Genomic DNA, 72,089 nt, shown 5'->3' with positions numbered 1-72,089 from the left:
TCTGGTGGCCATAGTGGGAATGCCACTTCACTTTCTTCCTTATGATCATGGTAGGCTAGCTCTTGATGAGAGCCCCTATCCTTCATCTAACAAATTATCTTAGTAATCATATAGATATGTATTTTTCTTTTTTCTTCTTTTCTTTTATATAGCACTTTCCTATTTATATACAGAGGGTGGCTCAACACTCCTTAAGAGTAGAGATGATATAAGAAGTCTAAACATCTCAATAGAGGAAAATATGCCCTTATTCTTATTCAATAATAATGATCAAAGAGAATTATGAAGATTTAAGGAAGAACCAACATGATAAGAATAATCAATAAAATTGGTTTTAGTGAAAGTAAAGACAACGAAGTAATATAAATAGTTGTGTCCTTTCCTCTTTTCTCTTATTGATTTAAAGCAATTTCTCTAAAGATAATGATTTTTCTTTGGTTTGCTGATTTCAGTATCCTCTAGTTTTTGTATTCTTGCATAAATGTATAGTTGTGCCTTAAATGACCATCATTCACAAAAATCCTCAAAATGATGAACCACACACACACAAAAAAAGAAAACTGTACTCAAAAAGTGTTGTTCTTTAGATGGTAAAACTGTTTTTCCTTTAGAGGGACCGTAAAAGAACATCTGCACACAAAAACCGTGGTTCCTTTAAGAGGAACAACAAGAAAAATAAAAAAACGCACTCGAAACTGTTGTTGCTTAATAGGAACAACAACTGTTCCTTAATTGGAACAACAAATAAAGCAAGCGCGAAATAAAATACTGCTCTTTTAGCGAAATAGCCTAAGATCATCCGAAATCGAAACTGTTGTTCCTTCGGAAGGAATGGTAGAAAGGAAAAAATGCAAAGGAGGGTTGTTCCTCTAAAAGGAACAGCAAAACAATCTAGCATAAGTGTTGTTCCTTTGGAAAGGGACAGTAAAAATGCGGAGATGTTGTTACTTTGGAAAGGAACAGCAAAAATGCGGAAGTGTTGTTCCTTCAGAAAGGAACAACAAAACGTGAAAGTGTTGTTCCCTCAGAAAGGAACAACAAAAATGCAAAGATGTTGTTCCTTCAGAAAGGAACAATAAAAATGAAAGTGTTATTCCTTCAGAAAGGAACAACAGAAATGCGGAAGTGTTGTTCCTTCAAAAAGGAACAAAAAAACGTGAAATTGATGTTCCTTCGGAAAGGAACAACAAAAAGGTGAAAATGTTGTTCCTTCGGAAAGGAACAACAAAATGCAAAAGTGTTGTTCCTTCGAAAAGGAACAGCAAAAAGGCGGAAATGTTGTTCCTTCGGAAAGGAACAACAAAATGCAAAAGTGTTGTTCCTTCGAAAAGGAACAGCAAAAAGGCGGAAATGTTGTTCCTTCGAAAAGGAACAACAAAATGAAAAAGTGTTGTTCCTTCGAAAAGGAACAACAAAATGTGAAAGTGTTGTTCTTTCAGAAAGGAACAGCAAAAAGGTGAAAATGATGTTCCTTCGGAAAGGAACAACAAAATGCAAAAGTGTTGTTCCTTCGGAAAGGAACAACAAAATGGCGGAAATGTTGTTCCTTCGGAAAGGAACAACAAAATTCAAAAGTGTTGTTCCTTCGAAAAGGAACATAAAAACAATAGAAATGTTGTTCCTTCAGAAAGGAACAGTAAAATGAAAAAAATGTGGAAATACAAAAGTCTGTATAGAAAGTAATTTATACAAGCAGAAAAGAAAAAGTTATGTACAAAATTTAAGAGCAATGAAATTACTTAGTGAACCAATTCCGAGGAAGAATTATTTTCCTCCGCAAGGATCTGCATATCATAACCTTCCCGGAGCTATTGGTAGAAAGATTCCCGAGTAAGCGGTTTATGGTACAATCGTACTTGGTGGCCATTTGCTTTAAAGGTATGTCCATATCTTTCAATAGTAGTCAAAGTAATGGTGCCATTGTCATGCACTTTTTGGATTTCATATGGTCCAAGCCATCAATTCTGGAGTTTTCCTAGAAAATCCTGAAAATTGGAATTGTATAGGAGTGCCCAATCTCCTTCGTGGAAGATTTTATTTTTGATCAGGGCATTGTACCATTTTTCTCTCTTTTGTTGGATTAATGCAGTGCGTTGAAGAGCTGAGAGACTAATTTCATCTAGCTCATTAATTTGATGTAATCTGTTAGTCTGGGCCTCATTTAAATCCAGTTTGATCTCCTGTGCTGTTCTTAATGTTTGTATTTCGAGCTCTATTGGAAAGATGGGTTCCTTTCCAAATACTAGTTGATATGGTGAATAACTAGTGGTGTTTATCCACCTTGTTTAGTATGCCCACAAGGCTTCCGGCAATCTTGAAGCCCAATCACGCTTGTGTGATGCAATGGTTTTTGTTAATATTGCCTCTATCACTTTATTCATGCTCTCAACTTGGCCATTTGCCTGCGGGTGATACGGAGTGGTAATTTTGTGTTGAATGTGATAATTGTTTAATGTTGCAGAAATTTTATTACCTGCAAACTATGGTCCTCCATCCATGATTATGTCCCTTGGGAGGCCATATTGCATAAATATTTGGAACAGGAAATAAATCACAGAGTCCTCTGTAGCTCTTGGAAGTGCCTCTACTTCAACCCATTTGGTAACATACTCTGTTGCTACTAGAATATATGTTTTCTGGTTTGATGATGGGTTGATCAGACCAACAAAATTGAGCACCCAACGCTCAAATGGTTCGATTACTAGCTATGGGTTTAAAGGAATTTCGTCAGACTTTCCAGGGCGTCCTGCTATTTGGAAACTATCACAGTATTGAACAAATTCCTTAGCGTATTTAAATATTGTGGGCCAGTAATACCCTGTTTGTAGAACCTTGTGACCAGTTCTTCAATCTGCGAAATGTCTGCCACACGGTCCATCATGACAGACTTTCAGAAAGTCAAATATTTCATCTTCATAGACACATCTTCTGATGTGCATATCTACCCCTGTATGAAATAGGTAGCCCCCAATCCAAGAAAATCGGGTACTACATTACATAATCTATTTTTGTTCATTGGGGGTCAGATGCTTTGGTAATTTTCCTACTTCTAAATAATTTGCAACATCAGTATACTAGGGTGTTTTGATAGTAACAGCAAATAAATGTTTATTTGGAAATTGATCTTCGACTGCTGCTGTGTCCATTGGCTTCGGCATTCGTGAGAGAAAATCAGCTACAATATTCCCTTTCCCAGGTTGATCTTTTATTGTGATGTCAAATTCCTACAATAAAATCAACCTACTTGTTACTCTACCATTTTTAATAGGTTTGTTTGCTAAATATTTTATGGCAGAGTGATCTGTATATAAAACAACAGGATATCCAGTGATATAATGCCTAAATTTATTTACAGCATGTATTACAGCTAAAAATTCTTTTTCAGTAACAATATAGTTTAGCTCAGCAGGAGACAAATTCTTGCTGATATAATAGATTACATATGGTTTTTTGTCTTCTTCCTGCCCAAGGACTGCTCCAATAGCTGTGTCTGAAGCGTCTGATGAAATTTGAAATGGCAGGTCCCAATTTGGGCCTCTAAGCACTGGGGCTGTTGACACGAGCTTTTTTAGATCCTCAAAAGCACAGTCGCATTTATCTATCCAAACAAAATCAACATTCCCTGTCAGTGCGTATAGAGGTGCAGCTATTTGAGAAAAATGTTCTATGAATCTCCTATAATAACCAGAAAATCCTAGAAAACTGCGTACCTCTGTCTATGTGGTAGGAGTAGGTATTAACAAAATTATTTGAATTTTGGCTGGATCTACCTGTATTCCAGCTGTTGAGATATAATGACTGAGGGTGAGCCCTTCAGTCATCATCATATAGCACTTTTCATGGCTCAATCAGAGCCTGGTGGCGATACATCGTTGCAACACTTTTTCCAATGTGTCTAGTGCTAGCTCAAAATCATCTCAGTATGGTGTGAAAACATCCATATATACTTCAAGCCCTTCATTTATTAAATCTGAAAAGATGTTGAGGATGGCCCTTTGAAATGTGGCAGGGGCATTGCATAGGCCAAAGGGTAGGACTCTATAGGCAAATGTTCCCCACAGACAAGTAAAAGTAGTTTTGTCTTGGTCTTCTGGGGCAATATAAATCTGATTGTATCCATTGAAGCCATCCAAGAAGGAAAAGAATTTCTTTCCTGCTAATGTGTCTAATACCTGATCAATGAATGGAAGGGGAAAGTGGTCTTTCTGGGTTGATTTGTTTAACTCTCTATAATCTACACAAATCCTCCACTTTCCATTCTTCTTTGGCACCACTACTAGTGGAGAGACCCACTTGCTATTGAAGATCAGATAAATAAAGTTTACATCCAAAATTTTTTGTAATTCGGCTTTCACAATATCTTTCAGGTGAGGGTTAAGTCTCTGTTGGGATTGGCGAACGGGTCTCACATCTTTTTCTGCATAAATGTGGTGCGTACATAACTGGGGATCGATTCCCTTCATGTCCGGATAATCCCATGTAAAGTCTTCCATATTTTTTCTCAGTAGTTGGACCAGCTTTTCTTCTTGTTCAGGAGTCAGGTTATTATTGATGTTCAAGGTTTTTCCTGGCTGAACCTCTATAGTTTTGCTGTTTGAAACAAAGGTAGTGGGTATTATTTGATCATGAGTGTCTTTGAGAGGATCTTATTCTTGTTCATTGTCAAATGTTGCCTCTATCATGTGACATTATACATGGTTTCTAGATTCAAATTGGTTAATGAAGTTGTTAATAACATCATCCTCCATTTGATATTTAAAATCGAGGGCATCTTCTATGGTTAATGGGGATCTAATGTTTTCTGTGAGGTATGATACAAGATGTTTGTTAGTTTTTATTATTGCTACACTTGGCTGGGCTGGAGGGTGTAGGGCTAGATTCTTGATATTACTTCCTCTAGTTATGGTCATACTGCCTTGTCAGCAACCAATGTAAGCATCAGCAGTGGCAAGCCAAGGTCTGCCTAAAATTAATGGGTGTCCATCGAGTCGGTTTTTGGGGTTTATTATCAGAAAGTCAGCAGGATATTCCCAGGAATCTACTGATACCATTACATCATGTAGTGTACCTTCTGGCCTAACTACTGATCGGTCAACCAGTTCTAATAAGGTGGAGGTTGGTTCCACTGATGTAATGCCCAGTTTTTGACAAGTGGTGGTTGTTAAAATATTAATTGTAGCCCCTAAATCAACTAGGGCATTTGAAAAGGTTTGTCCATTGATTTGCACCATTACTATTGGATTTTCTGGGTCTTCATATTTGACAGGTGCTTCTCTTCCTAATAACAGATCAAATAGGGTGCCAACTACTTGGACTGTTGGGTTATTTGTTATTCTCCTCCTTGGTTTTTTTATACATAGCTCTTTGATGGTTTTTGCATATATTGGGATATCTTGGATAGCTTGGAGGAGTGGGATCTTTATATACAAATTATTTAGTTCTCCCAGAATATCAAAGTCAGGATGTTCTATAGGGCGTAGTATGATTAATCATTCTGGGAATGGGGGAGAAGATGTGGTTGCTTGGTCATGAGTCTGTTGTCTGACCACATCTTCTTCTTGTAATGGTTGTTCTATGGGTAACTGATTTTCAACTTGAACATTTTTGTCTCCCTCAGTTTCTATAATGTGTCCAGACCTTAATTGAAGGTCGTTGCACTCCCTTAGATTAGTTTCTAGTTCTGGTGTTTTGATTATTTGAACAGATTGAACCGGTCTGTTATTTGGGTTTGGGTTGGGTTGGGCTAGGAGTTGCGGTCTTAAGTTGGACTGGGGATTTTGTTGTAGTGCATATGGCGCTGGCAGTGTAGGTTGAGGGAGTGGAATGGTTCTTGTTGGCTGATTCATCGGTCTTTGCCAATTTGTCTGCCAGGCTTGACTCTGCGAAGTGGGAGGGGACCATTGTGTTGGATATGAATTGTTTTGCCAATATGGTGGAGTGTAGGGAAAATTTGGCCAATTAGGTTGGCTTGTTTGATTTGGCCATGGTGATGATGAAGGAAATGGTTGTTGTGACCAGTTTGAAAAGGGAGGTTGATTTTGCCACATTGTATTATATTGTTGAGCATGATATTGTAGAGGCTGGAAAGAAGAAGATGGATCAGAGGACATACCTGATTGTCATGGTTGCCATTGACGGCATTGATTAAGTAGGTACATCGGTTCTGTTTCTTCTTTCGCTTCTTTGTATACTGCTTTCAAGCAAGGAAGTGAGGGATAGAGTTCTGTGGAGTGATCTTTTGTACAGATAGAGCAGACTTGAACTACATCTAGTGGGCACTCTTTGTGGCTATGTTTCTTTTTGCATCTGGGGTAGAATATTGCCAGGTTTTACTCTGCTTCTACTTGTTTATGTTTTGCTTGCATAATATCGAGTTGTGTTATTAGAGTCCCCAATATATCAGTTTTGAAATTCTCTAGTAAATTTCCGATATCTGTGCGGGTTACTCCTCCAGAGATCTTGTTGTCCCTTGTGAATATATCATGTTCTGCTGGTTTTAGCCTTATGCTGCCTCGCGAACTCCTGATACATAAGTCAATAATGTCAACAAAATTTTCTTGATAAATGTCTCCTTTTCCCATAATATTTAGTGTTTCAACCCATTGTCCCTTCATGCCAATAATTAATGTTGTTTTTAATACATTGTCAGGTAAGGATAATGATGCATAAGGAGATCTTTGAAGATTATACTGAAAACGTTCAACATATTCTTCTAGTGTCTCATTAGGTCTAGCTACCATCTAAAATATTTCATCCCTTTAACTCTCTAGACCTACAATAATCCTAATATTTTTTAGGAAAGCACCTTTCATCTGATCCCAGTTGTTTATACCACCTCCACCTAACCCCATGAACCATCATAAAGCAGCCCCCTTTAATGTAGAGGGAAATAATTTCAGCTTTTGGGGATCGGTGGTATAGTCGTATCCCCTACATAGCACATCGAATTCAAACAAAAATGCATCAGGATATTCCGATGTTAGGCCATGGAATGTAGTGATATGTTGGAGAGGAATGGCCTTCATAGGTGCATTAACTGCAGTATCTACAATGGGATATTGCAGTGTGGATGTTTGGGGGGTTTGCTGGTTCTGGGCCATTTGGTCAAATATGTGCCAATAACCTTCTGGGATTTCTAGGAGAGTATTCCTAGTCTGGCTAGAAGGAGTAGGAATGGCCTTAACAACACTTCCTTTGTCTGTGGATGATGAGAGTTCCTTGCTGAACTATTCCAAGAGGAGATCTTGGTTCTTCAGTTTCCCCTATTTCTCCTCTTCCTTCGCAGAGATTACTACGGTTCCCTTCTTATAATGATTTTGGGCTAGAATTCTCAATTTCTTGAAAATTTTTCTCCTCTGTTTGGCTGTGCACCTAAGCAAAGGCTATAGATGGTGATCTTGTGGCCCTAAGGGAACTAGTAGGTTGTCTAGAAGCAGCTTTTCTAGGTCATATTGAAGGCTGAGATGCTGCTTTTTTAAGGATTTCGTCTATAAAGGTCGATCAGCCAAGGGTCACTGACCCCTTAGCTTTACCAGGTTTGGGTAGTGGTTTAAGATTCATTTCAGGCTTTTTCTACTTAGTGATGCATACAAATAAAATACTTATTTCTACCCAAAATAACAACAAATCTGCAGGAAAGTGGGCAGGGGATCAGGGTTGTTACATGCTCTGTACGCAGGTTCTTACCTTCCATTTTTAAAACCCAACTCTCTCCTAGCAGGTACTTACACTACTCTCTTTTCAAAAGAAACAAGTGGCTACACTCTACCCAGCAACGACGCCAAGATGTCGAGAAGTAAAAAGGGTCTTTTTAACCTCTGTTTACCCTACATTAATTATCAATCCAGGTATGATTTTTTTTATCTCAAGAGTGTACTCAGTCTGAGGCGGTCACTTTTTCAAGAGTAATGCTCGCAGTATAGTGTTTTACAAAATTAAATGAATGCTGGAAACAAACTCTAAATGTAATGGCAAGAAACTTAAATGCTTTGTAACTAAATCATTCACTTAAGAAACTACAACAATCATTAGTCAAGGATGCAGTAATGATAACTCTTTCCTCTGTAAACTAATGTAAATGAAAATCAATCAAAGGCAAGATCTCCAATCTGGGAACTAGACAACAGTAGTCAATGTTCGCTATAGTTGTAGATCTTTCTATTCACACCAAAGCAAATACTTGAAATGAAAATTCAATTAACAGAAAAGGAACATCAACTAATCTATTGAAAAGATCAAACAGCAAGGCTTAATCTATAGGAATGAATTAAGCAACAATCTTAACCAAAAGGAATTGAACAGCAACCTTTGACTAATAAAGGGATTGAACAACAATCTAAGGAAGGAACAACAAACCTAAGTAAGTCTACGAAATATTGAACAACAAACTTAATCAAATGTAAACACACAACGACTATGGAATTAGTAATCTTATTCTAACATAAAGAGTATTAACCACAATGTTAAAGGAACCGCAATTGCAGTTGTAATGGAACAGTAATCAAATGAACAACAATCACAATTGTAAGTAAACCGTAGCTAAATGAACAACAATTTCAATCTATAAATGAATAGTAATATCGATCTGTAAATGAACATCAATATCAATATGTAAATGAACAACAATATCTGAATTAGACAATGCGATATTGTTTCAGAATGAACAACATAACATTTTCAGTTGCAAATAATAATCTTACTATTCAATTATGAATTCAATATAACATAGCAAGAAATGTTCAGGAATAGAAGATTACTAAATAAAGCAAGTAAAGGAAATCAAACCACACACAACTGTAATCAGAAAATAATGATACAAAAAGCCAATGATCCATTAGGGTCGGGCCCTTAGCCACCAAGGACACATTGCTATGGTTACTCGAGGATCAGAAGACAAAACAACAACAAATTTATGTATTAATCATAAAGAAGAGTTACAGCTAAACACTCTTTAAAGAGAGTCGATGATAAAAGTTTAGATTACAACAATGAATGCTATAAATCAACAATAACATATACCCCTTGGGTTAGCAACATTGTCCCTTTTTATAATGGCCAGGCAGAAATACCAAAAATACAGATAGCCTTGAGGTAGCGATCCCTCAGGATCAAAGGATCATGAGGGATTCGCCATATCTTTAATCTTCAGTTATCTTTTCGTCCTCTTGCGTTGATACTGCATTTCTTCCTCTTTTTCCTGGTCCATGTGCTTTGATCTTAATTTCCTCGTTTGGATGCGGTTTCCTGTCAAAGGGACAGCAGTTGGTCCTGCTTTGTCCTTTCCTCCAAAATGGCGATTTTCCATTTTCTTCACTTTCTGCTTAGAAAAAGACAATACTTAATCATTTTACATCAATCACAAATCCCCTTAATTCTATCATAATCCTTTATCATATGACCATCTTAGAATGTAAATAAGTTATGATTTAAAGGAAAAGATAGAGAAATAAGTGGTAATTACATATCTTTGCCAATGCTCAACAATGGTGCTGACCACTATGCTTGACTCTTGTGGGCACGAGACTTTGGGTGGTTGCTTCTTTACAAGAGTGATCTAGAATTTGGCAACACTTATCAAATGCTCTTGGAAGGCAAGAAAGTTCTCCAAGATACACTGTTATATTACCCAGGACACGTCTATGTTCCTTCAAGTGAGCATGCTAAGACAGTTTGGGTGGTGCACTACAATCGAGTCATTGGACACTTCGAAGTAGAGAAAATAATGGCAGTACTACGGAAGTATTTTTATTGGGTGAACCTTCAACAAGATGTTGGGAAGTGCATTAGATCCTGCACTGTCTGTGCCATTACCAAAACAACCATCAAGAAGAAAGGCCTGTATACTCCTCTACCTACTCCTAGTCGACCTTGGGAATCCATCTCCATTTTCATGGTCATCGGCATGTTCTCTAAGATGGCCATTCTGGCGGCTTGAAAGAAAAGCATCACAAGAGAATCTACTCTTAAGCTCTTATTTGAACGAGTATGGGTACACTTTGGTATCCCACAGTCCATTATCACAAAGTGAGACAATAGGTTCCTAAGTACATTTTGGTTAAGTTTTTGGTTGATGCTAGATACCAAGCTCATTAAGTACATGTCTTTGCACTCCCAAACGGATGGTCAAACAAAGGTCGTCAACAGGATGATCATAGACATTATGTGCATGTACAACTCAAACCATCCATACACATGGGACAAAAGCCTCCCTTATGTCCATTACAACTACAATAGATCTCTCCATAACTCAATTTGACATAGCCCCTTTCAGGGTGGGTTGGGATTCCAACCACTATGTCCCATTGATGTGACCATACCATTTGTAGCTACTTAGGTAGCTTCGGCCCATGTATAATTTGAAGTTTATAGGGTTAAAAAATCCATTGAGAACATCCAACACATCTTCCAGTAGGTCCATGACATATTGGAAAAAGCCAATGCTAAGTACAAGCAATGACATGATCAACATCGGGTGCCAAACAAGTTCCAGGTGGGTGACAAAGTTTGGCTACATTTGCAAAAGGAGCACCTTGCTAGACCCCATCGTAAGCTTTGTCCACTCTGATATGGGTCATACACCATCACCAAGGCTATAGGGGAAAAATATTTTGAACTCAACATTCGACAATTCGTTGGCTTGCACCCAGTATTCAATGTGGACCGCCTTCGACCATACTCTCCTCTGTTACTAGACACATTCGACATTGCAGAACAACTCACACCAACAGATTTAAACCCAGACTACGTGGAGCATGCCACAACTGATCAGATCATGGACACACAGACCAAGAATACTTACCAACAGAAGATCTGACTGTATTAGGTTGTCAAATGTAGCCAACTCCTACACCAAGGCAAGTTGCTGACCACGGACCAAGTTCAACAGAGGTTTCCCCATCTCATGGAGGCACTCAATGCAATGGGGACCATTGATTCCTAAGGGGGGAGGACTGATCTAGGTGGATATTTGTGTCCAACCACCTATTCCACTTGGACCCCCACCACAATTTCTTTCATTTTCCTTATTTATAGCATAATTCACAATTCTTGGCAGTTTTTCGGGTCCTGAACTTCCAGAGCAATTTTGAGGCCCTAAATGACACTTTTTTGTTGGAAAATGGGCATTTCCAATCAAAATTTGTAGTCCACAAATAAATATTTCAAATGAGTTAATGTGCGCGTTAAAAAAAGATCTTATGCCAAAGTTACAACCCCAAGATGTTGATGTACCAATTTACCCAAACGTGGCCCATAATTTTGCCACTTCATCTCCCAGGGTTAGGTTTTAGGATGTTTGGGGTTTTCCATGGTTTCTCAGTAATAAACACGCCTTTGAGCCTCATTGTATCACAGTTCAGAGGCATGTATCCACCACATATCTTCTTAGAGATAAGCTACTATTGCTCGGGCTAGTTTATTTCCATTTTGTTTGTAAGAATATTTCAATTCTTTGATATTAATGAAATGAAGTGTTATTTCTGCTACATCTTTGTATTTGTGTTCTTGTTTATGTTCAGACCAACCTGATTATTTTCATTCATTGTACCCTAATTTATTTGATGAACCTTCTACACCTGTGGTTTCTTCAAACCATTTATATATTCATATTATTGGTTTAGGTTGTAGGTTGTAATTAGGTACTTAACAGTGTTGTCTCACAATTGGAATATGAGGATGAAGAATACCTTGTGCATGACCTTTTCAATCTTCAATATTTAATAGGCGAAGAGAAATATTCTATATATCAAACATTTTAAGGAATTCCTTTAGTTGATTCATCATCATTCTTATTCCTTGTAGAGTTTCATGTGTTGGATGACCAATTTGATCAAATTAAGGGATTTGAAAACTATCATCCCCTCAATAATTCCTTCACTGATACTTTTGGTGATAATTGTTTATATTCACTTATTGATCTCACTAAGCCACCGAAATTTTGATGATCAATCTTTTGGAAGTTTAGGGACTTGTCAAGAATTTGAGGCACTTCATCTTCCGATGATGGTTATGTCAGGTTATCATGATCCTGACAAGATCCCTAAACTATGTCAGATTAACGCCTCCTCACATGATTTCTCTCTCAACACCATCTCACTCAGTGGAGGATCATTATTGAATGATTATGGTATGCACCACTCCTTGTATTTTGATTTTTTCACTGAAGAGAGTACACCAACCATCATTTCAAATCCTTTTGATTCCCCCCTAGCCAATGCAAATTGTGATAAGGTACAAGCTGGTGGTGCCTTAAATTTCCCTACATGTGAGGAATGCAATCACATAGCTCCCATTTTTATTGAGACTAATTCGGTTGATTCATATTCATCTTGGAAATTAGAAGACTATGATCTTTTGAACTGCCAGTCTTCCAGTATTGAACGTCTGATCAAACCGACGATACATCCAATAATGATTTTGATGACACCATTGATGATGAATAGGTGTATTCATCTATTAATCTCATGAAACCATTGATATTTGATGATCTACCATTCAAAGGTTTATAGTTTTGTTAGGACAGTGAGGCACTCTGGCTCTCATTGATGGTTATGTCAAGTCCTCACATCCTTGATTAAATCCACACACAAGCTCAGATTAGGGTTTCTGAAATTAGGGTTTCCACACTAAAATCCCTTGGTATCTATATTTGGAAAATTTTCATGGTATTCAAGTTGGTAATCTTGAATTTCATGATAGGATTGTCGAATGGCTTGAAGAGTGTTATCTAGCAAATTCCTCTACACGTAGGCAACATCTCGCCTCCCTTATGCTAAATTTAGGGTTAAATATAAATGAATACATATCATGGATTGTTGGTCAAGGTTTCCAAGCTTATCATTCTATTTACCAGGATAGAGTTTCATTTTAGATAGTATAGACTTTTTTGACATGCTTTCTTGTCAACATGTATGACCTTATTGCTATTGCGCATGTTTTATATGAAAGTATCTTAGTAAATATCTTTATTTTTTCACAATATATTTTACTAGTTTTAATCGTCAATCTATTTGTTTTTGTAGGTCGAGAACTATTGAGGTGGCTGCATTTGGAACTTTGATTTCACATGACCCAATCTCCTCGGTGGTTAAATTATGGTTTTAGGTTTAGTCTAGTTAGGGTTTTCTTTTTGGAATTTTCTTGCTAGGGTTTGAAGTTTTGGATAGTGAGGGTTTAGAACTATTGTTGCATTTTATTTATTGTAGGTAGTTTAGTTTGTTGCACGAAATTATTATTTTAGCTTTCATTCATATTCCTGCATTGCTATTCGCTACATTTCATTTAAGTATACTCTACATATGCATTGCGTGGTTCTTTTATTGCAATTAGCTAGTTTTGCATTACACCACTTTGTTATCTTATATTTCATGTAGTTTTATATGTTTTATTATATCATACATTCATCACCTTGCATAACATACATTTGCTGTTGACCTACCATTACATTTTCTCTCTATGCTACATGGCACTGCATAAGCCTTCACAAGCCTTGTTATATGCATGTTCCCTACAAACCTTACATGTCGTGATGAGATTTCCTTGTCCCTCTTTGCGCTTTCTGAAACCCTCTTTACCTTAATGCTAAAACCCTAATTCCATCGTTCTGTGTGGCTGTGATGGCTACTTTGAGAGGCAACCTCTCTTAGATTCAACTATCAAAATTATGTTTTGAACATATTTCCTATGATTTTGACTTATCAATGAGGAATATATGAATAGGTGCTTATGGGGAACCCTAATTAGTTTAAATGACCTATATTTGTAAACTAAACCTTGTTTCTAGCATGATCTTGAATTTTTCATGGTATGTTTTCACTACCCACCTGTTAGTTGGAGATAAGATGTTGATGGATGATATGAGGGAAAACCTAAGTCAGAAAATCCTTTTGTTTATGTTAAACAAGAAACAACCTCTCTTTCCCGTAACATAAGTCGTGATCCCTCATTCACTCTGGTGCAATGAACATTTAATAAATGATGCCAATGTGCATGAAATAGAAAATCAAACAAATAAAAGGTAAATGATTGAGAAAGGCTTCCCACGTAGAGATATGATGCAAGAAACTTCACCGGGGTATTGAACAAGCCTGCTAGCAATGAAGCAATGGTTGCCATTTATTGAGTGACTCTATCGGGGCACTGAACAGGCCTACTGGCAGAGAAGAAATGGTTGTGATTTCTTGAATGACTCTGTAGAGGTACTAAATAGGCTTGTTGGCAGCAGAGAAACACTATAAACTTGCATTAAATTTCTAAATACAATAATCCTGTTGTCATGTTCTCTACATCATCATTGAAAACTTACATGTGTGAGCTTTTGGTTTAATGTGTAATGAATGGCATTATATAGCTAGGGAAGAAAAGGTAAGGCATATCTGTAAAAGGTCAAGTAACTCAAGGAGGACCTATAGTATCTATTCAATACTTCCTTATATCATTAATGAAACTTGATTTATTAGAGGTGCGTCGACAGAGATGCCGGATTCTACCAGTGGTTCGCCAATTGCTGTAGTTGCTACAACAACACTCAAAATTTAGCCTGTATCTAAATTTATGTCCCCCTATGCTTCTCAAGGTATTAACAAACATCCCTATCAATTATAATGGTAAAAAAATTCATCATCAGAGTTATAAGAACTTCTATGTGCATGGGATGCACTGCCTATGCTTGTCGGTTTAGCTTCATCACTTACATTAGGGTTTGTGGCATCTCACATTCATTTATTTAGCAAATACAATTTTTGAACTGCCTCTCCATTTGTGTTTAAGTATATTAAAGAAATTAGGTTTTTAAGGAATTGTCAAAATGTCGCTCATGCGTGTCTTTCATATGTCCAAGGTTTTAGATGAAGCTGCAACAAGGTAAGATGGCTGATCACTATTAGGAGAATCTCGTAATGGTAAACATATGCCCTTAAGAATAGGAACACTTGTTGCTAGATATCATATGACAATGGACATGGTTGAGCCATATAAAAGCCCTTTGCTACCCCTCATGCAAAAATTATTGTCGACACATGGGTTCTAGCTCATAACACATTTGACACCAATCTGAAGTGAGGAAAATAAAATTGGACAGTTCAGGAAGTAGGAGATTTTGTGAAACCATATTTTGGAAGCATTGATATCCTTGTGCACTCACCTACAAATGGTATCGATTCATTGCTACAAGAGAAGAAAGAAAATAGAGAAGTACCGGTGATGCTTCCATGACCCAACAAGGATGATACACTATTGATAAGAAAAAGGGAATCTTATTAGAAAGGAATATAGATCTTGTATTTCATCTATAGGGAACAAGTCTTCCAAACCTAAAATGGCAGAAAGCATGCATTTGGAAGATATGATTAAGGTTGCCCACATCCTGCAATTAGATGAGATCAAATGGTACTTTAGTGAAGATGATGATTTTGATCCATTCAGTCCTTAGAATGAGCTAGAAGCCTTAAAATTCATCCAATCTATCACATGTGACCTCATTCACTTTGCTATTAGTTAATATGGAGATAAATCACAAATTAAAGTATGAAAATGTTGATTTTACAAGCGGATGCTTCTCCATGCTGGTTCATAACATTGGGAAAGAATCTTTGAGAAGCTCATGTTGTAATGGGAGAGACTTTGAAATGTGTCTAACGTTTATATTATACATACATATATGTACAATTTTATGCATTCTAGTAGGGTTTGGATAGGAGTGAAGAAGAGCAGAGCAATGGTGTTTGAATGAGCTAATAAGGGTTTTTTTGAAAAGGGAATGAAATAGAAATATGCCATTTTTGGTCAGTTTTGGCATTATATTCACCACTGTAACAAATATGGCTCTTCTATTAATAGTGAGGATGAAAAAATTCCCCTTTCATGAAGCCCCACGGAAAGAGGTGAAGTCTATCAAGCAAACCATGCTAGATCTTAATGGATTTTGGAATGGATAGTTTTATTTCTATGGTGTCTACTCTATTAAAGGCTTTGACATCTATGCATAAACACTCTTCCTCCAAGTCGTAAATTGTGTAGTAACATTTCTATCTCACATTGCAACTTGTGACTAAACATTATATCTGCAATTTGAACTCCTCCTCATTATAAGTCACAGGTTGCATTTCGTGTTTACAATAATCCCTCACTACAATGTTCGAGTGTGATTTTTGGCCTTTCTAGCCACTACACATGTGATAAAAGTATTGTGCAATCCCTCACTGCAACCTCTCTTATGCATTGGGCATTTCACCTACCTTCTCCTCAGTTATTTGTAGGCTCAATGTGCATCTCTTCTTGTTTCTTCTTATTTCTCTTGATACATTTTCCAGAACCTTCAAAATGTATTCAAATCCTTGTTCAGGTGTAAGATTCCATACAATGGAGGTTGGTGATTCTTACGACATTCATACAATTTGTAAAAGAACACTTCAAAAGGCGCATACACCATTGTGAAAGGTCATATTTTCACCATGGATAATATTTTTACATTGCACAAGGATGTATACAAATATTCCAAAAGTTAATGCTTAATTCTAATATCATAAAGAAACAAGTCCAATATCCTCCACCAAATTTTTTCCCGCCTCCAATGATGCTCCATAATAGTGATTAGAAGCAACTCTTAGTAAGGAGAGAGTTTCTATATACAATTTTTTCCAACAACACTAAATAATACACTCTAATCTACCAAAAATGTATTAACATTTATTGAAAAGATAAAGTAGTACTCGTATTATAATTTTTTGTATCCAAGTATGAATTCCCATTAATATTGATATCATTACTATCCTTGGGAGTTAACACTTAGTTACATACCTAAGACCATGTGGGGATTATGAGAATACATAATTGACAATTTTAATTTGAAGTGGAAAAATATGAATGCTTGGTTAGAGCATAGCTACAGGATGGTAACACACATTTAGGTAGAAATATGAGAATAAATAGAGTGCATAAACAAAATAATATATAACATGCCACAAACTTCTAGATAATAGTTTTGAAATATTTTACTCTAGTATTTGCACTAGCCAAAACACATAACATACATCACAATTTAAGGGGAAAGAATCATCAGTAATGTGTGAAAGAATATGGCGAGAGCCACCATATTAGAGCACACTGTGCGTCACTAGACCATTGTCTTGGATTATTTCCCTTGGTCTGGAAAGAGCGATGAAAATCATGATATATATTTGCACCAGTGCACAATATGGAGGTGTATTAAGGAGCACCCACTGAAACCATGTCTTCAAAATGCAACTTGTACCAAAGATGTTGATTTCACATAGGACCTTTCGTTGCAGATTGAAATATTAGTACCTACATAAGAATGTGTTTGCGACTAAATCTTGGAAATTAACATGGGAAATATCTATGGCAAGTCACATTTTCTGTATGCTGTGGAATTTTGATATGACAAAGCATCAAACCCAAGGCATGTGAAGTCATATATTTTTGGCATGAAGCTGCCTAGGGGAAGCATTTCATTAGGGATGTAGTGGCTACATAATTCACGATCAATCATAATAAGACTTATTCAATGGATTGAAGGTTGTAACTATTAGCAAAATAGTTTAGTAAGACCATGTCCTCAAGCTGCTACTTGTGTTGCAACTTGGAATTGCGACTAAGTTGAGGCTACATTGCACATATACAAACCATAGTTTTGTTATCTATTCCTATGGCTTGTGACAGGAATTAAAATTGCGACATAAACTTTAGTTGTGACTTGGCTACTGGAGGTTTCCAATCACATTTACATTCCATAACAACCCAATCAAAATTGTGACCTACACTTTAGTCTTAAAATACAACTGGATTGAAATCGCAGATCACATTTCTAATCCATAACCGTATGTTATTCATATGTGACTACCCATGTTATTTTTATATGTGATTTGTCTTGTTATTTGAATATATGACCTACCCAAAATTAATTGGTAAAGATTTCAATGGTCTTACAAGGTTTAGAGGTTATGACCTTGAGGGAATCGTTGGGTGACAATCACATGGGATCAAAACTAGATGATGTCAACACTGAAGGTATGTGTTGTCAAAGAAGGTTGGTTTCACAAAACTGGATGTTTCCATATTCAGATACTTTCTCAAGTTTTCAAACTTTGGATGAAGTGCAAGGTTTCTGTGGTGCGTTAACAAATAGTATCCTGGAAGATAACTGAGAACCAAAGATTAAATTTTCTTTTTTTAGGACTAAGAGGGTAAAATTTTGGGTGAACCAAGAATGTGTTTAGAGTTTTCAAGAGCACATGATGATGTGGATATGAATGCAACGAGAACTAGGAAATTCAATAACATTAGAGTAACTGAGCAACAACCTATTTTTTTATTACAATTATAAATTATTTGGTTTTCATTTAATTGAAAATTCAACTTGGGGTGATCCAAACCAATACAAAATCATAGGTTTTATTAATGAGGAAGAGTCACATGTTTTTTCTCATTCTTTAAGAAAGACTCATTTACATTCTGTAGATCCTGACCAATAATAAAATGCAGCCAAATTTGATGTAGCTACTGGAAGCTATGAACAAGAGAAAACATCTCCAAGATCATCCCAAGAAATGTAATGTAAAGTTTCAACTCAGAGAAATCCTACAAGGAGCCATATCAAGGTACATAAGTGGTGTAGTGCTCTTGGGAAAGTTGTAGATTTAAAAAATTTGAAGGATATGTAGAGCCTATTTGTGAACTTGAGGTGATGTTCAAATTTGAAGGACAATTGTAGGATGAGAACAAAGGGTGATAGGTTGTCTCTATAGATGATGAAGAAGGACATGATGGTTGTCAATGGACCTCTTCCCAAACATGGTTAAGGAAGCTAAGAATAATCCCATGCAGGCTATATAAACCTTGATAATATTGTAATGAAAAAAGGACTATGCAGGGGACCAAATTAATAGCTTTCTTCCAGTTCATATGTTATGTATTTAGTATTTTTCTTTGATTGCAATATATATGACGATGAAATTATTTTATAGGTATAAGAAAGGGAATAAGAATGTTGACTTATGTGGAGGAATTTAGGGTTTCTCACAAAGGCTATGCACCTAAGGTTTTGATAAGTTAGAAATTCAGATTCATGCAAGATTATAGAACCAATTAGAAATACCATAGGCACAACATCAAAATTTGGTTGGATGAAAATGAGGTGCAATAGCAGGAAGATAGTATTGTCTTGTGACCTAGAAACAAAATTGGAAACAAACATTTTAGGGTTTCCAAAATCATCTTTATTCTCCTCATAACCTCTCTTATGTCATATTGTGAATGTTCCATATCATGATGCTAACAACTATTTGGAGGTTTATTGGGCATGTGATAGTCATTAGACATGAGAGAGTCATGAAGAAGTTTAAGAGTCATTAGGGTATGTAGAAGGTCATGGTAGGTGAACAATCACCTCATTCCTATAAATATACCCTCATTTGTAGTGGAATTTTAACACTTGAGCTAGAGATATCATTAGATAGCTTATTTGTGCTTAAGGATCTAGAGGCACTCAACTTTTGGTAGCTATTAGGGTGAGTTGTGGCAAGGCTAGCATTTTGTTTTGGGAGATTGTATGAGAAGCCCTTGTCCTACTACTGGGATTTTATGAACTTGATGAATATGTACTTCAATATGTAGCATTGATAATAAGGAAGTATTCACTTTTGGCATTGATTTTGATGCATCTCTATGGTGGTTGTATTGGCTATCTTGTATTCCCACTATGTTTGTATGTGTGCTCTCATGTGGTGATATGTTAATGAACTAATTCTTGGCTTATTGCTTTCATGTTTTCTTTGGTTCCTTTCTTTCCTATTCCATGCCATGCTGGTAACTTATTGTGAACTAATTTGCAATTAACCTCTGACATGTTGATGCTCATGTATGTTTGAGATGGTTTTAGCTCACTAACCCATCTTATGGCATGATTCTTCTTATTATTTTTCTATTATATTCTTGTATTTTGTTCTGCATGTTTTCAATATTGAGCTAATATCATCCCTATTATGTAGGCATTTCATTTTTTCCCTCATCTCAACATATCCTCATATGATAGCCAAGAGAAAAACCTACATGATGGTTGTTGGGCCTACATATTGGATGAGGCTCCTATCCCAAATGTTGTAAGGTCTAATTGGGACTTCACACTAAGCGGATCCCCTAGTTGTTGGTAGTGCATTCTAGCCAATCAATAATATCATATGGTTTCTAGACACACTTCCTAGAGGATGAATTGTCATCAGTAGGAAGAGGTCCATTGAAGGAGGGCATTGAGGCAAACCTATTTGATCGACATAAAACCTCAACTCAAAGTGTCTATGAAGTAGTAGAGTTGTAGTAATCAACTATAATAGGGTTTGTTGATATGGAAGGTTAATGAATGAGTAGATGGCTAACTCATGCTTAAATTACCTTAATCAAATAACACAACAAATGATGACCTGGCAGTAAGACCCAATCAAAACAGTGACATAATTCCACAATGCAGAAGGAAAATAAGCACTATCTATAGTAACTAGAAGTGCAAATAGAAAGGGGGGAGAGGTATAACAAGAGTTATGAAACAACTTCGAGGCAAGTTATAACCCAACTATAAGAATGATGTGAATAGGTGCTATGTTCAAGGGAAACATGACTAACCATTACCATGAAATATAAATATAAATGAAGGATTTTCCTCAAACTCCACACCCCCCACAACCTTTTGGTATAGGTATCCTTAATGGTTTAACGAGCATGACAATTGTTGGAAAGTAAACTCAAAAGTTTCTTTTTGATTCAGTGTTAATGAGCCCATAAAAAAGATAAAATGATACATGATGGTGTATTTACAAAAAAAATTTAGTGAGTGTGAAAAAGAGACAAAGGCTTAACAATGTAATTTTCATAATATTTTAACAAGCCTAAGAAAGAGATAAATTGAGGATAATTGGAGAGAAAGAGTGGCATTAGGGAATGAATTTATTTCCTAGGTTGATGGGCCTGTCCTATAATAGATGAAATGCAAGATGTTATTGGTAATACAAGGCCACTCATTGGAACAATTCTCTCCAAAAGGTGAAAAATGGACACCAACAAAGCAATAAATGCTATGGAGGCGATAAGGAAAATGATAGTGAACAATAGGTACACAATGAGAATGAGTTCTTGAGCAATGTAAAGCTTCCAAATAATAATGTACAAATGTTTGCAAATAACAAGGTCATGATTAGAAAACAATTGAGAAAGAGATATGAGGCTCAAAATCAAGTCATGGACGGTCTATAAGGGTTCCCATTCTTATGGGAAAATGTTACATCATGGACATTGATGAATGAAGCGGATGCTAATATAGGGTTCCCATGAGGTTACGATACTAATGTTGATGCATGATATTCAAACAACAACGGTGGATGTTGCAAATAAGTGGGGGTGAACTTATGGCAATAATTGATCAAGTGATGATTGATAATGCAAGTGATAGGGAAAAAGGCATTGTTGGTTGTTGTCAAAGAATGTACCTTGAGTTCCATTGTGTCCTTTTTGTGAGACTTCAATGAGCCTAAAAAGTAGGTAAAACTATATACTCATGGCCTTGTCATTCCTTAACAAGCTTGCCAATTGAAAAGATATTGTTGGCTAGATTTCATCTTGACTAATTTGTAAGAGAGGGTGGAAAAAGCTCGACCTTTTTAAATATTTTTAATGAGAGTGAAAAGATCAACCAAAATAAAGCTAAATATTTTAATCTTTTAACGAGTATGAAAATATCATCAAAAGAAAGCTCACGATTTTCATTATTCATTGGGAATGCAAAGATGACCAAAATAAATATTGGGATTTTTGTTGTTTAATGAGCATGAAAATATCACCAAAAGTAAGCTCAATATTTTCGTTGTTTAACAAGCATGAAAATACTACCAAAATAAATCTTGCGTAGTCAGATAGGTTATGCCATGTAGCGCTCACTATCAAGTACAAGCCAATGATTCCTTTTTATGTGTATGAACGCATGGGTTGATGTCACAATACATGACACACCATGCTGGAGTCATGGCACATAGAATTGTATCACCACATTCCTAAAGGTTGATGATTCTAGTGAGAACCTAGAACCATATCATTATCAGGAATGTTATGAGCCAAAAAATGTTCACATAGCCATTTCTTACTAGGTTGATCGAAATACACCATGTAGGATGAGTTTTACCATGGAAAAACCCATTTTCACTATAGGAAATAATTTAGTGAACCATTTTCTTAATTTATTTCTCATTAAAATCCAAACCCCCCATGAGAATACTTAAATAAATCATCATTTATTTAATATTCCCTATAAGAATTATTAAAACATTTTTTGATGATTTCTTATCATTTTTTACTTAATCACCTTGGAATAATTAAATAAATCATTATTAATTTATTATTCCATATTTATCCCCTATTTTTCTTATGAGATAATTGTTAAATCATTATTTAATAATTATTTCAAATTCATATATGTCTTAATCATCACAAAGTGATTAAAAAATCATTTTTATTTGTTAATTACTTTAAACACTTTCTAAATAAAGATATTTCACCATTTTCAATATCTTTTCCCTCTCAAAAAATATATTAAAATATTCACAACAACTATATTTTTTATTTAGTCAACAATATTTTATTATTTTCTAATTCTTAATATATCTCAGTATTTTGTTATAAACAGAGGGTTTTCTCCCCATTCTTCACCATGACCATTTTTGTCATCCCCATTATTGTCTCACAACATTTGAGCTCCAATTTGAGTTCAAGCATCTTTTATTTTCTTTTCTACCCATTGCATATCACTATTGAGAGAGAGGAGCACGTTGTTGAAGTACAAGGTCAAGAAGGACCCATCTCACGAACGGGGACCTATAGGCCCAAGTTTATAAGTTCTCCTCATAGGTGTTATATTTTCATTATTAATAAAATAGATTATTCATATTATCCATTGGGTTGCTACACTTTTATTTATGTTGTTATATGTTTTTATTTGCACATTGTCTTTTTCTGTAGAGTTTTTCCTGAATTTTGTTGCATATAAGAAGCATATACACAACCATATTTTTTTGTTAGGGTTATAAGTCACCTATAACTTAAGTGAAGGGATTTTCGCTCACTTCCAGAAATACTTCACACTAACTAATGTGATTCTACTAGATCTTTAAAACTTTAGTCATTAATAAATGGCGACTCCACTGGTGTAGTTATTTAGAACCTTGGTGAAAATTGTTTCAACTATTTCCAGTGTTCTTATAGTTATTTTATTTCTCTCAATTTCTATTTTTAGATTTCTTCTATTTTCTAGAAAATTCTTTGTTTCTGTTGAGGTTTCACATCTTTCCGCACGTCCCAAGTACCAACTAAGCTAGAGACATTACAATATGGAGTAGATCTGATGAGAAAAAGAAGCAAAAACATAACACATTTTTTGGCCTCTTTTCTGTGCTCCCCAACACACTTTTCAGCCAATTTTCCACATATAGATGCACTTTCTAGGTAAAAAACTACGTCAACATTTTTTCCAGATTTTTTTATTTTATTTTATTTTTTTATTTTTTTTAGTTTTTCTGAGACTATTTCCTTTGTGTTGGGAATGGATTTTGTTATTTTCTGAGTTACCTCTAGGCCTATATCCACTTAGTATTTTTCTCATTGAGGAAGGAAAAATCCCCCTAGGGTTTAGAGTACACCTCTATTATTTACGAAGATAATTGCTGAGTTGAGGAGTCTAGTGTGCAACACTTTTAGCCACTATTTTCAGCACTTTTCCCATTATTTTGTAGTCATTTTAAAGGGTATTTTTACAAAACTTCATTCCCTTTATAATCTTGTGTTTTCTTTTCCTTTTAGGATCCCCTTGAGCATCCTCCCATTTTCAACTTGTTTTCTAACATTTTCGAGCATTTTCACCTCTGTTTTTTGCTGGTTTTCTACACCACTTTCAATAGATTTTTTCCTTTAGATCCTAATCACTTAGATAATAGATATTTTGGCCATTTTTTTGTCTTATATTTTCTTATTTTCCGTCATTTTCCCTACTTCTTGATTGCCCTCTTGGGTGGGGGACTGTGTGCTTGATTTTTCTATTCATTTCAATACTATTTGTAGTTTATGCACTTTATTTTCAATAGCATTAGCATCATCAAAACATGCTTAATTAACTCATTCACTTGACACATTTTCACACACGCACACCCTAAGAAAATGTGAGGTTGGTTACAAATACCAAGCCAAAAATTCAAACACTCCACCACAGTAATAACTTAACTCACATTGATTAAGCCCACTAGGGAACCACGGCCAAAAAAATTTGTAGTTAGGTGTAGGATCAGTGGGACAGGCTTCCAATAACACCCATTGATCGCTTACATTGAGACATAGAAAGCTGACATTTTATGGAGCTTAAAATCCTTCACCATCCCATGGTCCAAAACCCGAGCACATCAAAAACCCAATTCAGAGGGAGTTAGGCTAGGTCATGATGTGAGCAGTTCTCCTCGTGGCTACCCAGCTCATGGTAGGGAATTCCATGTCGTGGTTGATCACTATGAAGATCAGGACTTGATCACGCCCGTGGGATGAAGGTAACATTAGTGGCAAATCTTAGGAAGACACCATATAGGACTAGTTGTGGGTAAGTAGTTGGTCCTTTACCCCACCTTTCTCTAGACAACTTTCCTTGTGGGGATCAAATTCCATCAAGTAGAAGGTCTCTTTGAAGTCCATCTAAAATAATGGAATTAGGACTTGTTTGAGGATTTAGATCACCTTGAGGATAGAGGTAGTTTTTTATTTGATAGGACATGTTTGATTGAATTAGAGTAGCATATCATTATAGTTAGTTTACACTTGGCACCATTGCACTAGGTTCTTTATTGTTATTTGTCACTCTTTTCTCCTATCATCACCCTTTAGCCTCTTGAGTAATCTTTGTCTTGATACCATTGCACCCCTACGCGTTTGTCATAGAGACTTTGCAAACTTCACCCTCAGTTTCCTTTAAGACATCCTCTCATCCCTACTCAATGAGTAAGGGTCCATATTACCAATCCTCCATAGGGTCTACATACAAACTCTAGCTCTTTTGATTCATCTAGTTCTTCCTCTAATTCCTCATCTTCCTAACCCTGCATCGCCACCATGTTAGGTGCTAATGTAGGTGGTGGAAACCTAATCAGTAATCAAGGTTATAACCAAGGTAACCCCACACGAAGAACCTCTTTAGGTATGGCAACTAATCCTCCCTTTCCCTATATGGCTAGTTTTAGCCTCCATGATTTAAGCCAACTCATCAACGATCCCCTTCTCCATAATTAGAATTTGTCTCCCATGCCCAAAAAAATTTCCTCAGACATTTCCAAGTTTGAAGGTAATACTGGAGAAGACCCCAACAATCATGTTCACTCTTTCCATATGTGGTGTTCATCAAATTCTATTACCAAAGACTCCATTCATCTTTGTCTCTTCCAACTCACTATAACTAGATCTGCTATCAAATATTATGTGTACCAACCACATGCCCCTCATTCCACCTTTGCAACTCTCTCCAATGCCTTTCTTTCATATTTCCAATTACCTCTTCGATATGACACTGGTACCAAACTATTGACTTCTTTTTGTCAAACTTATGCCACTCGCCTTTTTAACCATGTTCAAGAATGGAACAAAAGGAGGAGAATTTGTAAATCCCTTGAGTTTGAAGACCATATGTATATGGATTGGTTTTTGAGAACCCTGTTGGCCCCCATAGATAAGGGTGTCACCTCTCACTTCCCTCAAACTGAGGATGAAGCCCTCTACATAGCCTTGAAATATGATTTGATCTATGCACAATCAAGTTATTTTTATACTGTCCTCCACTATATTCCTCAGCCTTGTTCTACTTTGACACCTGGGGCATTTCATGCTATTGACGGTATCATTGGATCTATTATTTCCCATCATCATCATTTCCATGAAGTTGATATATCAGAGACAGGGCTCTAATCTTAAAATGCCTTTTAAATTAATTGAGGAATCATTGGTAAATCTTCCTAAGTCAAATGATAGTTATATCACCCATGGGTGCCACTATCAGGGCCTAGAGCTATAGTGGAAGGTATAAAAGCAAAGAATCTACTCACGGGACCCCTATCGACAAAGAATAATAGGGAAGAGGGGTATTTCTATATAGGTTTGTGTTACTGGTTAAATGTTGAATGGTTTCCGAGCGAATTATCATCCATCCCCTCACAACCATCGCCGGTAAGCACTTCATGGGGGAAACCTGTGTGAGTGATAAATAGCACCCCCCTAAGTGTGGAAAATTCATATCTGGATTCGCTAGTCCAAATTTATTCTGGGGGGAGAGTGCGAGGTCTGAACTCCTGCTATTCGACCCGTTGGAGGATGGTGGGAGTGGGGCCACACACCAAGTGGGCCAATCTGTAGGCACTTTTTCAAGTGAGCATGAATTCAAAGGTAAAATAGTAACTCAACCTGCCCCTACTCTTGTCCACCTATCCCTGCCATCGCCAAATCTCACCCAGCCATGTGTCCCTCCCATGATGTCATCCCATGTCAGCTGACCATTGCCTCAACTCCACTTATAAAATCCTTCCTGCCTCACATTTTCAAATTTTTTTCTCAGCTCCCAATGCAAGCTATCCTGCTAGTCGCCTGTCCAAAATGTCATTCGAGCTCTCATCTAGCCAAGTACCTCCTCCCGACATCATTTTCAACTCGCTCAATGAAAACCAAGTAACCAGTCGCTCCTATCCACCTGTAAATTTCTCAGGTATTGATAAAATATGAAAAAGGAAGCTCTCAAGATCCAAAAGGCCCATGAGGCCAAACCCTCTTCTAGCATCGACCCCCTCATGGACACAAAGGCACAAATTTCTGACCCTGTCTATGCCTACCACCTTGTTGACCTCCGTTTTGACCTGTATGGCAACCATGTCAGGGGGGAAGATCTATTTCAAGTAGTTTACTTTGACCTCTATTATCAAATTACACCCTCCGTGCACCATTTTTGTGAATTCATCTCCTGGTTGGCTGTAACCTATATTGAAAAGAATAATTTATTTGTTTCTTCCTCTAGAGCCAAAATCCTTGAAGTTAAACCAAAGCTGATTCAAAAGGACCTAGTTTACTCAAGATCTCCTGAACCCTAACAATTTACTAACATCACACAATTTTACCATTACTATACCCTCCCAGCCAATGAGCAACACTCTTTCCTGCAAATGGTCTTGACCCCTAAACTACAAGCTCTAAGCCTCTACCTATCACTGAAATCTTCCCTATCACCCTCTTTGTTGAACCCATCCAACCCATCCTATCCCTAATTTCTCATCTGCTAGGGGATGATGATGCCAACATAGAAAACAAATCCACCTTGGGTTTTTTAAGGCAAATGATGCAGCTTGGCCATTTATTTGATATTGCAGCTTACCTATCTGAGGCCATAAGGTTTCAGTTGCACCATTTTCCCACCACATCCTATTTCAGGTACTATTCTTTATTGTTCTATTTGTTTGTGTATACTCATGTGGATGAGTTTGAGTGCTTAGGCCTTAGCTTGGTGGATGGAATCAAGCCGAGGAAATATTTTTTCGATTGAGACATTGTTGTTAGGAAGAGGCCAGATTCTGATGGTTACTATCAATTTATATAAACTTATATGGCCATTTCCTATAAGGTTATCCATGGTTTTTCTTCCCCCAAAGTTATTCTCCAACAAATACATAATCTCCATCTTAGCAAAGGCACCAGGGTAGGGGACTGGTACCTTTTTGAGGATCACACAAAGGTCAAGGTTTATGGATGTCCCCCTTACCATCTACCCATGTTCGTGCCTATGAGAATATTTTCTCTAGAATTCATTAGGCAAAGACTCAATGTAGACCAACTCCACTTTGTCCCTGCAAAGAAGGGACATATGTTTAAATTGGGAAGACCATGGGGCCTTTTGTTGTCAACTCTAGGCAGACCTTCAAGGTAGTTGAAGCATTACAAAAAAAAGGAATTTTGACCTAGGGCATTATGACCCTAATGGTTTCATTTCCCAAAGTAGGAAGAAGATAAAAGCTTCAACTTATGAACATGAGTATTGGCCTACGATTGAATGGAAATCTAACCTTGATGCATGTACTATCGATAGAGAGATGGAGATTGAGCCTCTAGTCACCAAGGACAAAACACAAAAGAGGATAGTGGACCAAACTAGAGATACAAAGATGGAGGATGTGCATGCAGCTAAAAAGGAAAAAAACCAAGAGACAAAAGAAGAGGAACTTAAAACCAGGCTAGTGGAAAAAATGCCAAATCAACCAAGTTTCCATGTGACCTTGAAGGATCCATCACACACTGCCAACTCATCCTCTTCAGAGGTAGCTATTTTAGGTGAAAAAGTAAGTGCAACTGTTACTGGGTCAAGTTGGCCTACTGGAAAGGTCATTGAAGAAAGAAATAAGAAGGTGAGGGAGGATATGCAACAAAAAATGGCATCTCACTCAGTTCCATACTAGACCAGATTGTTGGCTATTATGGATTTAGAAAGAAATCAAATGAAGTTTTCACTACAGCATCCACTGGCACAATCTTTTCCTTCAGGTTCTCAATTCAAAGCCTTAGATGTTTCACTGGATTTAACAAGTGTTCCCCTGCTAGACAAGATAAATTTCCATAGGTAGGTTGGAGAGATGTTATATAGTGAGCTCAACAGGAATGCAATGAATATCAACAAGGCTGAGAAGTTGCTGGAAAAGGTTGCAACTAGGTTGAAGCAAGAGAGATCCAACTCTAGGGCTCTCCACATGCAAAATGAGAGCTTCAAGGAGATGGTCATGAAGCTAGGTGTGAATCCAGAGGATAAAACTTCTTTCAAATCCCTCCTTCAAAGTTCCCAAATAAAAATCTAGGAGCTAAGGCATAAACTGAAGATGCCAAGTAGTGAGCATGTTCAATCTAAAGAGCTTGCACAGGTAGAAGAAGAGAAGGATATCCTAGCCAAAGAGCTCATTGAAAGGAATAATGAAATAGTGGCCCTTAAGTAGCAGGAAGCAGAGCTGCAAATGAGAATAGACTCACATATACGTGAAATGATCGTATATGAAGATCCTGAAAACCTTACTGAACATCTCACTAAGATCCTCACTAAGCTCCAAATTTTAGAAGGGGATCTTAAAAGAGTGCAAAATGATATAGATGCTACCCATAGAAGCATAGAGTAGAAAGAGAAGTAGCTAGAGACTGTCAAGACAAATATAGACATCATCAGTAAGAACCTACAAGAAATAAACCAAGAGATTAATAAGTTAAAGGGAAAGCTGAAAGGAAACATGTCATTGTTGCAAGCCAAGAAACTGGTATGGGATGAGATCATTGAAGAGATAAGGAACCACTGAGAGTACATAACCTTGATGGATGAACAAAGAATTGTAATCAATGATTATGAAGGCTTATTCTTATCAGCCAAAGAGGATGGAGAAAAGAAATCCTAGATTTCCAAAAGGTTCATTCACTAGTTGATTGATATTCAAGAGCCATAAGTATTTTGTAACTAGTGTTAGACTAAACATGAATATTCCTAATCATCATATGTGCTTTGACTATCTTCATTAGAATAAAAAAAATTCTTGTTAGAAAACTAATTTTTTCTATTTTTTTTGTCAACATCCTTTTCATTTTCTTTCAAGTTATGACTTTACTTATATGGACATTTGGATGCATAGTGACCTACTCTTTCACAAGAAAAACACTTAAAGGTAGGTTTACCTTTGAATTTACTAGTTCCAACTTGCAACTTCTTCACAAAATTTGTTTCTTCCTCATCTAAAATGTAGCTTGTATCTTTGGGTTCTTCCTTTTCTATTCCTTTGTATCTGGCTTTGAATGCAACTTCTTATATCTCTGATGTATTCCCCGTTTTCTCATCTCATAAGAAATCAATATCCCATGAAGTTATTTTAGAGTACGACTTTTTAAATCTTGCATTTCTTCAAATTTAGATACTCTAGCATCAATTTTGGGGTTATCGATCTCAAAATATTTTCAATAGTAGCATAATCCTCTATCTTGTCCCCAAGCCCTTTCATATTGTTAGTAATTTTGTCTACTCTAAGGAAAAATCTTGAAATGCTTTCATCATCATGCATTCTAAGGGACTCATACTGGATTCTATATGATTGGAGATTAACACTATTTACCTTAGTATAACCTTCATAACTTTGAATAAGAATGTCCCATAATACCTTTCTGGTATCCAGCTGCATGACTTTCATGAACTCAGATTATGCTAATCCTTCCAGCATAGTTTTTACTACCTTTGCAATGTTCTCATACTACTTCTTTCCTACATTATCTGTGGGAATGGAGGTTGGGTATTAATATCCATCTTCAACATCTCCCCATACATCAGATCCTAATGAATGCAAATACGTTGTCATTCTAACCATCCAAAACATAAAGTTATTACCATTAAATAAAGGTGGCTTGGTAGAAAAAGATCCATCTTGACTACTCATCGTGTTAGATCTCCCTTCAAGTGATCAAGCTCCTTTTGATCGATCTTCTCTGATACCAATTGTTAGGAAAAATATTTGGGGTGGGGGGTGAATCAATATTTTAATCACTTTAACTTTCAATTTCACATTCAAAATTTTGTACACTACTATTATTTAGACAAATCGTGTGAGTACACGGCTTTAATGAATTAAAATTGTGTATATCTAGGTTACTTAATTTTCATAACTTCGACCATATGTTTAACTTAATCATTTCATTATTATTTCATTGGTCATTTAGTACGTAGTAAAGACAAGATATATCACAGAACATAAGAAACACATCAACACAGATGGACATCAAGATTTTAGGTGGAAACCCAATGTGGGAGAAAACCAGCATTGTTGTAGTCTTTGTATTTTTCTCTTATTATAATGAAAAATAATTCATTAAATCATGGTCTTGGACTGGTGTAAACTCTTTCCAACATGTAGGAACCCACCTGCAAGAGGCTACAACCTCCACTCGTTCTCCAACACCCACTAGATGGGAGCTACAACCCCATGATCTCATTTACCGGCTCCTACCAAAAGGGAGTTCCTACCCCTTCATTGAAGGCTACAACCCTTAGCACCTCATTGATTTCATTTCAAAATATTTCTTACTGTATCTACCTATATCAAACCATTAAAACATGCAAACCACCTTTCATCATATTTTCAAACTAGAACCACACCCAACAATATACTCAATACCAAGATACCAATCAACCAATCACTTATACTAATTAACCAATCACACTGCCATCAATACTAAACTAATCTATATTCATTATAAACCCTGATCAAATTTACTTTAGAATATATATGTGACTATTTTAAATCATATGCGTGTATATACATGCTTCCTGTTCATAAAACCTACGTAAAAATATCAAATCACTAAATGTTGAACCATTGTCTGACTAAATCACTATACCAATGAGAAAACCACTGAGTCACTGAATACAAGTACTGAACCAATCACAAGTCACTGAATCCCTACAACTGATTTACTGAAAACTCAATCATTTATCAATATACTAGGCCGCAACCAAATCAATCCAATCAACACTACTAGATACAAACCATACTAATCAAGACGTCATTGCCATATAATAGAAAATAATACATAATTCATCAACTGCCATTGTGAAGAAGAAATTTCAAACCCTAGAACACGTATGCGACTTCAATTAAACACATTTTCATATATATGAACTTACCACGAATAAACCCCACATATATATTTCAAAATACTAAATACCAAAACATTTCTTAAAGATCATTCTGATGAACCAAGACAATCTATAACACTTACATCAATTGGCATTCAAGCATCTGTAAACTACCTAGATCAAGAAACAACATAAATCATATTATGTCAGAATGTATACACGACTGTATTGAAGCATATTTGTGTGACATTACTCACACAAACTTGTGTACAAATATTAAATTACCAAATCATATCATTGCTACAAACACAACCCATGTTAAATACATAACTTTACACACATAATATAAAAAAATAATAGATTTCAACAAACATATTCAGATCATAGTGCCATTATAGCAATGTTAGCTTCTTAAATGTAAATGTATCAATCAATCATATCCATAAAATTTCAGATCTTTCAGATCTAAACCTTCTCCTCACTCCTCGGTGTACACCTATTTCAGATTAGATCACACATGAATTATCTTTCCAAAATGCACACTAAACTCCTTAATCTCCATCTCCTTCTATAGATTTTTCATTTTCCAATACCTCAGGCAAGTCCCTTGGTAATGTTGTTGGTATTCATTTGACATGATCAAGTAGACATTTTCAGCACAATACTATGGGAAATTACCATGATAATGACCCCATACATCCAATTTTCCATGGTTCAGATTATGTAAATGACTTTTTTTCATAGAACTTGCATATGTACGTGACTCTTCTTCATAGGGCTCACGTATATGTTTCAACCTTCACAATTTCATGCATCATGTGACTAAGTTGTCAACTCTCTTCCATATCCTCTATAACATCTATACCATCAAACGTGTCATCTACAATAGTTCCATAATCATCATATTATAACCAAGTCGACATCAAGACATAGTTGTCAAGAAGGTTGTCACCAATGACAACACATTCACCATAATGTCAACACAACATAAATAATGGTGTGTTTTGATGATGTAGTAGCATTTTTTGTAAGGATATCACATTGTAACAATGAATTTATTGGGCTAGTGAGTCGTGACAGTTGGGATGTAATGCATAATTCAAAGTAATAATAAAGATTTGTTTTGGGGAAATCTTTGTGTTCACACACAATATGTTGAATCGTTTTTGTTTTATAATTATGTGGAGAATAGGTTGAATTGTCTTTGTGTTATATTTATTTTGAACATAATAAATTTGCCACACATAATAGGGGTGTACTGAAAGTTTTTGTTCTGAATAACTAGTGTGGGATAAGGGCTGATGAAAAGTGTAGAATCTACATGTATTTCATCGTTGCACAATTGTCGAGGTTTTTGTAGTCCCTCATATATGCCTTCGGTGAGACTTCACGTACTTGCAAGTGATGCCAAAAGGGCCAATGTCTGAGGGGTTTTGTTGTCTAACTCATTCCAAAACCATCTCTTCCCTCTACATGCACCAAAAAATGGTTCTATTTTTGAGACTAGGATATGTCATTTAAGGGGATGTGGAGGCCTACTAAGGAGGAGATACAAAAATGGGTATAGATGAAAGAACACAAATTTCATTGTAGAAGAAACTGGAAACCAATGAATTAGTTCTAAAAAATGGCTGCAAAGGTATGAATTTATTGAATTGCATGAAATTTTCTTTGTTGAATTCCTTGTTATTCTAGATGAGTGGTTTCCAAGGCTGTTAGAGAAGGTCTGTAACTAGCACCCTATTGTATCACATAATTGGAGTCCAAAATTAATTTGAAGAGTGAATTCTGTAAGCAACAAAGTCTCATGTGAAGTATATTTCTAGTTGAATAGTACATTGGAGGGTCACAATGTTGAATTTGTGATAGAAATAAAAAATTCCTTTAATGTAACCAAAAGGGTATTTTTTAAAGGACAATGATGATTTTTTTAAATCACTATTTACTTGGATAAAGATGTTATTGTGTGACAAATGAGTGTTGGGAATGGGTCCCCTGTGGTCATTTTTAGGACTAAAAGCCTAAGGTTGGGGCAAAAAGTCCAAATTTTGTATAAAGGAATGTAAAGTCTCCGCATTCTGTGGCTGCAGAGCATGAAGATATCAAGAGTCAAAAAGGGTTTCCGCCATTAGTTTAGATAGCTTGTGTTGGCTTTAGAGATCTTCCCTTGGTTCGTAGACCATGGTAATGTATAAAAAGAAAGTCTTAGAAGAGTTCTAACTAAGTTTGAGTCTGAAAAGAGCTAAGAGAGAGAGTCTTAGCATAGGAAGAGGCTCTGCAGCTGAGTGTGCAGGGGCTTAGGGTAGAAGTCTGTAGCTAAGTGCGTGAACCCTGCAGCTGTGTGCGCAGGGAAGATAGAGTTTGTATTGGGAATTTGAATCTTTAATAAAGAGAAGTATTATAAAATTACTATGTACTTTTCCTCTATGGATCACATTCGATTATGTTATGTTAAGTTCTGGGTTATGTTATATTGCTAATTTGATGCATGAATGTATATGTTTATATCTGTTATATGAATGCAAATAAGGATATATGTTTATGCAAAGATAATCTTAATTGCATGGTAAAATTGGTGAACACTTAAGATAATTCAGGAAATTATAAAATAATTCAGTAAAAAAGGCGCGTAAGTACCTAAGCCACTAGGTAGGGTTGTATGAAGGACAATCATATACCTTTGTGGAGGTTCTAAGAGATGGAAGAGAAAGTACATCGATAAGCCCTAAAGGCTTATCGATCTACACAAAGGAAGGGTTTAATGTATAAAACTAACATCACAACCATATTAGGGCTTGAAAAATTGGTTATTGCATCCTCCCATACTACTTTGGGTGAGACTTCGGTCCACGCTCTGCAGACTGATTCTGAATGGGCTAGTAGTGTAGGGATTTTCTTAGCTGACTAACGCTGAACCTAGGTTAGGGCCCATCAAACCAATAAACGATTTCGTTGCTGAGAATAGAATATGCATAATGAGATGTGTGATGTCGCATCATTGGAATCCAACTAAGAAGGAGATTGAAAACTGGTTGGATAGGAAGATCCACGAATTCGCAGCGCAAGAGAACAAGAATCCGTGATTGACAAAAAAACAATGGTTGGACAGATATCTATACATAGAGATACATAAAATTTCCTTCCGTTCCCTCCCAGTTGAACTGTACGAGTGGATTGTGATGTTGGTAGACAACCAAGGGAGGCTGAGGCTTGACAATCCAATTGTCTTGACCGTGGAGTTAGTGCAGAAATTGGAAGCCTCTAAAGATAAAATCATGTGTGTTGTCGATCATTGGCTCAAAAGTATCATAGGATGGTTTGTGACAAAGTTCACGGTTGATTCATCAGTCAGATTTAGCGAAGCAGAGTGCTACTTCTTCAAGGGGTAGCGAGGTAAGTATTTGAAATAACTAAATTCTTGGATTAAGATTCACTTGTGTGAAAATCAGGTCATGCAGTTGCCTTGATTTTTGGAGCTACACGAAGTGGAAGGTCTTTCAGGGATGGAGGGAGAAAAGGTTTTGAGTATAGCCCGCTAATTGAGCCTCCTTTAAAGTACGATGAAGGAGAAGTGCAGGCTTCTCCGCTAAGCGCTATTCAGTTGATAAGATAAGGGTTCCCACGAATACCTGCACCACCTCCACCCTCATCCCATCCATCCACACCGCCTCCATCCTCACCTCCGCCACTTACCCCATCGCCCACACCACCGCCGCCTCTACCACTGTTCAACATGACGAACTTCGTAAAGCTACTTGTATTCAAGGGCATAGGAAATGAAGATTTGGACCAGTTTTGGTTTGTCGCAAAGGTTGTAAGGGAAGCTCAGCGTATCACAGATGATCAAATGAAGAAAGTAACATTGGTTAGTTCCTTGCGGGACTGCACACTAACGTGGTACATTAAGTATAGTACTGATAACCTTACATCTGCGTTGGCAGATATCCAGACTACGATGAATAGGGAATTCAGCAGAACTAAGTCTCAAGTGCAATCCATTGTGGGATTCAAGGAGATCACAATGAAGCCTGGGGAGATACCCTATGATTTGGATCAAATACTGAAGTGTACGATATGTGAATCCAACATGAACCTAACTGATGGGCAGCACTGGGAATGGTTTGTGGCCTCACTCTTGCCCCACCTAAGGGTTGTGCTATCACAATAGAAGATTGGGACCCAGGTAGAAGCTCTGGAAATCATGATGAGACTACATGAGACACCAATGCAGGATGCTAATATGGGGGTTTAGCAGATTCATGTGCAGTTGCAGAACCTTTGCCTCGAAATGCAAAGTCTAAAGAAAGACAGAACAACTCAGCCAGAGGTGCGTGAAGATGTCTAGTGCCTAAAATGAAAAGGTCAGGGGCATGACAAGGATCACTATCCAGTCTTTGCGAACTATGTTGCAGTAGGGGAACCAGCGCCTCTAAGGCCGGAGGCTATAGCAGGGCCAAGTACAAGGTCTACGCTATGGTGTGCTATATGCCAGGTAGCTGGGAAACATGCGACCAACAATTTCCATTTGCTGCAAAAATTTGTACAGACACCACAACAACTCTTTGGAATTTCTGCAAATCAGTAGGTCATGATGAGCGCAATTTCCATAGTTATGAATTAATGATAGACAAGACACCTGCATACACGGTGTAGGAAGAAACATGACCTCCAGACCAAGGCGCTGGGCATCGCAAGGTGAGTATCAAGGGTGCGGCCGAGGACGAGGTGGAGGAGGGCCTGGTAGAGGCTGATGGCAACTTATTTGTTACAATTGTGAAGGACCAGGACACTACATGAGAGACTTCTCAAATCCAACATGATTGTCATGCTGCTACTATAATCAGTTTGACCATGCGACTAAGGATTGCCGTATACTATTGGCTAAGATTCACGAGAAGGGGGCACAACCTCTGCAACCAACTGAGAACCTATAGATGACGAGGGCTAAGCCTCACGAGGAAGACCCTAAGGTAAACATTATGCTACAGATTGGAACAACAACTGTTGAGGATAAAGGGAAGTAGCCTGCAAAAGGTGAGTGGTGATCGTAAAGCACCAAAAAGGGAGTTTGGGTTTGATCTGGAGCGCGCAAAACAAACATTTATGGAAGCAAAGGAAAGCTTCGCTAAAGCCTCTACCTCAGGAAGTCAGGCGAAACCGGTTGAATAAATGGACCCATCCATGATTACCATGTTCTTGGAGACCTGCATGCAACTACTCTGTGATAGTAAGGCTGTGAAGGGACTGCAGGAACTATTCAACTTGTGTGCTGGAAACGATAGTGCTACTAGCGAACCGTCCATAATCAAAAATCTTGGTAAGCATAAGGAAAGGACTGGACATGAGATGAGACTCACTATGCAGATATGGGAATACGAAATGGACCAAGTTATATTGATCTTGGGTCCGACGCGAATGTTTTACCAATACAAACATGGGAAAGAATGGGGAGACCTACGATCTAGTGGTCTCTGATCCAGTTAAGGATGGTGAATAAAAAAAAAAATCATCCCAATGGGGAGGTTGCAGGGGGTAACAACTGACATTGAAGGTACAAGAGCATTGGAAATTTTGAAGTAATAGAGATTGTGGATGATAACAATCCCTTCCCTGTGCTCCTTGGGATCGATTGGGCCACTGAAATGAATGGGGTAATTAACCTTAAGAAGAAAAAAATGATATTTGAAAAGAAATTGCTCCGTGTAGTGGTACCACTGGATCCTGCAGAAGGACCACACTATACAAAATCGATCCACGATTATGAAAGTGATGACAATTTGGACCAAATTTATAAGATAACGGTGTGAGACTAGGATTGGGTGAATCCGACAGCAGATAGACGTATTGCATGGGACCACGAGAGCTCCTGCAAATTAGATTTGGATGAAGAACTAGAGAACTGGCAGAACCGATTGCATGAAGTATCTACGCTTCACTATAATATGATGACCAAGTCGTTACGTTGCGTATCATCAGAGGTAAGGAATTTTCCTCACTATGATAGGCTAACTGACGTTGATTTCTTTTTGGATGCATTCGAAAGAGAAGTTCCCGAGAAGCATTGCTTCCAGGAATTAGATTGGGTGATGTGCGCTACACCTGCAAGATGGTGGGGTACGCACAAGGTTAGTTTTGATGATTGGCACGAATATAGGCAGATGATGAGGATACACTTTGGCCACTCGAAGATATGACTAACAGAAAAGTATGATGGGAGGAATGATTTGCACGATCATTTGGCCAGATGGGCTGAAGCATATCGAGTGAAGCCTTAGCCAGAGTGGGTCCGTATGTTTTGTCATACTTTGGAGGTTATACCAATGAATTGGTACTTGGAGACAGAACTCCATCATGGCACTAAAGAATGGGATGTTTTACGCCAAGGATTTTTGATGATGTTCAATTTTGAGGATGGATTTGAGTCCATTGATGAAGCATTGTAGGAGGTTAAGACAACCATCTTTAGGATACCACAGGATCCTCTAGACTTGATTCAACCTGATTGGACTACTCAGCTAAGCCACGTGATGGAATGTTACAATGTAACAATGGAAGAGGAAGATGAAGACCTGAGAAAGATTAATATCCAAAAGACTGAATTTCATCACGGAGTTGAAGGACCACAACTACAGAACCCATACATAACTGATTCGCTTAATACCAGGAAAGAGAACATTGGCACGGAGGCAGAACTGAATTTTGCCAAGATTAGGGACTTTTGGGACGACAAGAGAGTAGATAAGGTTGTCGAACTGCTCTGCGAATATCAGGACTTATTCCCCACAAATTTTTCCGATCTAAAAGGGATAATAGGATACCTATGTTTCATGAAGATCACCCTCAAGCCGGATACAAAACCTGTGAAACAAAGACTATACTGTGTCAACCCAAAGTATAAGGAAAGGGTCCACATTGAGTTAGATAAGATGCTCGTGGCAGGTATTATTGAACCGGTGGAAGAATCTGATTAGGTAAGCCCAATAGTGGTTTAGGAAAAGAAACATAAGGAAGAAATAAGGATATGCATAGATCTTAGGAAATTGAATGATGCTTGCGTGCATGATCCTTTATCGAACTTCCTCACCGACGAGGTCCTGGATAATGTAGGCAGCGAAGAAGCATACTCTTTCACTAATGGGTTCTCTGGGTACCATCAGATCAAAATCACACATGAGGATAGAAGCAAGACGACATTCATGATTGAATGGGGATGTTTTCAATACACCGTAATGCCTTTTGGGCTGAAGAATGTGCCAACAATACTTTCGCACATAGTCATTGCGACATTCAAAGACTTCATTCATAAATTTTTGGAGGTATACTTTGACGATTGGAAAATGTTTGTATTGGTCAAGTGCCATGTGGCAAGTTTGCGCTTGATGCTAGATACATGTAGGAGATACCAGATTGTGCTCAATCTAAAGAAGTGTTTGTTTTGTGTCCCTTTTGGGATCTTTATGGGTCATGTGGTATGCAGACAAGGATTGATGGTAGATCCCGCAAATATTGTGGTGATAATCAACTTGGAGGCATCGAGGAGTGTGAAACAGTTGCGCGCAACTCTAGGGCATATCGGATACTATAGGAAGTTCATCAAGAGATATTACCAAATCACTATGCCTATGGAGAAATTGTTGAAAAAGGATGCTACATTCTGTTGGAATGATGAATGTGAGAAGATATTGGATGTGCTGAAAGAGAAAATGGTCACCGCGCTAATCCTAGTCTTCTGGGATTGGAAGAAGGAATTTCATGTCCACGTGGACGCATCATGTATTGCATTGAGAGCTGTACTGACAGAAGCCGGTGAGGGAGAACTGGATTACCCTATAGCATTCACCAGTAGGAAGCTGTCTAAAGTGGAGAAAAGTTGTTCCATGATAATGCGCGAAGGATTAACTATGGTGTACGTGCTCCAGAAGTTCAGGCACTATTTGTTGGGTGGACACTTTAAGATGTATATGAATCATGCCACATTGAAGTACCTGGTCAAAAAGCCTGTGTTGGGGGGGGATATGTAGGTGGTTGTTGTTGTTCCAAGAGTATGACTTCAAAGTTATTGTGAAGCCAAGACGACTGAATGTGGGACCTAATCATCTGTTGTGCATTGAAACTAGAGAGGAACCTACTAATTTAGAGGAAGGACTTCTTAACACATAGCTCTTTACAATGCACATCGCAGACAGTCACTTTGGAGATATTATCCACTTCCTGATGACAGGAATGGCTCTGGAAGGTTATACAAGTCAACATAAGAAGGAAATGGTAGTACATGCGATAAACTTTTCTATCATTGTAGGGCACTTGTACAAAATGGGATCAGATGAAATATTGTGATGTTATGTGCTTGACTTTGAACGAATCAGCATCCTCGCTGAGGCTCATGGAGGAGCCGTGGGAGGACATTATGAAGGAAAAGAAACAATGCATAAGATTCTATGTACTGGGTTGTGGTGGCCGACCCTGCATAAGGATTTGAAAGCATATTGTAGGGCATGTGATGCATGTCAAAGGATTGGTAGGTCATCGCGGAGGGATGAGATTCCTCTGATACCACGGGTGATGTTACAACCATTCGAAAAATGGGAAATTGGCTTCGTGGGACCAATTCATCCTCTAGGAAAGAAGATGGGTGCACAGTACAGCATCACCATGACTAAGTATTTGACCAAATGGGTGGAGGCACAGCCTGTGAAGGACTGCACATGCGAGACAACAACAAAATTTATTTTTGAGTATGGGCTGATGAGATTGACCTGTCCAAATATTTTAATGAGCAATCATGGTACACACTTTCTTAGTGAAACAATTAGCGTGTTGATAGAGGAATTCCAGGTGTATCATCAAAAAAGTATGCCTTATCATCTGCAGACTAATGGGATGGTGGAAGCATTGAATAAGATACTGGAAAACATGCTAACAAAGGTTTGCAATGCTCAAAGAAATGACTAGGATGTGTGCATACCCGCGACGCTATGGGCGTACTGAATGACTTGCAAGAAGCTGACTGGACAAACGCCTTTAAGACTCGTGTATGGCGTAGAAGATACGATGCCAATGGAATACATTGTACCTAGTCTATGCATAGTGACATTCATAGGAATGGCGGATCGTGGCACCTTGGAAGAGAGGCTCGCATAGCTAGCGGAGCTTGAGGAGGATCAATTTCTAGCTAGATTTCATCAACAAGTTCAAAAGGAGCGCGACAAGGCATGGTACGATCAGCACATAAAAGTGCACACCTTCAAGATAAATGATCTAGACTTGTTATATGATAGCCAGTCTGATAAATTTCTAGGAAAATTTAGGATGCTTTGGCTAGGGCCATATGTCCTCAAAGAGATTACTGATGGTGGAGCAGTTCCGCTGGTCAAATTGAAAGGAGAACCCTTCCCAGGGAAGGTGAATGGCAGTCGACTGAAGCCATAGACTGATGATCCAGCTAGGTGACTATATGAGGGAAGCATAGTATTAGCACTCCAGGCAGTTGAAAGTAAGTGTGGGACTATAAACTACACTACCCAGGTCGGGGAGTTGCATGACTAGGGAACTGCACGAAAGAAAGAAATGTCATAGAGCCCGCAAAAGCACGCGGGGAGCTGCATTGCCAAAGGGAAAACCGCGCAGGACAGTCTGAAAGTGATAGTTAAAGTCATTATTCATGATTTGACAATGAAAAAATAGCCAAATGGAGTGAGGGGTAGCATTTAAGTCGGAATTTATGGACCAGATCTTTGAAAAACTACCGCAAATCTAGCATTAATGAACTGATTGTGGGGGGAACGATCAGATTTGAATTTGAAAATTCCTATAAATTACAAAGGGTTGCCTAGCAGAAAACACTTGGCATTTTGAGAATTGAAGTATTGAGCTCTCAACCATGCATGAACCGTGAAAACTTTGAAGCTTTGATAGTGAATTCAGCATTTGAGAAGTTGCCAAAGGGGACATAGGATTTTTTGAATAGCATCATGTCGACGCCGCCTAAGATTGTAAATGTTGGGGAAGCAATGATGGTTGAAGGAATTGTTCCAGGGGTAGACGTGGCAGTCAATGGAGCTTCCTTGGAGCTTGTAACTACAGAAGTACCAACTAAAGTACCTAAGTCACCACGGTCACCTAGGCCGAGGCCTACCCTGGCCAAGGAGGGTCCGAAGAACAAGAAAGGCAAGCAAGCCGCGACACCGCAACCGGTGTGTGCATCACCTAGAAAGAACCCACGGAAGAATAAGCCCAACGTACAGGAAAAGGGCAAGGTGGTTGACCTAGAGCTGGAAGAAGAGGTCGAGGAAATCCCCATGGATGATGAGGATATTACAGTGGAAATAGAGGACGTTGAGTTAAGGGGTCTAGCCTCATTTCTAAGCTACCTGAATACATTCCTCCACGCAAGGGAAAAATGAAGGTGCTGAAGGATATTGATGAGAGTAAGGTCACCCTACACACACGCCTACTGCCAGAGAAAATTATCTTTGAGGGACCACGCTTGGGGCATGTTCCCCTTATAAAATTGGAAGACTGGGATTTAGTAGATATGGAGCATTTCCCTTATTTAACGATAGACCAACTTATGCATTATGTCTTCCAAAAAAACACTAGAGTGACCACTTTTGAGCCAAGGAAGTAGCTGAAAGGCGTGGAAAAAGTAGGCCTGCTTAACATGCTGTGGGTGTCACATTACAACCATGCGCCCATCACGATGATCGTGATCAAACAGCTATTGTGCTTGGTTTATGATGGGTGTGTATGGCTAGAGGAGCCCATACCCATCATTGACATGATGATCCATAGGATCATAGGATTGCCACACTAAGTAGAAAATCCAGCCATGGCGTTTGGCAGAAAGGCCGGTGAGCATGCCCTTGCTGAGGCAATGAAGGAAAAATTCAAGCTAGTAAAGAAGTCGAAGTGGAAACACAAATCTTGGCAGGAAAGGTCATGAGGAAGTGTCGCACAGATGAAGTGTCAGCACCAATGATAGCCTTGGGCCCAGTGTACGGATGGTGTACAGTTTAATTAGGGTCGCTACATCTGCAGTGAGTTCCTCATGAACTACTATGAGGTGCAGGATCATAGTAAGACATTCTACTATGCATAGCTCCTACTGTCCATAGTGTTGGTTGCATGGGAACTACCTGAGGATAGTTGGTTTCCTCTGGTCATGCTAGACCTATCGGAAGCATTGAATTTTGATTCATTGTGGGCTACGAAGGATCCTCAGTGGATCAAGGAGAGCAAGATCTTTTAGATCTTGATGAAGATGAGCATCCATATGGCCATCAACTGCAAGTCACAGTTGTCATCAACTAATTTTGATAAGCTGCAAGAGTACGTGGAATTCAAGGCCGGCTTCCACCAATTCTCAATACGTGTGTGAAAGGACCCTAAACAGAAGTGGCATAACCTATTGTATTTGGCCACAAATGACATAATTACAGTGGTCCTCGATTGCTGGCCAACAGATTGATGCACTACCACGGACTTGACAACAGGATATAGCAAGTCCACCACATAGTGAAAGAAGGAAGAAGCCAAGCTAAAGATGGAACAATTGACCACAAAGAAAATGAAGGAGGCTGAGGATAAGGCCAAGGCAGAGTGCATTGCCATGAAGCAGACGAGTGGGTAAGTGGAGGAAGAGGAGTCCGACTCTGATCGGAGTCAGAAGTTGCCTTCCTTGGAGACAGAAGAAGTCGAAGGCTAGAAAGACGTCTCTCGACTTGATCACCCTAATGAAGGGGGACTTGAATGACATAGGTGATATGGTGAGGGATGTCACTATAGAAATCCCGCAATAGTTTGAGCAGTAGTAGTACCAGGCTTTAGGTGTTATCCAGATAGGTCTGTGCAAGTAGCAGATCCACACATCACAGGTATAGACTGGCATGATGTCAACCAGGTGGCATTGTAAGGTAAGCATCACCGATCGGTTCACAAACTGACCAGAAGCCGTCGAATGCATCAACTCTAGAATCGACAGCATCAACTATGGGCTCTCGGCGTCTACGTCGATGATGTGTTCCCATGTAATATCTATCATCTTTTTCCCCCGGTATTGGCTAGTGGTACTTGGACCAACCTCCATGCTGGGGATCAACTCTTGGCTCGGCTAGTGGCATCAAGTGAATCAAAACTATTCATCGAGTGGCTCAACTACCAGCATAGAGTGCATCGCCTCCTTCCTTCCTGGCTGGCTAAAGGGCACGTACTAATTGTCACAGACTATAGCTTCATGAACCGACTCTTCCCTGACCAGAGCATCATAAATGAACCAACTAGAGCTTCCCTGACAATTTTGGCATCTGGCTCCTCGAAAGCCGCAGGGATGCTACGCACATGGGATCCCTGGGCAATAGTGCTGCTGGATGGAGCACCGATTGTAGAGATAGAAGTGGATAGGCCCACTGTTAGCACCCTCAACCGAGTTGGACTTAAGTTGGCCACGCTTCGCAGTGAGGTGCTTCCCCTTTTTCAGGATGGTGTGATTGCGGAATTGCGTCCCGTGAACAACGCGAATTATAGGTAATTAGTGAGCAGAAGATTAACAATGCCCAGATGGTTGTACAAAGAGACTCCACCATTGACCTTGTGAAAGACCTTATGGAAAAGAGTCAGCACATGGCTAAGTTTGTGTTTGAGGAATGTCGATCTGTCCAGGAGCTGGACATTCCCGAGGCTGAGCCAGTAGATGTGCAGGTTCGAAGCTCGCTGCTAGAGTATGCAACGCATGCACAGAATTGGAAAAGGTCTAGTTGGAACTGAACCTTAAGATCGCAAAGTTGCAGTTTAAGGCCCAACCTTCGACTCCACCATAAATCGAAGAACAACATGAGTTAGTTGTGATAGACGTTGTAGCAGCAATGGACAACGCAGTAAAGGACTGCACGACACTCTTTGAGTAGTCACTTGAGGTGTTCACTAGCCTACAAGAAGACCCCACTATGCAGAGGCTTGAAACAGAAGTGCGGGAGCTGTAGTAGTGCTACGATGAAGTTAAAGCGACGACACACACTGTTGCCATCACACAGAGGTTGGCAAAGCTAAAGGAGGGTAGGGCTTTGAAAGAGTAGGTAGATTCAGCTCAGCACAAGGAAGCAATGCAGAAGGTTCGCTTACAGCCTTAGTTATATGAGGCCTATTTGATCACTGCCACTATTGAAGTCAAGCTAGCTAGTCTACAGAAGACTCAGTAGAAAATTCAGTCAGATGACACAAGGCTAGTAACAGAGCAACTAGTCGAGGAGATGAAACAGGCAGCAGCATAGTATACCACTAAAGTTGCAGTAGTCCTAGTCAAGCTTGGAGGTCTTTGTGACAAGATCTCCGTGCCAGTTGAGTGACTCGAGGGCAAGTCACCATGTTTGTGTTAGGGGCCTAATGGGAATGGGTCCCATGGGGTCATTTTTGGGACTAAAAGCCTAAGGTTGGGGCAGAAAGACTGAATTTTGTTTAAAGGAATGTAAAATCTCCACATTTTGTGGTCTCGGAGTGCGAAGATATCAAGATTCAAAAAGGGTTTCTATTGTTAGTTTAGATATCTTGTGTCAGCTTTAGGGATCTGCCCTTGTTCTGCAAACCATGGGATTGTATAAAAAGGGAGTCTTAGAAGAGTTGTAACTAAGTTTGAGTCTGAAAAGAGCTAAGAGAAAGAGTCTTAGCATAGGAAGAGACTCTACAGCTGAGTGCGCAGAGGCCTAGGGTAGAAGTCAATAGTTGAGTGCGTGGACCCCTGAAGCTGTGTGCGCAGGGCAGATAGAGTTTGTATTGGGAATCTAAATCATCAATAAAGAGAAGTATTTTGAAATTACTGTGTATTTTGCCTCTGTGGATCACATGCGATTATGTTATGTTCAGTTCTGGGTTATGTTATATTGCTAATTTGATGCGTGAATGTATACGTTTCTATCTGTTATATGAACACAAATAAGGATATATGTTTACATGAAGATAATCTTAATTGCATGGTAAAATTGGTGAACACTTAAGATAATTCAGGAAATTATACAATAACGCAATAAAAAAGGTGTGTAAGTACCTGAGCCACTAGGTAGGGTTGCACGAAGGATGATCGTATACTTTCACAGAGGTTCTAAGAGATGGAAGATAAAGTACATCGATAACCCTTAAAGGCTTATCAATCTACGCAAAGAAAGGGTTTGAGGTATAAAACCAACATCACAACCATCTTAGGATGTAGAAACTTGGTTCTTGCATCCCCCCATACTGCTTCAGGTGAGACTTCAGTCCATGCTCTATGGATTGATTCCTAAAGGGCCAGTAGTGTAGGGATTTGCTTGGCTGATGAATGTTGAACCTGGGTCAGGGCCCATCAAGCCAACAATGAGTAATATCGTTAGAATCTAATACCATGAGTGACTAAATTTCTTTGTGCACAATAGGGATACTAGAGGTTGACCAGTAGATGGCCTAAGGGAATAAAGGAGGGGGATATAGTAAAGAAAGTAGAGTGGATGGATTGAGGTTGTCAAGAAATTATAGAGATAGAAGTGCAAAATAGGTAAGAAGAGTTAGATTATGTACATCAACATAGGAGGAGAGTACAAAAAAAGAATTTAGTAGAGTATTGTGAAATGGAGTAATATTTCAGTGTAGTAGTGAAGTAAGAGAGAGGTATAAATAAAAACCTATGAAAAATGGAAGGACACCAAGAAAGGAAAAATAAATAATAGAAGAAAACACAATACTGGATATTGGGAAGAAGTAATTAGCATTGATCACTTGCTCGACAGAGTGCCACACTTAGAGGATAATGAGAGATTGCATAGTGAAAAATGAAAGGAAAGTGAAGGAAACCCTTAACTCAGCTGAGAAAGAGAAGAACTAGTGCATCCTAGTGACCCTACTCATGCCATACCCTGTTTTGAACCGATGATCCTACACACACCGTCAATCCAAGAAGTAAGATCACTTGGTAATTCGTTTCAGTTAGTTTTAGTTAGTGAAGAGAATAGTAAAGGTAGTCAAGATAGTGGAAGTAGTCAGATATGACCCAAGATACCATCGAATCAGACAAAATTATCATAAAGTAGAACTGCACATAGAATCATGACAGGAATTGATTTTACCAATATGAAAATGCAAGTCTTTGATAGTGCTGGATCAGAGGATTCAGAGAAACATATTTTTGTTTGTCAAGAAATATGGACTATCAAATAGATCCAACATGAGAAGAAAAAGTAGTGCAGTAGGAGACAACTTTTAGGGATCACACATTAACTTGGTATATGAAATATAATAATATTACTTCAAGAGGGAAAGGTAGTGTATTGTATGAAATCAAATAGGTGTTACCAAAGGAGTTATAGAAGAAAAAATCATAGTCATAGTCTCTGATAGAGATTAAGGAGATTAAAAACATGTCAATGAGTCAGTATGGGATTTTCATTAGAGGTTCAAACTTTTGCTAGACCAATTATCATTTCCAATTCCATATGTACAACATAGAGAATGGTTTATTGCATGTCTATTGCCACATATATGTGTTTTATTAACTAAATAGAAATTTTCTTCAAATTCTGAAGCTTTGGAAAGTACCATGAGTTCATAAGAATACCCTACAGGTAGTGAAAAGAACATAGGAATGGAACAAGTATAGTCACAACTAGCAACATTAATAATCCAGTTGTAGGACCTAGAAAAACGAAACGTGAAATGGACAGCATTTTGATGCACTATATGTAGAAAGGAAGGCCATCATAGGAACAATTCCCAACTATCCCAATATACATGGCTACAAGAGCTGCAAACTTGTTGGCACAAGTTAGGGTACTATGGTGTGAGGTTTGTAGAGTTTGGGGTCACATACCTACATCTTATCCAATGATGCAAAAGTATGAAATCACAATCAAAATGTTGTTTTATGACCTTTTTATGTTAGTGTAACATGACATACATACTTTTCGCATGTTGGATATATTAATAGAGTGCACTATGGATATGTACAAAGTGAAAGAGGAAGAAGCATCTAAAGCTACAATGCCAATCTATAACACACCCAAAACATAAAATTCCAAAAAAGGTCAAGCGAAGCAAGGAAGAGGATAGGAATTTCAGGGTAGGGTTAGAGGAGGATTTGAAAGAGGTAGCGGTTTGATCATTTGTTATAACTATGGAAAACCAGGACATATTGCAAGGGGTTTCCCTAAACCTTGCATGACATGAACCTACTGTAAAAAAATTGGACCATGCTACTGAAAATTATCCTAAGTATTTGTGAAGTTGAAGGAGAAAAGTGGACAAAATTTGAAAATGATAGTTGTTGAAGAGCATGTAGATCATCCAAAAGTAGGATCAATTGTGCATATACAAGAAAGGAGAGGAGAAGATGCTAGTGGACAAGGAAGCCAACCATATCAATGCGTAAGAAAGGAAAGAAAGGCACCTTCTAGGTTTGATCTAGTAAAGGAGAAAGAAACATACAAGGGAGCTAGAAGAGAGTTGGTTTATGGAATGGGCTTTGTCATGTTCGACCGCACAAGAAGCATTACCTATATACAACATAGCTCTAATATATAGCAAGTTTGCACAAAGAGAAGTGGGTGTAGAGGTATGCCCCATCAGGAATTTCTTAAGCAATTGTTTAGAATTAATAAACGATAGATCGACCCTAGAAAAATTGCATAGGATGATTGAACAATGTGCATAAGGATAGGAATTAACTACAGCACAAACCCCAAGGTGTGAAGTAAAGTAGATTATTTTAAAGAAAAGAACAAGTAGGGAATTCATAATTAATACACAAATCATAGCATATGAAATGGAACATATTATCCTCGACTCAGGTTCAGATGTTAGAATTATTTTGAAGAAGACATGGGAGATGATGGGCATACCAAATCTAATTAGGTCACCTATCCAACTGAGAATAACCAACCAATCAAGAATATTTACTATTGACAGGTTGGTGGGAGTAGAAGTTAATATTGATGGAGTCAAGAGAATTATTTATTTTGAGGTAATCTAGATTATGGATAATACTAATCCCTATCCTGCATTACCTGGGATTAATTGGGCCATTTAAAACCACGTTATAATTAACCTCAAGACAAGACATATGATTTTCAAATAAAGATGTTTGACGATAATAATGTCACTAGACCCAATGGAGGTAGATCAGTATGTGAAACCAGTTAGAGATGGATTAAACACAAAATACTTTTATAATATTTACAACCTAACAATGTGTATGGATGATTATTTAAATCCAACTGCACATGGGGTACTATGTTGGTGAAGTGTTAATTCTTGCACATATGATTCGAATGAAGCACTTAAAAATTGGCAGCACAAGTTACATGAAGTATCGACTAGAATATGTGCATGTATTACCCACACAATGTGATGGATCAAGAAACAAGTACATGATCCCCCAAAATGTGATGGAATAACAGATATATGTGCTTTTGAGTGACAATTTGAGTCACAAGTACCCCATCAACTCAGATTTCTAGCCTTAGATGTAGTTTTTAAAGTGACTTCTACAAGACGGTGGGCAATACATAAGGAGAGAATAGAAAACTAGTAGACATGTAGAAATTTGTTGCAGATAAGATTTAGATTTGAATTTAGAAAATGAAGGGTTTAAACGTGCTATCTTATGGTGTCCTACTATTCATCTTAAAGGGTGTGTCACAACATGGACTAAGAAGAGAATGCCAAAATTTTTGGAAACAAGATTAATACTTGGAGGGGTGGGTATGGAGGGGGGATGAATCAATATTAAAGCTAATGTTAATAATTTTACCAATTTATATTTTTTACCTTACATGGAAACCATTCATCTAAGAATCCAACAACATGTTATGTAATAAATAAATTAAATCATCAAATGGTCCATACACAACACCATAAGCAGCATACACATGAGGCACAAGTATTTAACATGGAAACCCATAAAAGGAGAAAACCACTCGTAATACATCTAAACGAACCACTCGTAATACATCAATTTTTGTGAGAACCCACTCACAGGAAGCACCAAATCCCTCTTTGGTAGACATCTAATCATCTTACAAGTACCAACTCCTTGATTTTGCAAGTATCCAATTGAAGAAGGCACCAACCCCCAAGTTATTCTTCATGCACCCACTTATATGGAAGTAATGAATTCTTATTGTGCAAGAACCAACTTACTATCCATAAGGAACTTATTATTCTTTTCCACATGGCTCTTACTTAGCTTGATGCACAATCTCTATATGCTATTTCTCTACTTTGTCCTCTCGTTGTCGTACACGTCCTATATCAACACTCAACCCTCTATGCTCCTCAACACCCTACACATTTTGCAGCATCATTCTCATTTGCACAACTTGCTCTTCATCCTGTGCTATAGTAAATCTCGGCCTTATATTATACACAAGCTCACTTAGCCTTTCTTAGTAGCTCTTTTCTCAAACACACTCACTAAAACATTGTTGAATTCCCCCTTGTCAATATAGAATCTACTAACTAGTGTCTTTTTCACCTATGTTACACATGGCTTGATGTAGGGACTTCTATGTTTCACACTAACCAAGAAATAACTTCAGCATGGCGCATTCTCTCTTCCTTCAAGCCTCAACATGATTCCCTTAAAATCACTACACTATCTCAACCTATTTCTTAGCACAATAACCCACGCTTTAGTACATCCACACATAGCTCGAAGAGTACATACTTTAGACTTAGGGTTTATCTTCCATGTTTCCTACACAACTTGAGAAATGCCTTTATTAACTCTGTAAGTCACAATAAGTCCTTCGGTATGGTACACCATGCTAAGAACACTACACAATGTAGAGAGTTCATAATTGAGGCACTAGATCCACCTACTCCATTGAAGATTTGTACTTATACTGCGCTATAAACAAAGGTTCATTGTACTCTGTAGTTTGAAACTTAAAAGCAAAGTTTAACCCATGTCGTGACCGTAATTTCCTATCTCTCCTTATTATACTCAACAGTTTGTGCCAACTCTTGTGCCCAAGTGCCATGGCCAAAGCCTTATCGTGATCCTTCCCATGCCAATCTGTCGTGCCCTTAAATTTTTGCATCATATCCTCAAGGTGTCGGAACTAAGGACTTATTACGGCTTTATTCCATCATAAGTTCCCCAATAAAATGACCTTCTCATGGTGATATAGGCTATGAATTTCCCATCAAATGACAGTGTTATGTGTCACCCCTACTAAGATGTCCAAAACTCTTGTTCAATGTCCTGGGGCTCAATGATGTGCCAATTCCAACACTTAGGAATTTTTTAACCCAATTGTTGAAACTTCATAAAATAGTAAAGTGTTGAAAAGAATTCTAATTAGCACAAATCCCAATAATATTCCACATCATCCATTGTTCAACCATCTTTCACCACTGATGTCATTTAGTGACATGGTGGCTTATGAGTGTTGTCATATTTCACCTAAAAAAGGGTCACTTAGCCACCCAAAATTTCCACATTTTAATTCCACGTCTAATGCCTTCATTGGGCCATGCATATTCCAGTGGACTTCCACTTGAGTGCCACCTCATTTTCCATGTTGTCCTTTGTGATTAGTTACATGCTTCTAGCATCCATGTGCCTTCACATCATTAGGCCACATTTGTAAACTCACTGCCACATCACTGACCTTCTCATTGTCATTGGTCAATAAGATAATGCCACAAAGCTTGGGGCATGAATTCTATGTAAATCGTAGTGTTGTCAAATGTTTTCATCCCCTAGGGTCAACCTTGTGACATCATCCTTCACGAGGATGTTTACCAATACAACCGTCAAACATACTCCTGAGGTGGGACATGAATATTCATGTCAGCTGTTAGGGAATTATCTATCTCTTGGACTATATCTCCTATCGGCCTTCCAATTTAAGTCATGACTTGAACCTCCTGAGGTGGGACTTGAATATATCCAACATTTGACAGGAAAAACATTTTGTCCCGAGCCTATCAATTATGGGACCTCTAACCAAAAATTTCGGGCATCATGAAATGATCCCATGGAATGATTATATTAGCATATTTAGTTGTGTATGTTTTTAAGTGTTGGATATGTCTTCATATCTATCTCACACCCTCCTTTTCAACATATCACTTTTCTTGACCTCCATGGCGAGGGACATGAAAAATCATGTGTGTCGACAGACATATCTCATTCTCTTAGCTCCAACAACTGTGGGATGGTTTCATATGTGACATTTAATTAGGTTCCTTGGGTGCGATTTGTGGCATCTGGAGGAACCATGAGGCCCTAGAACCATGCTTGAACATCAATTTTCCATAGCTCAACCCTTTGGAATTTTTTAGGTTTTTATATAATGATTGAAAGGTATTTCAAGGCCTATCCTACTATTCCATTTTCAAGAACATTTGACCTAATATCCTAAGGAATAAATGACTTCAAAGCTATAACTTCCATTCTTGACATACTGCTTGAAATGACTAAGAACACTTTTCCCAAATAGTTTCCCATTCAATGCCAACAATTTCCCTTGGCATGATCATCTCATCCATGAACCAAGGTTGAAATCAATGCACTGAAGTTGAAATAAATGGACTAAGGTTGCTATTAATGCCAAAAATATCCCCCTTTAGCATTGATGGAAATATCCTTCATGCACAAGTTATTGATGTGTCTCTCCCCCTTTTAAATCAATGGAAAAAAGGCTTATCTTCCTATTATTCATGCTCCTTATGAGCACCCAATTTTTTCTTACTCCCACCCCGAAAAAATATGCCTCTCCTCAATGGTTGATGTGTCTTTGGTGAGGCATTTGAAAGTTTCCATCCAATCTTAGCTACAAGCACATTGATTTGCAATCTTGGCTAAAGAAACCTACAAAACAAGCATTATTAAACTAGCATCTTGATATTATATTATATTTTATTTCTCCAAGGAGGACAAACTTCCCTCTTTGACATCAATGTCAAGGGATTACAATTCTTGCGATCAAGAAAACATGCCCTTATGGCTTCTTGTAGCTTCTACTCTTCTTTAGATTACTGCATATATATTTTATATGCTCCCCCTAAGCATATACTACATATTTTGTTTGTTCCTCCCATTTCTAACACTCTATGGTTTCTCACTTTCTCCTTTTCTTGTGAAAACACAATGATTAATCAAACCTATTTTCTAATGTATATTTGTACGAGTCACTGCATTATAAATGGCATGTATTTTATTTTTTCTACTTGTGTGATTTCTCACACTCCCTTTGGGAATATTCACAATAATCTCCATCATTTATTCTCCCCTTGAGATCAGACTACTGCTAACAATATTGGCACCAACTATACCAATGAGACCAATTGGATGATGTACCAGGCACACTCCCATGTTTGTTCCTCATAGAAGAAATCTCTAATATACAAAAGGTTACTCTAATTGAACCAAAGACTACCAATTTACATAGAGATCTCAATTGATGACCAAGCATGTAAATCCATACCAATTATTTTCATATACTTATTATTTCTAGGCATAATCAAATCTACTTACATAAATGAAATAAGAGCATGTTATATAAGATATGTAGACCTTTCATTTCTTGAGCAATCAACTCTTCTTGAGGCTAGTGGATGATGCCTTCTATAACTGAACGTGCAACTCCCCTTGATTCTATGCACTCTTCTTATCCTTGATCATTAGGCATATTCCTTACATGATTTTGTTCGAGAGGTGATCTTGTGGACCTAACCTTAACATTAGGTCCCTTATCACTCCACTCATTGACTACAACCCAACTTCATCATGTAGCATGAAATGTTGCTATGTACTCCCAATTAGACCATGTTAGTTGCACTCTTTCTTTCTCTTATAGTGTTTTATACAATAAAATAAATAAATTCATCTTTGTAACAACAAATGGACTCAATATTACTTCAAAAATTCAGATGCACCACTCTGTATATATATTCTTGTTTCCTACATCTTACTTTGGCTTCACTTGAAGTCATTCTCTTCCTTTTAATGAAGAGAAACTGAGGATATACTCCCTCTGAGTATATTTTCATTGTTTTTCCTCCATACTTTAGTATGTTGAGTCTTGATGGGAGAAAATCCTAAAAAATCCTTATTTAGCCTACTTCGTGCTTCATCTTTGTTGTGTAGGGCTAAGTTACACTTACCCTAAATTTATTCTTTCTTCACCCATATCATCTTCTTCCCTTTTTGCTTGATCTGCATTGGAATGTTAATTAGGTTGTTTCTACTTTTTCTTCTCGGAAATTTATGAGCATTTCCTCTGATACTTAAAGAGGGGTCCACCACATGAATAAAAGGATCATAAATCTTAATTCTTCTATGATTTTCTTCAAGAGAACAATTAGATCTCTATTGATTCCTTTATCCTCTTAGAAAACTACCTTTACAATAAGTTTTGAAAGTAAATTCATCTTCTTTTTCCACCTTATTTATTCTCATATTTACTGATTGAGATGCTTCTTATTGCTGCATGCTTTGTGAGGGAGGCCTCAACAATCTACTACCTTGTGCCCAAAATTGCCACAATTGTAGTGTTTAACATTGTTTAAGAAAGGATCAAAAGGATTCTCACCTAATCCTCTACTACTTCTACCATTTTAATTCCTTGAGAGATTATTAACTCTCTTGTGGCTACCACTCAATATGATTTGGTTTCTTGCACACCATCTACATTTTATGGCTTTATGTCCAAAACTGTTGCAAGAAGAGAAACAACTATCGAATAATATTTGATACCTGGGGGTATTCTACATTTGATGATTTCGTCCTTGAAGAGGAAAGGGCCTCTGTTGGTTCTGAAATTGATCATCGTGTATGATTGAATTGTTTCCTCAAGCAATTCTTTGCTACTACTAAAAAAAATTATTTCTTTCACTTTTCTACTACTGATTTGTAGGTTCATTTCCCCATTGATGTTGCTTGTTTTGGATGACATCCACCTTTATCATTGTTGGAATTTTTCCAAGGTTCTGTCGGAAATAATACTGAGAGGGGGGGTGAATCAGTATTATCTAACTCTTTTAATAAATCTTCCTTATTTGATCTTTGAATTATTTTTGCATGTCAGTACCATAAAATAATGAGCATGAATAAAGAAAAATAGATAGTTACACCAAAGAACACAAGATGTAAGGTGGAAACCCAATGTGGGTGAAAACCACCTGCTGCAATATGTCTCTATCTTCTTTCAAATTAGAAACTCCTTTTACAATGATTTTGTACTGGTGCAGTCCTTTACCAGTACGCAGGCTGCAACCTGCAGAGAGCTACAACTCTCTCTCTCTCTCGTTTTCCAGTCTACTCCTGGAAGGGAGCTACAACCCCCTACTTCTTTTCATAAAGCATCAAATGATCATCAAGTATATAACAGTTACAGTCCACTACAGTTATCAGATCAGCAATAACAGAACTAACCCAGAACACCTTATCAACAGAGAAATTCAATCAACAGAACATCTTAAGACAGAGACGCAGTTTTCCCTTCTGTGGCCTGCGTCGCGACGCAATTCACCTTCGGCTTTCCTGCGTACACCCGCAGGTATCCTTCTGCTGCACTGCGTGCCCACGCACTGTTCCTTGAACTGCACTGCGTCCTGTTGCTGCAGGGACGCACTCAGAAACACTATCACGCTGCGTACTTTGCTGCAGAGACGCACCCAGAAATGCTGTCGCGCCGCGTCCTTTTGCTCCAGGGACGCACCTGAACCTTAGTCGCTCTGCGTCCCCACGCAGATCTCCTGTTACTGCACTGCGTCCCAGAAGCACCTAAACTTGGTCTGCCCTGCGTCCCCACGCAGGTCTCCTGTTACTGCGTTGCATCCCCACGCAGCTTTTCTGATAAACACCTGCGACCTTCTGATTAGGGCTGAATAGACAGTTTACTAGAGTGGCACAGATACTCAGATGCGCTCGAAGATCACCCTTCACATATTCGCCTTCAACTTCCTTTTCATATAGATCAAGCTTTTAAGACCATAACCCAAAATTTCAGATCTAAAGATATTCAATTGCAAAGATGCTTAGCCAAGTGATCTCCTTTGCTTTATATAGGCAAGCTCCTCCTCAAATCATGGAACAATACCACGAGCTGACACCATAATAACACAATATCATCGGCTAGATACTAGGAGTAAAACACAAGAAACCCCCACGTGTGCTTTTCTCTGCTTTGAAATGTGTGCACTGGGTGGACGCACCTCCTGAACGGCTGGCCTGCGTCTCGGGACGCAGTTGCTGCATGGTTTACCTGCGGGTACGCACCTTCTGCACTGATTACCTGCGTACTTCTTAATTTTCAATAAATTGAGAGCCTTGCCACGGGAGTTGCCATCAAGTACAACATCTGTAACATATAGCCATACCAGAAACATAATGCCAACAATCTCCCCCTTTGGACTTGATGGCAACCTCACAAACTTCAGCTTCATTCTCCCCCTTTGACATCAAGGGCAAAGGGGTATGCTCCCCCTAAGATCATGCACCCCCTGAAAATGTACACTTCTTCTTCCAAGTCTCCATTCAGAAAGGTTGATTTCACGTCCATTTGAAATACTTTGAAGTTTTGAAAACTTGAGAGAGCAAGGAACATTCGGATGGCCTCAAGTCTTGCAACCGGAGCAAAGGTTTCTTCAAAGTCTATTCCTTCTTGCTGCGCATACCCTTTACAAACAAGTCTGGCTTTGTTTCTAATTACTTCTCCGTTTTCATTTAATTTATTTTTGAAGACCCATTTTGTTCCGATAACATTTTTATCCTTTGGTCTAGGAACCAGCTCCCAAGTGTTGTTCTTTTCGATTTGCTCAAGTTCTTCATCCATTGCTTTCACCCAACATTCATCTTTGCATGCTTCTTTCACATTTTGTGGTTCAGTAGAGGAGAGTAATGCCAAATAGCTTGAGGCTTCTGCAACTGTTCTTCTTGTTTGTACACCTGCTTCTTTCTGCCCTACAATCTGAGATTCTGGATGATTCTTCTGAACATATCTGGATGGGGTTTTCTCTTCTATTCTTGTCTGCTCCTCTGGTTCTTCTTGAGGTTCTTCTTGAGGTTCTTCTTGAGGTTCTTCTTCTTCATCATTCTGTCTTTGAGGGTAGCCTTCATCTTCTTCTATGTCTTCATGATGTACTTGCCTAGGAATGTATCCCTTTTCATCAACCACTACATCAATGCTGTCAACAATTCTGCCAAGTCTTTTATTGTAGCACTTGTATGCTTTGCTATATGGAGAGTAACCAAGAAGAATGCCTTCATCTGCCCTAGGTTCAAGTTTGCCAAGCTGCTCATCAGTATTCTTGATATAGCATTTGCTCCCAAAGATTTTGAAGTACTTTACCGAAGGAGTCCTACCACTCCAAAGCTCATGAGGAGTTTGAGTGCTGTTCACCCGGACATTTGTTTTGTTGAGAATAACAACCGCAGCATGTGCAGCTTCACCCCAGAAAGTTGCGGGAGTTCCTGATTCATCAAGCATAGCACGAGCCATTTGCTGGATTGTTCTGTTCATTCTTTCCACAACTCCATTTTGCTGAGGAGTTCTAGCTGTAGAGAATTCTCTCCTTATCCCATGTTCATCACAGAAATCGAAAAATTCATTTGGAGTAAATTCCCCACCTCTGTCGGATCTGAGGCACTTAATTTTGTGACCTGATTCATTTTCAACCAAGGCTTTGAAGGATTTGAATTTTTCGAATGCTTCATCTTTGTGCGTCATAAGTCCTAGCCAGACAAACCTGGAGAAATCGTCAATAAATAATATCAAGTATTCTTCTCCTCTAGGTGTTCTTTTCCTGAATGGACCACATGTATCTGTATGAACTAGCTCGAGAGGCATGCTAGCTGATCCTTCCTTCTCTGGAAAGTTAGTTATGGTTTGTTTTCCAAACTGACATGATTTGCATATGGTGTTGTCAGGAATTTTGATATCTGGAAGATCGTGAACTGCCTGTTATTTGCATGCTTTCCTTATTTGTGAAAAGCTTAGATGCCCCAACCTCCGATGCCATAACCAGTGCTCATCATCCTTGCTCAGATAGCATTGTTGTTGTCCTTCTTCAAATATGTACAGATTATTTGGAGTTCTTTTGCCTTTGATCACTATTTTACCTGTATCAAGATCACGAACAAGACATCCATTTGATCTGAATATAACCTCGGTTCTTTGATCACACATCTGGCTGACACTTAGAAGATTATGCTTCAATCCATCAACATACAAAACATTTCCAGCCTTGACCTTTTCTTTTAACTGAGCAATGCCCTTTCCTTTTATAGTTGCAGGAGTATCATTTCCAAAAGAGACTTTCTTTCCCTTTTCTAGAACAGAATAAGATTCAAGTTTTTCTTTATCACCTGTCATATGCTTCGAACATCCACTGTCAATGTACCATAGATTTTCTTGTCCCTCTACATAAAATGCTATCCCACATCTTTCTGTTTGAGGTTCCTTTATTCTCCATGTTTTGGTGCTTGAGGCTTGCTCCTTTTTCTGCTGAAACCTGCTCCTGCATTCAGATTCTTCATGACCAAAGTTATTGCAAATAGAACATTCGACTTCATTTTCAAGAACCGAAAAGTTGTTATAGGTCCTTTTTGTAATCCCTGTCATACTTCTTTGCTTTTGAGCTTCCCTAGTCATGATTGTTTTATATGCAACACATTGAGCTGCTTTGTGACCAAAGTTATGACAAGAAAAGCATTCTCCATTGAAGAAACTTCTGCGGTTATCGAATCTACCAACCAACTGATTGTAATTTCTATTTTCATCTATTCTTGAACCAAATTGAGAAGATTTTACCTGTGGCTGGTTCACCCTTAAGATGGATTGCCCCTGATAGTTTCTGTTTTTAATTCGTCCCTGCTTTACCTGATGATCTTCATTGTTCTTTTGCTCATTTCTTCTTGCTGCATCAAGACAACTCTTTGAGGTGGATGCTTGAGAGGTTTCTCCATTGTAGCCCAGACCTGTCTTGTTTAGAGGAGACCGCTGCATATTGATAATCTTATCCAAAGTTTCAGATCCTTTGACAAACTTAAGATTAATAGCTTTTGTTTTCTCAATCTCTTTTCTAAGACCAACAATTTCTCCTTCTAGTTTTTCAAGATGTTTTTCCTTTTCATCAATTTGAAATTGTAGACTATCAATGATCACATTCTTTTCTTCTATACATCTCTTGAGTCTAGTAATTTCATCATAAAGGTTATCCACATCTATAGCATCCATATAATCATCATCTTCAAATGCCATTAACAACTTATATTCATTACCTCGTTCATCTTCATCACTGTTCGATAGACCATCACTATCTTCATGGGTGTAGTAGCTTTTCTTATTTGCACTTTGTTTCTTGTTCCATCTAGCAGGTTCCTTTCCTTTATCCTTATAAGGACATTTTGCAGCATAATGACCTACTCTTCCACAAGCAAAGCATTTAAAAGGTAACTTACCTCTGAACCTTCCAGAACCTCTTTGAAGATTTCTGACAAAATTTGATTCTTCTTCTGGGACGTGGCTTGCTCCATAATAATCTTCTTTACCTGATGCCTTGAAAGCAGCTTCTCTTCTGTCTGATGGACCTCCCTTTCTCATTTCATAAGCAGTTAGAATTCCATGTAGCTGAGACATAGTGAGAATTCGTAGATTTTCCTTTTCTTCTATAGTAGATACTTTAGATTCAAACTTGGGCGACAATGATCTTAGAACCTTTTCAACCACTATAGCCTCTCTTATTTCTTCACCCAAATTTTTCATACAATTAACAATCTCATCTACCCGAAGAAAATAGTTAGCCACTCTTTCATCATTATACATCTTGAGAGTCTCATACTGAATCCTGAGAGTTTGAAGTTTAGCACGCTTTACCTGTTCATCTCCTTCATAGCTTGTGATAATTTTGTCCCATATCTCTTTTGCGGATTTGTAGTGCATTACCTTCATGAATTCCGTTTGGGATATACATCCTAACAGAGTACTGACTGCTTTTGCATTTGTTTCATACTTCTTTTTCTCAGCTGGATCTGTAGGAGTAGCTGAAGGAAAAGCGTAGCCTGTTTCTACAATGTCCCAAACTTCTGTACCAAGAGATTGAAGATATGCAGTAACTCTTACCTTCCAATAATTGAAGTTTGTCCCATCAAAATCCGATGGCCTGATTGATGCTTCTCTCTCGTAGTTGCTCATGATGAATGATTTACCTTCAAGCGATCAAGCTTCTCTGAAGGACCTGCTCTGATACCAATTGTTGGAAATAATACTGAGAGGGGGGGTGAATCAGTATTATCTAACTCTTTTAATAAATCTTCCTTTTTTGATCTTTGAATTATTTTTGCATGTCAGTAACATAAAATAATGAGCATGAACAAAGAAAAACAGATAGTTACACAAAAGAACACAAGATGTAAGGTGGAAACCCAATGTGGGTGAAAACCACCTGCTGCAATTTGTCTCTATCTTCTTTCAAATTAGAAACTCCTTTTACAATGATTTTGTACTGGTGCAGTCCTTTACCAGTACGCAGGCTGCAACCTGCAGAGAGCTACAACTCTCTCTCTCTCTCGTTTTCCAGTCTACTCCTGGAAGGGAGCTACAACCCCCTACTTCTTTTCATAAAGCATCAAATGATCATCAAGTATATAACAGTTACAGTCCACTACAGTTATCAGATAGTCAATAACAGAACTAACCCAGAACACCTTATCAACAGAGAAATTCAATCAACAGAACATCTTAAGACAGAGACGCAGTTTTCCCTTCTGTGGCCTGCGTCGCGACGCAATTCACCTTCGGCTTTCCTGCGTACACCCGCAGGTATCCTTCTGCTGCACTGCGTGCCCACGCACTGTTCCTTGAACTGCACTGCGTCCTGTTGCTGCAGGGACGCACTCAGAAACACTATCGCGCCGCGTACTTTGCTGCAGAGACGCACCCAGAAATGCTGTCGCGCCGCGTCCTTTTGCTCCAGGGACGCACCTGAACCTTAGTCGCTCTGCGTCCCCACGCAGATCTCCTGTTACTGCACTGCGTCCCAGACGCACCTGAACTTGGTCTGCCCTGCGTCCCCACGCAGGTCTCCTGTTACTGCGCTGTGTCCCCACGCAACTTTTCTGATAAACACCTGCGACCTTCTGATTAGGGCTGAATATACAGTTTACTAGAGTGGCACAGATACTCAGATGCGCTCGAAGATCACCCTTCACAGATTCGCCTTCAACTTCCTTTTCATATAGATCAAGCTTTTAAGACCATAACCCAAAATTTGAGATCTAAAGATATTCAATTGCAAAGATGCTTAGCCAAGTGATCTCCTTTGCTTTATATAGGCAAGCTCCTCCTCAAATCATGGAACAATACCACGAGCCGACACCATAGTAACACAATACCGTCGGCTAGATACCAGGAGTAAAACACAAGAAACCCCCACTTGTGCTTTTCTCTGCTTTGAAATGTGTGCACTGGGTGGACGCACCTCCTGAACGGCTGGCCTGCGTCTCGGGACACGGTTGCTGCATGGTTTACCTGCGGGTACGCACCTTCTGCACTGATTACCTGCGTACTTCTTAATTTTCAATAAATTGAGAGCCTTGCCACGGGAGTTGCCATCAAGCACAACATCTGTAACATATAGCCATACCAGAAACATAATGCCAACAATCTCCCCCTTTGGACTTGATGGCAACCTCACAAACTTCAGCTTCATTCTCCCCCTTTGACATCAAGGGCAAAGGGGTATGCTCCCCCTAAGATCATGCACCCCCTGAAAATGAACCAGATCTGCAGCAAAGAACCATAATCCACCATGAAAGAGATAGAGACATATTGCAGCTATTTCCAAGATCTCCTTTTGACCATCCTCCATAATGCCAACAATGCATTATATGCTCCCCCTGAACCTGTACCATCAATTAGAAAAGGTTCAACAATAAGATGATGCATCAACAACCGCCAGCTTTTGCCTGAGGTATTCAAAAATGTCCCTGGGCAATGGTTTGGTGAGAATATCAGCAACGTGTTCCTTAGAAGGAACATACTCCAACTTGACCTTCTGTTCAAGTACTTGTTCCCGGAGAAAATGGTACTTGATTGGTATGTGCTTGGTTTTTGAATGCATAACCGGATTCTTTGAGATGCTGATTGCACTTGTGTTATCACATAAGATGGGGATAGGTGGTGTACAAGTGATTTGAAAATCCTGCAAAGTCTGCATCATCCAAAGAAGTTGAGTGCAACAAGATGCAGCAGCAACATATTCCGCTTCAGCTGTAGACAAGGCAATCGAACTCTGTTTCTTGCTGAACCAAGATACCAGTCTGGAACCCATAAAGAACGCACCACCACTTGTGCTTTTCCTGTCATCCACGCTTCCAGCCCAATCTGCATCTGTATAAGCATGAAGTGTAAGATCTGTATCTCTAGGATACCATAAGCCATAATTTTGAGTCCCTTGAAGATATTTGAAAATTCTCTTCACTGCCTGAAGATGAGTCTCCTTCGGATTTGCTTGAAATCTTCCAACTATTCCAACTGCATGCATGATGTCCGGTCGGGTACCTGTCAAATAAAGTAAACTTCCAATCATAGATCTGTAGGTTGGTTGATGTACTGCTGCAGATTCATCATTTGCACTGAGGCTACATCCTATGACCATGGGTGTACATACTAGTTTTGCATCTTCCATACCATATTTCTTCAAAATCTGTTTGAGATACTTGGTTTGAGATAAAAAGATTCCTCCTTCTTTTTGTTGGATTTGCAAACCAAGGAAATATGTCGGTTCTCCTAGCAAAGACATTTCAAATTCTTTCTGCATGACCGAGGCAAAGCTTTGACTCATCGCTTCTTCATTGCTCCCAAAAATAATGTCATCTACATACACAACAAGTATTAGCAATTTGTCATTTTCAACTTTTATATAAAGATTGCTATCTGCTGATCCTTTTGAAAAAACCTTGTTGATGAAGATATTTGTCCAAACGGTAGTACCAAGCCCTTGGAGCTTGTTTGAGACCATAGAGAGCCTTTTTCAATCTGCATACAAGATTTGGATCATTTCCAAGAATGAACCCATCTGGCTGTTCAATGTACACTTCTTCTTCCAAGTCTCCATTCAGAAAGGCTGATTTCACGTCCATTTGAAATACTTTGAAGTTTTGAAAACTTGAGAGAGCAAGGAACATTCGGATGGCCTCAAGTCTTGCAACCGGAGCAAAGGTTTCTTCAAAGTCTATTCCTTCTTGCTGCGCATACCCTTTACAAACAAGTCTGGCTTTGTTTCTAATTACTTCTCCATTTTCATTTAATTTATTTTTGAAGACCCATTTTGTTCCGATAACATTTTTATCCTTTGGTCTAGGAACCAGCTCCCAAGTGTTGTTCTTTTCGATTTGCTCAAGTTCTTCATCCATTGCTTTCACCCAACATTCATCTTTTCATGCTTCTTTCACATTTTGTGGTTCAGTAGAGGAGAGTAATGCCAAATAGCTTGAGGCTTCTGCAACTCTTCTTCTTGTTTGTACACCTGCTTCTTTCTGCCCTACAATCTGAGATTCTGGATGATTCTTCTGAACATATCTGGATGGGGTTTTCTCTTCTATTCTTGTCTGCTCCTCTGGTTCTTCTTCTTCATCATTCTGTCTTTGAGGGTAGCCTTCATCTTCTTCTATGTCTTAATGATGTACTTGCCTAGGAATGTATCCCTTTTCATCAACCACTACATCAATGCTGTCAACAATTCTGCCAAGTCTTTTATTGTAGCACTTGTATGCTTTGCTATATGGAGAGTAACCAAGAAGAATGCCTTCATCTGCCCTAGGTTCAAGTTTTCCAAGCTGCTCATCAGTATTCTTGATATAGCATTTACTCCCAAAGATTTTGAAGTGCTTTACCGAAGGAGTCCTACCACTCCAAAGCTCATGAGGAGTTTGAGTGCTATTCACCCAGACATTTGTTTTGTTGAGAATAACAACCGCAGCATGTGCAGCTTCACCCCAGAAAGTTGCGGGAGTTCCTGATTCATCAAGCATAGCACGAGCCATTTGTTGGATTGTTCTGTTCATTCTTTCCACAACTCCATTTTGCTGAGGAGTTCTAGCTGTAGAGAATTCTCTCCTTATCCCATGTTCATCACAGAAATCGAAAAATTCATTTGAAGTAAATTCCCCACCTCTGTCGGATCTGAGGCACTTAATTTTGTGACCTGATTCATTTTCAACCAAGGCTTTGAAGGATTTGAATTTTTCGAATGCTTCATCTTTGTGCTTCATAAGTATTAGCCAGACAAACCTGGAGAAATCGTCAATAAATAATATCAAGTATTCTTCTCCTCTAGGTGTTCTTTTCCTGAATGGACCGCATGTATCTGTATGAACTAGCTCGAGAGGCATGCTAGCTGATCCTTCCTTCTCTGGAAAGTTAGTTCTGGTTTGTTTTCCAAACTGACATGATTTGCATATGGTGTTGTCAGGAATTTTGATATCTGGAAGATCGCGAACTGCCTGATATTTGCATGCTTTCCTTATTTGTGAAAAGCTTAGATGCCCCAACCTCCGATGCCATAACCAGTGCTCATCATCCTTGCTCAGATAGCATTGTTGTTTTCCTTCTTCAAATATGTACAAATTATTTGGAGTTCTTTTGCCTTTGATCACTGTTTTACCTGTATCAAGATCACGAACAAGACATCCATTTGATCTGAATATAACCTCGGTTCTTTGATCACACATCTGGCTGACACTTAGAAGATTATGCTTCAATCCATCAACATACAAAACATTTACAGCCTTGACCTTTTCTTTTAACTGAGTAATGCCCTTTCCTTTTATAGTTGCAGGAGTATCATTTCCAAAAGAGACTTTCTTTCCCTTTTCTAGAGCAGAATAAGATTCAAGTTTTTCTTTATCACCTGTCATATGCTTCGAACATCCACTGTCAATGTACCATAGATTTTCTTGTCCCTCTGCATAAAATGCTATCCCACATCTTTCTGTTTGAGGTTCCTTTATTCTCCATGTTTTGGTGCTTGAGACTTGTTCCTTTTTCTGCTGAAACCTGCTCCTGCATTCAGATTCTTCATGACCAAAGTTATTCCAAATAGAACATTCGACTTCATTTTCAAGAACCGAAAAGTTGTTATAGGTCCTTTTTGTAATCCCTGTCATACTTCTTTGCTTTTGAGCTTCCCTAGTCATGATTGTTTTATATGCAACACATTGAGCTGCTTTGTGACCAAAGTTATGACAAGAAAAGCATTCTCCATTGAAGAAACTTCTGCGGTTATCGAATCTACCAACCAACTGATTGTAATTTCTATTTTCATCTATTCTTGAACCAAATTGAGAAGATTTTACCCGTGTCTGGTTCACCCTTAAGATGGATTGCCCCTGATAGTTTCTGTTTTTAATTCGTCCCTGCTTTACCTGATGATCTTCATTGTTCTTTTGCTCATTTCTTCTTGCTGCATCAAGATAACTCTTTGAGGTGGATGCTTGAGAGGTTTCTCCATTGTAGCCCAGACCTATCTTGTTTAGAGGAGACCGCTGCACATTGATAATCTTATCCAAAGTTTCAGATCCTTTGACAAACTTAAGATTAATAGCTTTTGTTTTCTCAATCTCTTTTCTAAGACCAACAATTTCTCCTTCTAGTTTTTCAAGATGTTTTTCCTTTTCATCAAATTCAAATTGTAGACTATCAATGATCACATTCTTTTCTTCTATACATCTCTTGAGTCTAGTAATTTCATCATAAAGGTTATCCACATCTATAGCATCCATATAATCATCATCTTCAAATGCCATTAACAACTTATATTCATTACCTCGTTCATCTTCATCACTGTTCGATAGACCATCACTATCTTCATGGGTGTAGTAGCTTTTCTTATTTGCACTTTGTTTCTTGTTCCATCTAGCAAGTTCCTTTCCTTTATCCTTATAAGGACATTTTGCAGCATAATGACCTACTCTTCCACAAGCAAAGCATTTAAAAGGTAACTTACCTCTGAACCTTCCAGAACCTCTTTGAAGATTTCTGACAAAATTTGATTCTTCTTCCTCTTCTTCTGGGACGTGGCTTGCTCCATAATAATCTTCTTTACCTGATGCCTTGAAAGCAGCTTCTCTTCTGTCTGATGGACCTCCCTTTCTCATTTCATAAGCAGTTAGAATTCCATGTAGCTGAGACATAGTGAGAATTCGTAGATTTTCCTTTTCTTCTATAGCAGATACTTTAGATTCAAACTTGGGGGACAATGATCTTAGAACCTTTTCAACCACTATAGCCTCTCTTATTTCTTCACCCAAATTTTTCATACAATTAACAATCTCATCTACCCGAAGAAAATAGTTAGCCACACTTTCATCATTATACATCTTGAGAGTCTCATACTGAATCCTGAGAGTTTGAAGTTTAGCACGCTTTACCTGTTCATCTCCTTCATAGCTTGTGATAATTTTGTCCCATATCTCTTTTGCGGATTTGTAGTGCATTACCTTCATGAATTCCGTTTGGGATATACATCCTAACAGAGTACTGACTGCTTTTGCATTTGTTTCATACTTCTTTTTCTCAGCTGGATCTGTAGGAGTAGCTGAAGGAAAAGCGTAGCCTGTTTCTACAATGTCCCGAACTTCTGTACCAAGAGATTGAAGATATGCAATAACTCTTACCTTCCAATAATTGAAGTTTGTCCCATCAAAAACCGGTGGCCTGATTGATGCTTGTCTCTCGTAGTTTCTCATGATGAACGATCTACCTTCAAGCGATCAAGCTTCTCTGAAGGACCTGCTCTGATACCAATTGTTGGAAATAATACTGAGAGGGGGGGTGAATCAGTATTATCTAACTCTTTTAATAAATCTTCCTTATTTGATCTTTGAATTATTTTTGCATGTCAGTACCATAAAATAATGAGCATGAACAAAGAAAAATAGATAGTTACACCAAAGAACACAAGATGTAAGGTGGAAACCCAATGTGGGTGAAAACCACCTGCTGCAATATGTCTCTATCTTCTTTCAAATTAGAAACTCCTTTTACAATGATTTTGTACTGGTGCAGTCCTTTACCAGTACGCAGGCTGCAACTGCAGAGAGCTACAACTCTCTCTCTCTCTCGTTTTCCAGTCTACTCCTGGAAGGGAGCTACAACCCCCTACTTCTTTTCATAAAGCATCAAATGATCATCAAGTATATAACAGTTACAGTCCACTACAGTTATCAGATCAGCAATAACAGAACTAACCCAGAACACCTTATCAACAGAGAAATTCAATCAACAGAACATCTTAAGACAGAGACGCAGTTTTCCCTTCTGTGGCCTGCGTCGCGACGCAATTCACCTTCGGCTTTTCCGCGTACACCCGCAGGTATCCTTCTGCTGCACTGCGTGCCCACACACTGTTCCTTGAACTGCACTACGTCCTGTTGCTGCAGGGACGCACTCAGAAACACTATCGCGCCGCGTACTTTGCTGCAGAGACGCACCCAGAAATGTTGTCGTGTCGCGTCCTTTTGCTCCAGGGACGCACCTGAACCTTAGTCGCTCTGCGTCCCCACGCAGATCTCCTGTTACTGCACTGCATCCCAGACGCACCTAAACTTGGTCTGCCCTGCGTCCCGACACAGGTCTCCTGTTACTGCGCTGCGTCCCCACGCAGCTTTTCTGATAAACACCTACGACCTTCTGATTAGGGCTGAATAGACAGTTTACTAGAGTGGCACAGATACTCAGATGCGCTCGAAGATCACCCTTCACAGATTCACCTTCAACTTCCTTTTCATATAGATCAAGCTTTTAAGACCATAACCCAAAATTTCAGATCTAAAGATATTCAATTGCAAAGATGCTTAGCCAAGTGATCTCCTTTGCTTTATATAGGCAAGCTCCTCCTCAAATCATGGAACAATACCATGAGCCAACACCATAATAACACAATACTGTCGGCTAGATACCAGGAGTAAAACACAAGAAACCCCCACGTGTGCTTTTCTCTGCTTTGAAATGTGTGCACTGGGTGGACGCACCTCCTCAACGGCTGGCCTGCGTCTCGGGACGCGGTTGCTGCATGGTTTAGCTGCGGGTACGCACCTTCTGCACTGATTACCTGTGTACTTCTTAATTTTCAATAAATTGAGAGCCTTGCCACGGGAGTTGCCATCAAGTACAACATCTGTAACATATAGCCATACCAGAAACATAATGCCAACAGGTTCTAATATTGAGACAACACTTCAATAACCTTTTCGAAGTCATGCTTCAATGAGACTACTTCAACTTCTAGTCTCTCATAGTAAACTTCCCTCTCATTCAGCTAATTAGTAAACATCTCGTTCAATTTTTTGACTTCTTTTTTATTGCATTCAGAACAATAATTGTTTGACTCAACTCATAATTATGAAGCTCGTATTCTTGCAACTGCTCCTTTTGCCTTTGGTTTTCTTCTACAAGCTCCTTGATCTCTTCTAGAGTAGAGATGGGCTTCTTCCTGAAATAGATATTCACATATAGATATTCATCTACCCTATTCGAGGAACTGGTAGATTCACAACCAATATCTATTTGACCTTCAATTTCTTCTTTATCACTATGAGAGATGTATTCAGTTTCTTCTACAGATGAAAATGCATAGGATCTTTTCTCATTTTTCTCATGGAGTTCTCTTTCCTGTTCTGGAGAGGTACCCTCATATTCTATTGATACAAGTGTAGGTATTTCTTCATAACTACTAGATGTATGATATTTCTATCCTTAGAGGATGCACATGAACATCTAGATGATAAATTACCTATTTCCCTACATTTGCAACAAAACTATACCTTACCTTTTGAATTGCATGATCTCTCATCTAAGTCTTGTTCTTCACCTTTGGAGTGAATATCATCAACCTGTACATTAGAAACAATACCTTTGACCTTCTGAACATCGTTCCTTTGAGATTCTAGGCTTCTTCTTCTTCCTTCTCTTCTTCTCTTTATCTCCAATAGTAGGACTTGTTGCAAGAGGATCTTCTTTAATGTCTAATATAAGATAAAAAGAAAATATTATATATTCTATGATGTTTCTCGACTTTATCCTCCATACATATATTGTAGCCTGTCCAACATTTATTTTGTTGTCTCACAATGTATTACTTTATCTGAATATGGCTTTGATATACCTTTCATGATAATATTTCTGGCTTTTGAATTATATTTGTTCTTTATCCATACTCTACATACAACCATCTAGATCAACAACCATTAAATAGGCTTCCATTTTGTCCTTCCAAATCACATACTCTCACCTATTCAAAAATGGCACTCCTTATAGTGTTAGGAAATCATGATTAGATATGTTTCCTTTTTATCTACCTTCAAGCGATTTAGTTGCTCATGAATGAACCTGCTCTGATACCAATTGTTGGAAACAAGATTAATACTGGGGGGGGGGGTCTTAATCAATATTAATTATAATTTTAACAATTTTACCAATTTATAATGTTTCCCTTAGTTGGAAAACATTCATCTAAGAACCCAACAACATGTTATGTAATTAGTAGATTAAATCATCACATGAGCCATACACAAAACCACAAGCAACATAAACATGAGACACAAAGATCTAACTTGGAAACCCATAAAGGGAGAAAACCACTAATCTTATTTATTATGATGTAAATATAAAACCACCACTTAGATAACATTAAGTTTCATGAGCACCTACTCATAGGAAGGAACAACTCCCTTAAATTATTCAGCTAGTACCAACTCCCTTATGTGTTTTTCTAGCACCCACTAGTAGGAAACACCAACTCCCTCTTTGGTAGATATCTATTCAACTTATAAAAGCACCAATGCCTTGATTTTGCAAGAATCCACTTGTAGGAGGAACCAACCCCCAATTTACTCTTTAGGCATCCACTTAGATTGAAGCATTGACTCCCTATTGTGCATGCACCAACCTGCTATCCATAAGGAACTTTTTTTTCACTACAATGGATCTTACTCATCCTAATTCACAACCTATCTCTACTCATTCTTTTCTAATCCTCCCATTTTTATACACAACCTTTATCAACACTCAACCCTATGTTCTCCTTAGAAACTTACACACATGCTTTCTACAACGTCATTCTAATTTGCACAACCTGCTCTTTAGCCTGCACTACAAGAACTCTCAGCCATCTATTCCCCATAAGGTCACCCAACCTTTCTAAAAATTCTTCACTTAAACACACTCACTCACACTACTGAATTCCCCCTTACTAGTTTAACTCTTCTTATCAATGTTTTGTTCACATGTGTTACACATGGCTTGATGCAGGGACTTCTATTTTTCACACTGCCTAAGAAGGTACTTCAACATGTCTTGTTGTCTCATCCTTAAAGCCTCAACAATATTGCCTTAAAATAATCGCACTATCTTAGCCTCTTTGTATACATAACATCCCAAACATCATTACATTTTCACATAGATCAAAGAGATTTTCATTGATTTCTTGCACTTCTTAACTAGGAATACATTCAGTCTAACAAATATAGAAGAGGAGGAGCTTCATTTAATTGCATATGGCTCTAGGAGGTTCTTTTGTACATACTTTAGGCTCAGGGACTCTCTTCCATACTACCTGCATAGCTTGAGAAATGCCTATATTAATTATGTAAGGCATGATAAGTCCCTAAGTATGGCACACCATGCCGAGAACACTACACAATGTAGAGAATTCATAATTGAGGAACCAACTCCAACTCTACCTACTTTGTTAAAGATTTGTACTCAGAGTGTGATGCAACCAAAAGTTCATTGTGCTCTATAGTTTGAAAGTTGTATGCCAGGTTTAACTCACTTCATGCCCATAATCTCTTAGCTCTCCTTGTGATACTCAATAGTTCGTTGCAACTCCCATGCCTAGGTGTCATGATCAATGCCTTATCGCACTCCTTCCCTTGCTAAGCTCTCGTTGATAAGCCTCATCATTAGGTAATTATATCGGCCCTAATTCACCTCCTAGCTTAGTCAAACCAACATTTTTCATAACCTATTACATGTTTTTTATTATATTTTGTTCATGAGGTGACTTAGAGTTGGATATTATGCTTTGTGGACAAATATGCATTGAATGCAAGACTAACGGAGAAAATCAAGGAATTTTGGCAAAGAATAAGATCAAAACTCGAATGGGACAAGGCTTAGGGATTGTAGGAAGTAAATCCTCCTCATTTAATACTCCTCCATTCAAATATTCCTCCATTCATCACATCATCTTGGAGTGCAAACAGCCAAATCATGAGGGCTAGAAGGCAACCAAGCAAGTGAGAGACAAAGCACCAGTTTATCTCGAGTTTGGGAGCTAAGCCTCGCTAATTTTGAGGAAGTCGTTGGGGACTTCAAATGTATAAGTATAGAAGCCTAGGGCCTCAGTAGGATTCTGATTTTTTATTGTAAAACTCTAAGCTATTTTCGAGCTGCAAGACTTGTGAAAGTTCTATTGATGTAATTTGTTGTTTTGGTAATAAGAATGAGTTTTATTTTGATCCAGCACTGAGCTAACTCAGAGGGTTGAATCTCTTCGGTTAGGGCCCAACCCTATAAACCAAGGCTCCTCTTTATTGTACATGTATTTTTAGTGTAGATTCATAGCTTCATTGTTAATTTGCTTCTTAGATGCATTTCCATTACAAGTAGTGTAGATTAGATTGGTTGTTTAATAGTTTGCTTCCATTTGTACCTTATTTCAAGTAGCAGGTTAGCAAGGAGAAAAAGGATCACCACAAGGTTTCTAGTAGGTGTCTCAACCTCACTTCTTCCCTCTGGGGCCATGACTTGAGGAAGGGACCCTTAAGTAGCGCCAAAAACACATATTTCTAGTTCTTTTATGAGCTTTGGAGTTTGTTGTCTTTAATTTAGTATTTGGTTAGTTTTTCAAGGTAGATTTCATTGTCATGTTTTTCATCTCCATTTCTACAGTAGATCTCACTCATGCTTTCATTCCTTTTAACAACTTTCTTCATGCATAATGTAGGCAGTTGATTCATTAATTCTGCATTTCTAGTTTATGAAAATGTATCTTGTTGCATAGCTTTTTGGAAGACACACATGTTTTATGCAGAGAAGGTGCTTCAGGAGGAGACTAAGACTTCATAGCCAGCAGCCACCTTCCACTTCATCCACCTTAGCCATTCATTGTTTTCACCATCACCTTGACTAGTTTTTCATCATTTTTCATAGAAATTCTCCCAAGCACATTGAGCGAATCTAGCCATCTATTATCTTGGATATTGACTCTTGAGTGATCCTAGACCTTCTCACACTCCATTCCACCCATCACACACCTTTCCTAAGCCTCCTATAACCTCCAACACCTCACATTTAGTTCTCGGTTGTATCCTATAGGTTTCCTGTAATTCCTACATGATCATCCTGTAGGTTTT

This window comes from Pinus tabuliformis, chromosome 7 (genome assembly GCF_031772625.1).
Source record: "Pinus tabuliformis cultivar Carrire ecotype Pingquan chromosome 7, CPIR1, whole genome shotgun sequence".
In the NCBI taxonomy this organism is placed as follows: domain Eukaryota; kingdom Viridiplantae; phylum Streptophyta; class Pinopsida; order Pinales; family Pinaceae; genus Pinus; species Pinus tabuliformis.
Note: the sequence above shows the minus strand (reverse complement) of the source record.